The sequence below is a fragment of the Phyllobates terribilis genome, unplaced genomic scaffold, assembly GCF_046119375.1.
Source record: "Phyllobates terribilis strain yellow unplaced genomic scaffold, ASM4611937v1 Scaffold_9__5_contigs__length_417890890, whole genome shotgun sequence".
Taxonomy (NCBI): domain Eukaryota; kingdom Metazoa; phylum Chordata; class Amphibia; order Anura; family Dendrobatidae; genus Phyllobates; species Phyllobates terribilis.
This window is the reverse complement of record NW_027362769.1, coordinates 348957033-349027579: the sequence shown is the minus strand read 5'-3', so window position 1 is coordinate 349027579 and position 70547 is coordinate 348957033. Positions and strand designations below refer to the sequence as shown.

Here is a 70547-nt window from a genome sequence, read left to right as displayed (position 1 = left end):
GGTCTGGGGAATGTGCGGGCCAGTCCATAGCTTCAATGCCTTTATCTTGCAGGAACTGCTGACACACTCCAGCCACATGAGGTCTGGCATTGTCCTGCATTAGGAGGACCCCAGGGCCAACCGCACCAGCATATGGTCTCACAAGGTGTCTGAAGATCTCATCTCGGTACCTAATGGCAGTCAGGCTACCTCTGGTGAGCACATGGAGCGCTGTGCGGCCCTCCAAAGAAATTCCACCCCACACCATTACTGACCCACTGCCAAACTGGTCATGCTGAAGGATGTTGCAGGGAGCAGATTGCTCTCCACGGCGTCTCAAGACTCTGTCACGTCTGTCACATGTGCTCAGTGTGAACCTGTTTTCATCTGTGAAGAGCACAGGGCGTCAGTGGCAACTTTGCCAATCCTAGTGTTCTGTGGCAAATGCCAAGCGTCCTGCACGGTGTTGGGCTGTGAGCACAACCCCCATCTGTGAACGTCGGGACCTCATACCACCCTCATGGAGTCGGTTTCTAACCGTTTGTGCAGACACATGCACCTTTGTGGCCTGCTGGAGGTCATTTTGCAGGGCTCTGGCAGTGCTCCTCCTGTTCCTCCTTGCACAAAGGTGGAGGTAGCGGTCCTGCTGCTGGGTTGTTGCCTTCCTACGGCCCCCTCCACGTCTCCTGGTGTACTGGCCTGTCTCCTGGTAGTGCCTCCTGCCTCTGGACACTACACTGACAGACACAGAAAACCTTCTTGCCACAGCTCGAATTGATGTGCCATGCTGGATGAGGTGCACTACCTGAGCAACTTCTGTGGGTTGTAGAGTCCGTCTCCGGCTACCATGAGTGTGAAAGCACAACCAACAGTAAAAAGTGACCAAATCTTCAGGTTGAAAGCATTGGTACTGAGATGTGGTCTGTGGTCCCCACCTGCAGAACCACTCCTTTTATTGAGGGTTTAATTTCCATCTATTGTCTATTCCATTTGCACAACAGCATGTGAAATTGATTGTCAATCAGTGTTGCTTCCTAAGTGGACAGTTTGATTTCACAGAAGTTTGATTTACTTGGAGTTATATTCTGTTGTTTAAGTGTTCCCTTTATTTTTTTGAGCAGTGTATTTTCGTGAAATTCGCTGATGTCTCGGGGGCCAAAATGGAGCATCATTTACATAAACCCCACCTAACAAATGGGTAGTTCTGGGATAGGTCACAGGTGGGAATGGTGGCTGGGCTGAATAAAAAACAAAACAAAACATTGAAAAGTTCTGGAATTTTTTAATTCTACTTTGTGTTACGTCATTTTCAAGATCTGTTAGTTGTCTCACCTTACAGTTTTCATTGTATTAGAGCCATATAAGAAATAAAAGCTGTGCTGCGATTGGTTGCTATGGGCAACATAGACTTTGTTTTTAGGCCCACATTTTCTGTACGTCTAGGACTCTTGTTCATGACAAAGAAGCGCTAAGAGGCCATCAAAACACTCTTGTCTCCACTGTCAGGGTATTTAGAAGCCTCTAAGTACAAATGAGTGCTGTAAAAACCAATGTGAAAGTATTCAAAAATAATGGTGGCCTCCTTTTTTAAAGGGATGTCCAGGGTTAGAAAAGCATGGCTGCTTTCTTCAAACATAGCGCCTCACTTGTCGAAAGGTTGAGCGTCTCACTTCAGTAGAGCTGAGCTGTAATACGTGACACAACCATCACCAGGGGAGGCGCTGATTCTGGATGAAAGCGGCCATTATCCTGTACAACCATTTTCTCCGTTCTAAACCTAAGTAATGTGAGCGAGACTGGTTGCAAGGGATATGGTTCATGATGACGCTATTTAAAATCTAGTGGTTGCTAGGCAAAATATCCATAGCAACCGAGCTGTTTAGCTCTGAGATGGAACATGGCAGATATTTTAGTGGTGTCAGCTGTGATCGTAGCCCGCACACTCGACATGATACTAACCAGATGTTGTACACAAATGCCGAGGCTGAGTCATTTACCCTTTAAATAGTTTGTGGTAATGAGGGGTCATTGGCCTGGGACAGACAGCGCCAAGAAGGTGGAATTTGTGGTTAGCGACATATACCGCATTTGTAGAGCGCCTGCCAGCAGTGACGTGGCACAGATGATTCAACAATATTTTTTTTCCTAAGAAACCATTGCTTTCCTCCAAAAAAAGATTTTGAATGTTTCAGAATACATATTCTATTTTTGTGTTTTTTTTTTCCCCATTCTGGAATATTTTATTAAAATATTGTACAATGAAATGTTTAGCAAATTTAATATATTTTTTTTTATTTCACTTTCTCACCATTTTAAAAATGTTAGATTGCCGTCAGTGAACCAAAATGTAATTATTGACCTCTAATATGTTGTAATCATAACATACAGAGGTGAATTAAAGGAGTTGGCTCATCTGAGGTGTCTGCCTTCAATAAGCAGCTGCTGGGGTGATCAGTAGAGATGAGCGGTGTTCAACTAGAACTGTTCCCCAATCTCAAATTCGAGCTGTTTTGGGCGGTGTTCGAGCCGTTCGACGAACGCTAACGATTTGCAAAAAATTCGGCTGTTCGAGGTTATGTTCGATAACTGTTCGTGCACCAAAAGCGTAACTGGATTTTTTCACATCATGCAGGGATTGTCTGCCACTCACTGTAATGTCACAGCCTTCATGGTGGTTGTGGCATTACAGTGGTTGCCCAAATCGATGGGAACAGTGCTCACAGTGAAACATGAAAAGCCGGCAATTCAGCAGCGGCATACACCGGTACCCGACAATTTAGAACAGAAAGAATAGAGCTTCACACATAGATTAGATACATAGAAACATGTCAGTCACATATATAATAAGTACAGTGACAGTGTTGGTTACTGTACTTGTCATTTAGTGTTAAAATAAAGGATTTATTAAAAAAAAAATTGGCGTGGGGTTCCCCGTAATTTTAGTCTCTAGCGGAGGTTAAGCAGACGGCTGGGGCAGATGTTTGAAGCCTGAGAAGGGGGTAATACCCACGGAGCTTCCCAGGCTACTAATATCAGCCCCCAGCTGAATACCTAGCCTTTACTAGCTATTAAAATGGGGGACCCCCAAAAAATATGACGTGGGGTCCCCCCTATTTTAATAGCTAGCAAAGGCTAGGCAGACAGCTGGAGGCTGATATTTATAGCCCAGGAAGGGTGCCATGAATATTGGCCCCCTCCCAGGCTAGAAACACCAGCCGTCAGCCGCCCCAGAAATGGTGCTTCCATAGGATGTGCCAATTCTGCCACTTAGCCTCGCTGTTCCCACTGCCCTGTAGTGGTGGCAGTGGTGTAATAGGGCTGGGGTTGATGTCAGCTTATAATGCCAGCTGACATCAAGCCCAGGTTAATAATGGAGAGGCGTCTATAAGACACCCCCATTACTAACCCCAATAGTCAAAGTTAAAAAATCCCACAAACACTCAGAATAAAGTCCTTTAATTGGAATAAACACACAATTCTTTATTGTTCTAAATTAAACCATACTTACCATCACGCCCATTCCAGCTGAAGCCAACGATCTCCTGCAACGGTTTTAACGGTGTTGGACAGTGTTCTAAGGTGTTCGACGAACAGTTCCATGAACATCCCGGTGTTCGACGAACCGAACCCGAACACTACGGGGGTGGCTCAACACTAGTGATCAGTCCTGCTTCTGGCAAAAAGGTGATATTTATTTATTTTTTATGTGGCCAATCAAACAATGGGAAATGTAGTATTAAATTTCAGCAGTTTAGATAATTTAGTTGTCCTGGTTTAAAAAAAAAACAAAAACAAAAAAAAAAAAAAAAAAATATATATATATATATATATATATATATATATATATATATATATATATATATATATATATATATATATATATATATATATATATATATATATATATATATATATATATATATATATATATATATATATATATATATATATATACTAGAACTTCAGTCTAAGTATAATAGGAGCTGCTCTCACTGAGTGGCTATCTGTTCTGGCTCAGAGAGGAGAGTCCCTAGAGATGACTAGCCACGATTAGGGATGAGCAGATCCGTGGAAGTTCTCCCTTTTCTCTTTCTCCCTTTTCTCTTTCTCCCTTTTCTCTTTCTCCCTTTTCTCTTTCTCCCTTTTCTCTTTCTCCCTTTTCTCTTTCTCCCTTTTCTCTTTCTCCCTTTTCTCTTTCTCCCTTTTCTCTTTCTCCCTTTTCTCTTTCTCCCTTTTCTCTTTCTCCCTTTTCTCTTTCTCCCTTTTCTCTTTCTCCCTTTTCTCTTTCTCCCTTTTCTCTTTCTCCCTTTTCTCTTTCTCCCTTTTCTCTTTCTCCCTTTTCTCTTTCTCCCTTTTCTCTTTCTCCCTTCTCTCCCCCCTCCCTTCTCTCCCCCCTCCCTTCTCTCCCCCCTCCCTTCTCTCCCCCCTCCCTTCTCTCCCCCCTCCCTTCTCTCCCCCTCCCTTCTCTCCCCCCTCCCTTCTCTCCTCCCTCCCTTCTCTCCCCCCTCCTTCCTTTTCTCTCTCTCTCTCCCCCCCTCCTTCCTTTTCTCTCTCTCTCTCCCCCCCTCCTTCCTTTTCTCTCTCTCTCTCCCCCCCTCCTTCCTTTTCTCTCTCTCTCTCTCCCCCCTCCTTCCTTTTCTCTCTCTCTCTCCCCCCCTCCTTCCTTTTCTCTCTCTCTCTCCCCCCCTCCTTCCTTTTCTCTCTCTCTCTCCCCCCCTCCTTCCTTTTCTCTCTCTCTCTCCCCCCTCCTTCCTTTTCTCTCTCTCTCTCCACCCTCCTTCCTTTTCTCTCTCTCTCTCCACCCTCCTTCCTTCTCTCTCTCTCTCCACCCTCCTTCCTTCTCTCTCTCTCTCTCTCCACCCTCCTTCCTTTTCTCTCTCTGTCCACCCTCCTTCCTCCCTTTTCTCTTTCTCTCCACCCTCCTTCCTTTTCTCTCTCTCTCCACCCTCCTTCCTTTTCTCTCTCTCTCCACCCTCCTTCCTTTTCTCTCTCTCTCCACCCTCGTTCCTTCCTTTTCTCTCTCTCTCCACCCTCCTTCCTTCCTTTTCTCTCTCTGTCCACCCTCCTTCCTTCCTTTTCTCTCTCTGTCCACCCTCCTTCCTTCCTTTTCTCTCTCTGTCCACCCTCCTTCCTTCCTTTTCTCTCTGTCCACCCTCCTTCCTTCCTTTTCTCTCTGTCCACCCTCCTTCCTTCCTTTTCTCTCTGTCCACCCTCCTCCCTTTTCTGTTTCTCTCCACCCTCCTCCCTTTTCTCTTTCTTTCCACCCTCCTCCCTTTTCTCTTTCTTTCCACCCTCCTCCCTTTTCTCTTTCTTTCCACCCTCCTCCCTTTTCTCTTTCTTTCCACCCTCCTCCCTTTTCTCTTTCTTTCCACCCTCCTTCCTTTTCTCTTTCTTTCCACCCTCCTTCCTTTTCTCTCTTTCTCTCTCTCCTCCTTCCTTTTCTCTCTCTCTCTCTCTCTCTCTCCTCCTTCCTTTTCTCTCTCTTTCTCTCTCTCTCTCTCCTCCTTCCTTTTCTCTCTCTCTCTCTCTCTCTCTCTCTCTCCTCCTTCCTTTTCTCTCTCTCTCTCCTCCTTCCTTTTCTCTCTCTCTCTCCTTCCTTCCTTCCTTCCTTCCTTCCTTTTCTCTCTCTCTCTCACCCCCTTCTCTCTCACCCCCCCCCCCTCTCCCCTGAAACAGACCTCCTGGAGAATTCTGTGTTCGGAGTTCAGCACTAGTGTCTGGTACGAAGCCCGAATTTTAAAGTTCGGGTGCGCTCATCTCTAGTCATGATCTCTCTGCTGTGTTTGATGTCCCACCTATATAGTGTTAGTCATTTCTAGCTGAAGCCAGACATCAATCAATGTATTATAGACTTTTTAATGGCAAGGAGACCATGACTAGTCACTGTCCAGACTGTTAGTAAGAATGGTTCATGGAGTTTTAATAAGAGTTTTGAATATGGGGACGTCTACTGAGTTGCAGGCTGTTAGACGCCCCATGAGGAAGCAATCTGCTGTGAAACGTGCAACCGCAGAGTGGTAACCTCCCAGTTCCACTATGGGTAAAATGTTTTTAGTGATATTCCCGATCACTACATTTCTGTGATGACTGGATTGGCTTCAAGCTACAGATAGTCGGATTCTGACATTGATATTTAAAAGTAATTTATAATAAAGTGGATTATTTTTCTATTGATTTTAGTGGTTGTTGACTGAAACCAAGTCACACGTCGACCATTGTTTTCATATACTAGACACTGTCTATGGACAAATGTGGCGCTGTTTCTAATTAAAATAATATATATATATATATGTGTGTGTGTGTATATAATTTTTTTTATCTTATCTTGAAAACCCCCTCTAAAGGAACACCTAACCTAGAAATAAATGCTAAAAGTACCCAGAATCTTTATCCCAGTGTTGGTCAGGCTGTAGGATTTTCTTCATGATCCTGAAATGAATGGTCTTGTAGAAATCCTGCTGAGAACTCTGATAAAATCTGCTGCTGAAGGGTCACATTGTTTGCCGATGAATGTCTGAGAGGTGGGCATTTTGATGTGAGGTTGTGGAAAACAATATTGGTGTCCTAGTGAAGACAAGGCAGAAGGGGAGAGGCTCCTGCTGCAGCCAATTGTCTTTCGGCCAGACACAATACAGTAAGGAGAAGGAGGAGAACGTGGCTTATTTCCTGGGGCACATAAAGGAGATTTCTATGTATTTGTTTTAATTTTCATTAAATAGATTAAAAGCAAGTGAGCGAATCAGAAAAATAAATAAAAAAAAAACCCTTGTCCCGTTGTTGCGTCTGCTGGGCATTGTTTTCATGTCCTGTTTCATTAGCCACCAGATCTTTATCGGTGTGCGTGGTCCTCTCTCCTCTCACAGCTGGGTCCTGTCACTTCGGCATGGGGCACTGTCATTGTGCGCTGTCCTACAGGAAGCACCTGGATTGATGATAAAGGCTCGCGCCTTGCAGATTAGTGCAGGATGTGACCACGTCCACAGCAGGTTGCCTGCTTCAACAATCCCAGCATGGTTAGAAGGATTGGGACATCTGATGTGACCTGACGGTGACTCCTTTCGTTAATCATTCATCTTGTCATCACCATTGTTGTGTATTTTTTTATTACTGATTTTAATTGACCAGGAAAATATTCCTGGGAAATGTAATGGAGCTAAAGTGTAGGAGGGAGACCAGAAATCTAGAACTGCTGCTATATGGTGGTCATAGATGGTAGGGTGTGTATTCGTGAAGCATTTCCAGTTCTGGAGACGGCTTTTGTGCCAACCAGCACTCTTCCTACATGAGTTTTATTAATAAGATCGGTAAATGGGTTTAAGGGGATCATACATAATTTTTATTAAATGTCCCAACCTCCTGAGCATCTAATGTGCATGGTGATGTCCCGACTGTCACCCACCAGCAGAAAGAAAAGAAAGGTCCGGCATCATGTGGAATTTCAACATATCCATGATGTCAAGAGCGATTACAGCTGTGAGAGGTGTCTGCAGTGGTTCTCCCCATTAAGAGATCATGCACGCTCCGCCAAGAAGAGCCTGCATGTAAACTGAGGATATACAAGAAATGGCCTGTATAGCCCACAGCTATCTAAATTGTCTTGCCAGCTCAAGGTTTTGTTTGTTCGTTCTTTTCTCATTTTTTTTCTTTTTGCTTTCTTCCCCTCTTTTTTTTTTTTTTTTTCTTTTGTTGTTTTTCTCTTTTATTCCGTTTTTTTTTTTCTTTCACGCGCTTTCTTTTCCCCGGCCCCCGCCCTCTGTCTGTGCGCCCCGGCCCCCGCCCTCTGTCTGTGCGCCCCGGCCCCCGCCCTCTGTCTGTGCGCCCCGGCCCCCGCCCTCTGTCTGTGCGCCCCGGCCCCCGCCCTCTGTCTGTGCGCCCCGGCCCCCGCCCTCTGTCTGTGCGCCCCGGCCCCCGCCCTCTGTCTGTGCGCCCCGGCCCCCGCCCTCTGTCTGTGCGCCCCGGCCCCCGCCCTCTGTCTGTGCGCCCCGGCCCCCGCCCTCTGTCTGTGCGCCCCGGCCCCCGCCCTCTGTCTGTGCGCACCGGCCCCCGCCCTCTGTCTGTGCGCCCCGGCCCCCGCCCTCTGTCTGTGCGCCCCGGCCCCCGCCCTCTGTCTGTGCGCCCCGGCCCCCGCCCTCTGTCTGTGCGCCCCGGCCCCCGCCCTCTGTCTGTGCGCCCCGGCCCCCGCCCTCTGTCTGTGCGCCCCGGCCCCCGCCCTCGGTCTGTGCGCCCCGGCCCCCGCCCTCTGTCTTTTTTTTTTTCGCTATGTCTCTTTCCTCATGTGCAGGCATTGCAGGACCTTAGGTATCCATGGTTACGTCTACTGATAAAGTGACAGCTATTTGTTAGTGGTCGTAACCATGGATACCTAAGATCTTGCAATGCCTACACATGAGGAAAGGGACATGGCGAATCAGAAGAACTATACTACATTTCTAATTGGAGGTGTTTGCTAATATTATTATTATACCTACTACATATTGAGATAGGATCTTGGAGATGGGAAAACCCCTTTAAGTACACTTCACTATGTTCCTGTGATGTATACCACCCTATGTATACTGGATACACTTCTTCTTTTATGCTTTATTTTAAGTAAATAATAAGTCCCTCTGTATGGGGTGTAAAGTGGCTTTCATGCCATGGCTATGCCATAGTTCATACTTTTCTCCAGATCCCAATTCCGTTACCCCTCCTTTGAAAACTTGAAGCCGCTAGTGGCATAGTATTACTTGAGACTTTCGCTGGCCCATTCTTGTCTCTGGAAAGTTTTGTTTTTACATGTTTCATAAACAAACATGAACGGGCAAATCTGACAATGGAAGAATGTGACCCAGGTTCTTCAGAAGCCTGCCTTCACTTTTACTTTGTATTATGTTATATGTATATTTTTGTCATGCTCCGATGTGCTCAGGATTGTTTGGTGCATCTGTGATTCTTGGAACTTAACCGACAACCTTTGTGTTACCTGCGGGTTGTTGTGCTCAGCCCTGTTCACATAACAAACCTATTTGCTTCGGCAGCTCTGCTAATGGTGAGCAGATCGGCATCCAGCAGATGACTCTTCCTCATGTCATCTGCAATTTTATACAAGGGAAATTAACCTTTTGAAGTCAGTGAGGGACCATATAATACAGGCCTGCACAACATACTGCCCATGGGAGATGCTGTCCGGGAGACGCCGCTCCCTTCTTCCTACAGTCAAATATACGGTATTTGTGTCATTCAGGGACAAATACATTTGATCACTCTGGTGCTGCATTTGTGTTCTGACAGTGGTTCTGGTGCTGCATTTGTGCGCTGGCGGTGGTTCTGGCGCTGCGTTTGTGCGCTGGCGGTGGTTCTGGCGCTGCGTTTGTGCGCTGGCGGTGGTTCTGGCGCTGCGTTTGTGCGCTGGCGGTGGTTCTGGCGCTGCGTTTGTGCGCTGGCGGTGGTTCTGGCGCTGCGTTTGTGCGCTGGCGGTGGTTCTGGCGCTGCATTCTTGCGCTGGCTGTGGTACGGCCCATGGGAGATGATGTCCGGGAGACGCCGCTCCCTTCTTCCTACAGTCAAATGTATTTGTGTCATTCAGGGACAAATACATTTGAACACTCTGGTGCTGCATTTGTGTGCTGACGGTGGTTCTGGCGCTGCGTTCGTGTGCTGGCGGTGGTTCTGGCTCTGCGTTCGTGTGCTGGCGGTGGTTTTGGCGCTGCTTTCGTGCTCTGGCGGTGGTTTTGGCGCTGCTTTCGTGCTCTGGCGGTGGTTCTGATCTTGTAGACATGTAGCAATCCATAACATGCTTCATGGCTATCTAATATATATAATCGTCTTATCCCGTCTGTCTGTCTGTCTGTCCAGGAAATCCCGGCCGCGGCCAATCAGCGACACGGGATTTCAGAAAAAGATGGCGGCCGGTAGCGGCTCATCTGCCGGACCTAGGTCAGCGGCTGCTGGCAGCACAAGTACCCCGACGGGCGGCGCCGCTGACCTCCATGCGGCTACCGTCGGGAGATCAGCGGCTTGGCCCGCTGATCTCCCGACGGCAAGTGTGAAGGGAGGACCGGGGACAAGCGTCACCGGTCGGGATACTTCAGCTGCGAGCAGCCAACCATCTCCCGGCTCTTCGCAGCAGAAGTACCCGCACAGCAGCGCCACTGCCCGGTCCTCAGTAATACGATTCGCTGATTGGTCGCGGCCGGTGGCCGTGACCAATCAGCGATATTGGCGCCAAATTTAAACACCGCTCTGCTGATTAGCCGGGGGCCACGACCAATCAGTGATTTTGGCGCCAATTGTAAACACCGCTCTGCTGATTGCGCCTGGTCGGCCGCATACATGTTCTAGAATACCTGATGCGTTAGAATCGGGCCTCCATCTAGTGTTAAAACATAAAAATCCTCAAAACTTAGAGATTTGGGATTCTGAGGAGGATTTGGTGAGTTTCTGCTCCAAAAACTCAGTGGAAGTTAGCATGTGTTCACACTGATTTTTTATTTTTTATTTTTTTTTATTTTAGCAGAAGCTCTCCAAATCCTTTTCAAAACTTGGTTCTGGGGATGTATTAATGTACTAATAGCTGTTCTAGTGATGTATTCGTGTAACTACCCCTTTCAATTTGTTTGCATCCCTTTGGGATTGGTTCAGTATGGCAATGTGGCCCTTGGACCAAAAAAAAAAAAATGTTGTACATAGTACCTGCAACTACTCTGGAACTGGAGCTGCCCATTGAAGGGGGTTTGCCAAATAAAATGGGGTCCCGAACTAATATATTGGATGTGTTTTAACATGCAGTTTCATCTTGGTTGATCATGTTCTTTAAATAAGGCATGGGAAGCGTATACTACTCTCAGCACAAGATGACTGTTCACGCCAAGTACAAGCGCTCGGTGCACCCTTGGTGTGGCCAAACAGTTCAGAGCACTTTCCTACCTGCTTGTTTTCCTTCTATCTCCACCCTTCCTAGCTCCTGTAAAGCCAAAGCTGTCAATCAAGGAAGAGGATGGCAGAAATAGGTGAAAAACAAGTAGTTTGGAAGTTGCACAGAATAGTTTGGGCATGCCAAGGGTGTACCGAGGGCCTGAGCTTAGTCTGATCAGTCATATTTTCCTGGCTGATTCCCTTTAATTCATCTGACTTCAGATATTTGCAAACATCCTCCGTCCCCTATAGACCCTGGAACCGCTGTCTAAAACCTCTTTTTGTAAAGTATGGTTGCAATAAAAAAAATCCTGTAGGAAAAATAAACGTTTTTAATCCAAATTTTTATTTTTTTTATGTTTTGCAGAAATTTCAACTCACTTAGCAAGGAGAACATCTATGAGAACAATCACTTGGTAAGTTTCCATACTCTGCACACTGGCGTCTATACGTAACCCAGAAATGCCGCGATCATCCTATACTTATGTTTGTTGGATACGTCTCTCACAATTTTGCAGTATTACGTGTTCCGCCAGTTCCTGGCATTGGTGAGGTTTCATTTCAATTTCCAAACTTATCTATTCGTATATTGAGTCTGCAAACATGTTTATATAAATTCATGTTTCCTGTGTATTGACACGTAGACTAGGCTTAAAGGGGTTGTCCACCCTTCTGGACAATTTTTTATTCTCACTTAAATGCATGCAATTGGGGCTAAAAATCATTTTTGCCATTGGGTTTCATTTGAAATTTTTAGCCCCAATTGCAAAAAAATTGTCCAGAAAGATGGACAACCCCTTTTAAAGAGTAACCATCGTTTTATTTTTATACGAGAAAATAACAAACTTTTGTAATGTATCTTATCAGAGAAATCTGCTTCTTTCTCCTCCTGGGCTGACCATTTCTTCTCAAAATTCCCAATTCTTGGGTAAAAAATTAGTGAATACTGATTTTTCCATTACGGAGATAGATGACAGTTGGTGCTTGTAAAGTTCTATGGAGAACTGTAACTGTCACTTTAGGAGAATTTCTGTGTCTGCCTCCAGCTCCTCCCCCTCCATAGAATTTTATAAGCACCAACTGTCATCTCCCATCTCAGTAATGGGGGAAATCTGTCTTCACTGAATACAAATTTTATCCATGAATTGAAAGATGAGTCCAGGAGGAGCAGATTTCTCTGGCATCTGATCCCATGATTTGAGGAGCGCCCAGCGATCAGCTGAACTTGGTGGGGGAATATGTAAAACGAGTGTTTAATTTCCCTTCAGCGCCACCACAGGAGGAATCAAGTATTACACTTTGCCAATGGTAAATCAATAGGCTGTGACTATAATGCAGAGGCATGCACAGTCCTCCAGAAGAAAAGTCTCATTGTTCCTTAATAGGAAACCCATTTTCAAATGTTCCAAGTCAGATGAAACCCTTTAAAGTCTTAATTTCCCTCTCCTCTCCCGCAAAAAAAAAAAATCATTTATAATAGGAGCACTTCGTTTTCCAAACCTGTTCCAGTTTTTCATTTAACAGTTACTAATTTTCATTTTTGAGGGATTGGCTAAGATTAGAGAAACATGGCTTCTTTGTTCCAAAAACAGCGCCACTCCAGACCACAGGTTGTTTGGGGTACTGCAACTCAGCCTCATTCACTTTAATTGCTTAACAGCTAACCCCCATAAATGGCAGGTGCTGTATGTGTTATACAGCCGCATTCAGTGTAACAGCAGCACATAGAGCTGGCTCCGGTCACTGCTGCTTGACCATTTAAATGCCGCTGTCAATCTGTCAAAAAAAAAATAATTAGGGATCTCAGAAAATGGCGACAGAAGCCAATTTTTATTAATATAATTTTTTTTTTTTTTTTTTTTACAAACTTCAGTGTTTTTTTAATCCTCTACATTAAAAAAACAAGGAAAAAAACAAAAACCTATACAAGTTTGATATCACTAAATTATTTTTACTACACAGTGAACACTAAAATTAAAACCGAAAAAACAATGGCAGAATTGCATTTTTTTTCCCTTTTTCACTTTTTGTCGCATTAATCTGAACGGTGTCATTGAAAACTACAACTTGTCCTCCATAAAAAAGCCTTCATACGACTATGTTGATGCAAAAGAAAAAAAAAAATGTCACGGCTTTTGGGAAAAGGGAAGTGGAAATTAAATGAATGGGTCCTAAAGGAGTTAATAGATCGGAGCTGCAATACCGTACATAACCTGTGGACTAGTGTGGCGCTCTTTCTGGAAGACAGCAGTCATGTTTTCCACATTTTTGGCCACCTCTTAAAATGTAAACCGTACAAATGCTAATATCTCTATATAAGTAAATAAAATATAATTGCTGCTGCTTCTCTTATGACCAATTTTGGGTGGAAATCCTCGATAATAGGCAGTTATTAATATTGAATGAGGTTGTGATTGTGTATGAATATACGCGATTATTAGGAAATCCCTTGGAGACCCACTATTTAATATGTACAGAGAAGGGGTTTTATTTGCATATATGTTAATGACTAATTTATGCAGGGTCCTTTAACAGATAAGACGGTACTGCGCTGCTGATGGCGGCTTTATTTGATAATGTCTTTGCACAGCGGGCTGTTGGAGGTCCGGTCTCGTAACGTGAGGCTTGTAATGTCTCCCATGGGCACCTTCTTATCCCCCATGTTGCAGGCTTTCCATGTGGCTGAGGAACAGCTTGGGATTCCCGCGCTCTTGGATGCGGAAGATATGGTCAAACTCAAGGTGCCCGACCGGCTGAGCATCCTGACTTACGTGTCCCAGTACTATAACTACTTCCACGGACGCTCACCTAGTGAGTAACCCACTTTATTATCATTCCATGTGTCGGTGATGGAGCTTTGGGGGGTGCAGAGGTAGCCAGCACATTTGGGCTCTTGGTGCTTTGGGGTGGACCAATGGCCCCTCTACCACGTAAGATGACGGCAGTATACATTTTTGATTTTTGGTGGCTCTTTTACACATTCTGCATTAGGACTTTCTGGTTATGTTTCCAGTTACGTCTTTCTTTGCCTAAAGTTAATGCCATAGGATAGATAAAAAAAAAAAAAGGACTACTTACCTGAAGGATTCCCTGTCGATTCAACCCCGGTGATCTTTGCCCGTCTCTGCTTTTTCCACTAGCACATTAATGTGATGGCACAAGACTGCCGATACCGTGTAGCTTTTGTTATTCCTTTTACCATTGATCAACACAATCCCATCTTTAGAAGGTGTCCTCTCTCCATAGGATAGATGATAACTTGCTGATCGGTAGAGGTTAGACCACTAGGACTTCTACCCATTCTTGGAACAGGGCTGAATGGAGCCGTGGCCGGCCATGTGCACCTCAGCTTCATTCATTCTCTAAGGGGTTTCTGAGCACTTAACCTTTTTTGGGTAGTGCCTTCGAAAATGAATGGAGCCGATGTCCACAACTCCATTCAGACTTGGCTCTGCAGCGCCCCATTCTCTGGATTGGGGGGTTGGACCCCCATTGATAAGAAAGTTATTACCGATCCTATTGAGGGAGGATAACTTCTTGTAGTGCTCATGTTTCACCATCGCTCTAGTCAACACTTGACCAATGTTCCCAAAGACCTAGAGAAGCAAAAGGAGCTGTCCACTGCCCCATTCACACTGGACCCTTATTCTCATGATCAACCTGGGTCCCAGCAATTGGACAGTCAGCGATCATACATTTAATACCTGTCCGTATATTCTTTATGGGTTGACTACAGTAATTGTCTATCTTTTAGGATAGATTATTAAGGTTTTACTTGTGGGCTTTAACCTCCGGGAACCCCATGATCTGTAGAATGGCAGCCACTGCCCTTCACCACCTGGCATGGCAACCAGGACTGTGGAGTCGGAGCCGGAGCCCATTTTGGTGGAGTCGATATAAAATGGCCGACTCCAACTCCTAAGATATATAATAAATTGGGTACAGTAGTTCAGTGCAGTTTGTGGGGAATATTTTTTCATACGAATTTGGGAAAGTTATGAAATGTCCTATAAATGTCTGTCCTATTCCTGATCTAAGGGTCTAGACTTTTAGCTGAGATGAATCTGTGCTACAGTAAATTTATCACTTAAACATGAACCACTTATGAGGGAGTCGGAGTCGTGGAGTCGGTGTCATGGAAATTGAGGAGTCGGAGGTTTGGCTTACCAACTCCACAGCCCTGATGGCGACATCCATTTGCATTTGGCCAGATTTACTACCATAGCTCAGTTTTTTCCATCGGATTTCCCCATTGTGTTTTGCTACAAGTACTCCACAAAAAGTTGCATTTGACCTTTACCCTGTGACCCTAGTTGCATGACCCAAGTGGCCATAAAGTAAGGGATGACCTATGCAACAAATGTGTTTTTATGCGTGAAAAGTATCATTAATTGGAAGAAAACCTAACCCCTTGTGATTTCAGTTTTGGATTTATATAAAGTTGTTGTTTGCAAAGGCAGATCTCTTGTGTTGTCTTCTCATAATGGGCCATGAGGCATATAGTGGTGGTTTTATGATGTGTTTTGAGGCTGTTTTCAGAGAAGGAGGTCGTGCTACTCCCCCTCCTCTGTGGGAAAGCCCTCCTTAGTGAAAAAGAAATGAAAGGACTCAGTCTCCCGGGAGGATTGTTCAAAATGTTTTCAATTGTGCTCCTCATACAAGGGTGAAACTTCTTCCAACTAGCAAGCAATGAGGAATGTGCCCTGACGATACGACCTCTACCCTGGCCCCTTGCTTTTATACATGGAGTGTTAAATACTTCAAGTAGTTACATGATATTGAAACATTAAAATAGAACCAAAAAAAAATGTTAAAATGATATTTTCCACTAAAACTAAAAACAAAATGACAAAGAAAGTTTCACATAAAGGCAATCTGTCAGCAGGATTCCATCCCCCAAACTATTTATATGTAGCTCTTTCAAAGACAAGTCCAGCAATACTTTTACATGTTCAGTCCATTCCTCCATTACTGAGAAATCAGTGTTTGAATTTACATGCAAATGAGGCTTAAGACCTATGGTAGATCTGAAGCTTCTGTCACTCCAGCTCTATTCCCCGCCCATGGCCACATCCTCCTTGACTGATGACTCATTTGCCTGCATAGAGGCTGTCAGTCAAGCAGGAGGAGGCGACACTAGGTGGGGAATAGAGCTGAAGTGACAGAGGCTTCAGATCTACCATAGCTCTTCAGCCTCATTTGCATATCAATTCAAACGCTGATTTCTCAGTATGGAGAAACAGACTGGATATGTAAAGGTATTACTGGGCTTGTCTTTGGAAGAACTGCATGCACATGTAAATAGTTTGGGGGAGAAATCCTGCCGGCATATTTCTTTTAAGCCTACAAGTTGCAACTTTTCTGTCGTGTCCTAGTAATAGCTGTTTAGTTAGCTGCTGACCAATATGGACACTGTTGCAGCGTCTACGAGTGTTGTCATTCAGCTTTATAGACTCGAATGGCCAATACCTGCTCGAAACGCTGTATAAATCAGCATATTTTGGTGCAGGGTAGGTGTAATTGTGACCATTCTGGTTTTCTAGAAGCGATTCAGACTAATAAACTGAACAGACATGGCCCCCATACACATCAGATATCTTTCCCTGCTCCGCCATACACCGGAACGATCAGCTCGGCCAAGCCCTTCTGTGTTCTCTGTGAAGAGTCGCTACCAAACTCCCATCGTAGCGGCCTATCTCTTGAATTTCCCCAAGTTTGATCCTTTTCTCCCGAAATCATCTGTCCAGAGAGTCTTGGGACCCTCATACACCTAAGACCTGTTATCCAGTCTCGAAGTTATCAGCGGGATGGGTCAACTTCAGTCTAGTGTGTATGGGTAAGTCAACTCGTAATCTGTCAGGAAAGTGTTCATTTTTCAGCAGCGCCACCATAGCTTAATGAAATAAATGTTGGCGTTGTGAAATACACAAATGTGCCGAGTCCACCACAGGAAAAGACTCGCTTTTTAGATGATGCCTGCTCTGCATAAAAAAGTAGGTCCTGAAGGAAGGACCCCATCATCAACTCTGAGTTTCCTAATAGGGAATTTGACTATAGGATTTCTATACAACCCTTTTGAGCTTTTAAACTTTTGTCAATGTTTTTCTTAAGGCGTCTGGAACGTGAATTAGAGGTCATCCATGAGTGGTTTTGCGATAAATTGCTGCAGTTACGATCTAGGTTATGGGTCTTTAACTCCAAGAAGAGAAACAATAGAGAAATTCAGAACATGCAGTAACCCGGCAGATGTGGAAAGTGAAACCAGTTTTACCGTCCACCCGGTGTGATTTAATTATCCTTGAAAAAGTCCCGAAGTGCACAATAGTTTCACTCCCAGTTATGGGAAATTCCTGGCTCTTGTGATAAATGGCCACCATGCTGCTCTCATACCCATGTACATTACATAGCTGTTGGCTTAGAGGCTCCTTTGGCCGACAGCTATTCCTCCTTACTTCCCTGTGGACCATGTTCGGCCAAGCATGGCGGTGTTTTCAGTGGGGTTGGAGAAATAAGTCCCTGCCAGACTCTCTATGGATGAAAAGTTGCCACTAGTAAACATAGGATTGGGCGTGCTGATCCTTCTTTCCTTGACATCGGCCATTGAGAGAGATTGGGGACACCACTATACAGCGGGTACTGAAAGTATTCAGATCCCTTTAAATGTTTCCATCTTTGTTTCATTGCAGCCATTTGGTAAATTCTAAAAAAATCATTTTTTTTCTCATTAAACTACACTCTGCACCCCATCTTGACTGAAAAAAAACAGAAATGTAGAAATTTTTGCAAATTTATTAAAGAAAAACTGAAATATGACATGGTCATAAGTATTCAGACCCTTTGCTCAGTATTGAGTAGACGCACCCTTTTGAGCTAGTACAGCCATGAGTCGTCTTGGGATTGATGCAACAAGTTTTTCACACCTGGATTTGGGGATCCTCTGCCATTCTTCCTTGCAGATCCTCTCCAGTTCCGTCAGGTTGGATGGTGAACGTTGGTGGACAGCCATTTTCAGGTCTCTCCAGAGATGCTCAATTGGGTTTAGGACAGGGCTCTGGCTGGGCAAGTCAAGAATGGTCACAGAGATGTTCTGAAGCCACTCCTTTGTTATTTTAGCATTGTGCTTAGGATCATTGTCTTGTTGGAAGGTGAACCTTTGGCCAAGTCTGAGGTCCAGAGCACTCTGGAAGAGGTTTTCATCCAGGATATCTCTGTACTTGGCCGCATTCATGTTTCCTTCAATTGCAACCAGTCGTCCTGTCCCTGCCGCTGAAAAACACCCCCATAGCATGATGCTGCCTCCACCATGTTTCACTGTTGGGATTGTATTGAGCAGGTGATGAGCAGTGCCTGGTTTTCTCCACACATACCGCTTAGAATTATCACCAAAAAGTTCTATCTTCATCTCATCAGACCAGAGAATCTTATTTCTCATAGTCTGGGAGTCCTTCATGTGTTTTTGAGCAAAATCTATGCGGCTTTCATATGTCTTACACTGAGGAGAGGCTTCCGTCGAGCCACTCTGCCATAAATGCCCGACTGGTGGAGGGCTGCAGTGACTTTGTGGAACTTTCTCCCATCTCCCTACTGCATCTCTGGAGCTCAGCCACAGTGATCTTGGGGTTTTTCTTTACCTCTCTCACCAAGGCTTTTCTCCCACGATTGCTCAGTTTGGCTGGATGGCCAGGTCTAGGAAGACTTCCGGTGGTCCCAATTGTGGGCGGAGCCGATTGTTTGGTGCGAACAAGCCGGAACCCCGAACACTAATTTGAAATGCCGAACAAATTCGCTCAACACTAGTCAAGATAGGGTGCAGAGTGTACTTTAATAAGAAAAAAATATGAACTTTTTAGAATTTACCAAATGGCTGCAATGAAACAAAGAGTGAAAAATTAAAAGGGGTCTGAATACTTTCTGTACCCACTGTACATGTTGGATAGTAGGGGGTGAATGCGAATTATATCCAATCTTATGAGCACCCTGAAAGGACACATTTTAGAATGTTAGTCTTTTTTTTTTTTTTGCAAGTGTTGATCATTGTGGGGTCCATATTCTGAATTGGTCTCTCAAATAAAGGAGCAAAAGCACTCGGCTTATCCTTGAGAAGAGTGGCAGTGTACCAGCTCTATAAAGGGTCACACTCAAAAAATATACTGTCTCTTGGTTTGTTTGGTGTCTAAGGACCCGGCCCACCCCTTCACTGATGACACCAATAATCAGGGATCAGAACACCTTAAAAAAATATTTGATTAGATAACCATTGGCCAGCTTTAGTCTATTTAAGTAATAATAATATTAATCTTTATTTATATAGCGCGAACATATTCCGCAGTGCTTAACAATTCAAAAGAATTTAACCTGGCTATTTATTACACACAAGCTATTTCTTCCATCTTTGCTGTGGACATTCCCTCTCTGCTGCAGTGGCATCAGCTTTGGGCATGTTTCTCTGTAGAAAAATTTGACTTTTGAGTGCTCTTCAATAAACTATATTGATATAAACCTAAAAGTAGTGTTCTAATCCTCTGCCTCCTGCTTGCTGCTCTCCTAAAACTTGCGAGCTCTACCATGCTGCAAGCAGAAGTCACTTTGCCTTTGCAGCATATGTGAAGCACAGAGGAAACTGAAGCTTGTTTGGATCCAGCAATCCGTCCACCTTCAGAGTGATGCTTGCAGGCTGTAAAATATAGAGATCAGGGCAATGTATGCCTTGTCTAGATAACAGGCCTCTCTGAGACTGCAAGGTGGCTTTTCACCGAGGCAACAAACTGTAAACTTTAAAACTAAAAATCCCTCAGTTCTTCAGAAAAATTGCTTGTTTTGTAATTTTAACTAAGACAATTCACCCCAAGAAAGTGACTATTATGGTATGTGCACACAACTTTTTCAGGCAGGTCACTCCAAAATCCCCCTGAAGAAGCACCTAGGAAACGCTCAAAAGCCTGAATGTATGTATTTGGATGTGAAGACGACTTGCTATTCATATGTTCAGTCTTTTGAGCGTCTTTTTGATGTTTCCGAAGATGACAAAGCTGTTTTATGTTCTATCTTTTACAATACAAGTCAGCGGAAAGTCTGGCCGTCATTTTTGAGCGTATTGCCAGCGTTTTTGCTTGGAAAGGTTAGTGGTTTCTTCATTGTTTTATGGAGTTTAAAACAAAGTCCGAAAAGCGCTGCAACACTAAAAAAAAAAAAAGGCTGAAAATTTGCTCAGGAAACTACCCCCAAAGTGTTACAAACACTTCAGAGAATTTTTTCTGCTGTTTTCTGAAGCATCTTCCTCTTGAAAAACTCAATGGGTTGGACCACCTCGAATAGATTCCGTATTCACTTACCTTTAAAACTTTTTTGAAGAGTCCCAAAAAGTTTCACCGAAATCATTGCAGGACTTTCCAAATTTGCTGTTTTGTTTTTTTTTTGCTCCTATGTTAGCACTTGATTTTCTTCTAAATCGAGCTTGGGATTAAGGTGTGTACATGAAATATTTCCTGAGTAAATACACAAGCTGTTTACATAGAAGTTGGCTGCCGTTCTGCCCTGAATCCGCCATGGAGGAGGCTTCAGCTGTTGTAATTAGGCTCTTCAGCAGGAGGAAAAGTTGTTTCTAAATGTGTTCCTTTCTGTTACTTGTTTGCCCGGTAATGAAGAAAACAACATGGGTATTGTTTAGCTACAGTCTGTAGGAAAGTCTCCTTGTGTGGTGTGATTTCATTATCCTCGTTAATGGATCGCTGGTTAGCACTGCATGCATGAATACGCTCGCTATGATTTCTGGCTGAATAATAGAATTCATCTGTAGGGAACATTAAAGGAACCTCATCTGCTGAAAAGATGCCAAAACCATCATGATGCCTAAATGCTCCAAGACGTAGGATCTGGACCCCATCTATCTCGCTACCTTCTGTCCTTCACTTTTACATTTAATTGTTATTTTATTCTTTTCCCATGGATCTGTGGGTCCCTTACTACATATTTATTGGGTACATAGCGTGGGAAAGCAAGAGACTAACTGGGGTTTGTGGAGTATCACATGAATTAAGTTGGTCCCGTTTTTGCATGGGATGACATTTAGGTGGCAAGAGTGGGTGAGTTCCTTTTAGATTAATTTTCTTGGGCCCCCAACGACAGTACATTTTGTTTAATTTCGAACACAGGCTGTGTGCGAGGGATCAATCCAAAATGGGCTAGGAGCGGAGGGGAAGTGTGAGCCCAGGTCAGCCAGGGGAGCAATGTGAGACCAGGGTGTGAGGAGGAGCAATTCAAGAGGAGGGTGTGATGAGGAGCAATGTTAGTGCTAATAAAAGTCTAAATCTGTTCCACCAACCTTACTATAACTTGCCTTGCCCATCCAGCAAGAACCTTTTTTTTATACTTTTATAACACCTTAGGATTATTTGTGGTTAACGCTCTTAATCTTTTTTTCCAGTTGGAGGCATGGCAGGTGTGAAACGTCCTCCTCCAGATGCTATTGAGGAACCGGCTGGAAAGAAAGTTACCAGCTATGTTCCTCAACCCACAACCGTTACTCAACCGGCACATAAGGGCAGCCCAGCTGTTGTTGAGAACGCCCCAGTTAGAGCGGTAAGACCATATATGATTCAGTTTGATCCCAGATCCTTCAGAATTGCACACCCTACTTCCAAAATCAGAGAAAAGCCAGATCTCTAATGGGTCATCTTGTGACTTCTCGATTCTTACCCTTGGCTCTCTTTCTCATATTCCTTACTGGTTAAGTTTTTGTATTGACAAGGGTTTCTTTTTTTCGTTTTTTTTTTAGGGCATTAGAGAAATTAATCCTAACAGCGCAGTAAGCAGCATCTGTGCCGTCTGCAGTGAACATGTCCACTTGGTTCAGAGGCACATGGCCGATGGGAAGCTCTATCACAGGAATTGCTTCAGGTAGGTCTTGCCGACATAAAGTGTCCATGGTAGCTGAGACTGTGCATCATCTGAAGGCCCTCTGTTATACTTGGCCATTAAAAATATATATTTTCGACCTTTTTTTCAGGTGTAAACGGTGTTCAAGAACATTACAGCAGGGCGGTTATAAAATAGGAGACCATCCGAGTACACTAGTCTGCACCAATCTCCATTGTAACAATCCCTCCCCTACTCCTACTAATGTTTCATTCACTGGACCAAATACGCCTATATTAGCTTCTTCAGGATTTAATCGGAGCAGCCCTGTTTCAAAAAGTCAACCAAGCAGTTCCCCTCCCAGCAGATCTTGGCAAACCACAGGTCCGTCTGTCCCAGAGCTAACTAACAGAACTGCTTCTGGCTTTGCCAACAAAAACACTACTGATGTCTCTAGTAAAACGGGGAAGGAGTCTGGATATAAGACCACTTCTACTGTACAATCTCCAGTCATTAAGGATGTTCCTACTTCTCCAAACACAATCAAGCATGAATCCACAAACAGGACAGCGTACGGATTTTATGGTAGCCCAGAATCAAGAACCAATATCTCTAGCCCATCAGGCTCAAATAAGGAAAAGTTGGCTTCAAATATGTCCAGCAGCCCAACAACTGGGTATTTACAGGCAAATAAAGGGAATAAAGACATTAATCACTCCTCTTCGTCTCACAAAGACGCCCAAAAAGATTCAAGTCAACAGAACAAAATCACTGGTGCCTCGGGAAATGTCATAACTGTGTCTTCCCTGTCTAATGGAAAGTGGTCTTCCTCAGCTGCTAAAGATGACAAAAAGGAACCAAATGCCTCCTTAAAGCCTTGGCTTTCATCAACCGCCAAAAATAAGGAAGCCCGTGAGAAGTTTTTTCAGTCAAGTCCTGTTCCATCAGAGCCAACAACCAACCAGTCTTCGAATGGAAGAGAATCTCCAAAAATATCTGTGTCCAATGGGCCTGGGGGATCGGTGGTTGTTAACATAACACCACGAACATCTGAGGTCAGCGCTGAAAAAGATAAAGCTAGGAACTTTCTCTTGAAAAATATTCCGGGTACTTCGCCCACGAAGTCTTCTCAACCAGCAGACACTTCCAGCAGCATATCCCCTCCTCCAAAAAGGTACGAGTTCGCTTGTAAGGTCATTGGATCTGCTGACCTCCTATTGTATTTTTTGAGACTACATTGTAATTCTACTTGGTAGGAGAATTTTATCTCTATATAGTTTATTGATAGGAGAGAAGTATATTGAAGAAATAACCAAAGGCAGATTGTTTGGCCTGGTTAGCCAACTTTGAAGAAGATCTTTCACCAGGTCAGAAGTAGACCGTTTTTTCTCTTATTTTATTCCTGCTGCTCTACTGATTTATTCAGCTTTTTTCTTTTTTTAAATCCACCATATGGTTCCATAAATGTGAGCTTTTTTTATTCAGTGCCTAATTTTTATGATCCTTACAAGGGGGTGTTGCTCACAGGATCCTCTGGGGAGTGTCCTTAGGCTGCTCTGCAGCCACACCTCATTGTAAAGACCATAAAAAGTAGCACCATATAAAAAGTTGCATATTTCTGGAACCGTATAGCAGGTTTAAAAAAAAAAAAGAAAAGCAGAATGGGGATAAAATAAGAGCTGAACATTTTTTTGACCTGCTGACAGATTTTCTTAAAATGGGTTTTCTGCGTTGGCCATTCCCTACTTGTTAGAAGAATCCAATGACAATAGGATGATCACAAAGTGTCTTCTGGCTGGAGATCGCAGCATTCGGCTATAATCTGTGAGCATACCTTGAAGAAATTAACTATCACACAGTGCCCAATCAAATTGAGAAGTCTGTGTAATGTAGAACAGGACATGTCCTCCAAAAAGGAAGAAGCGAACAGGACATGTCCTCCAAGGAGGGAGAAGCTCTTTATAAATGCTTTTTATTCATGCCAAGAGAAGAGGATCCTAAAATTGAGATCCCTTTGTAGGATTCTTAATAGGATATATGAAAATGGGTTTTCCAAACTGGACAATCCATTGTATATGGCAAGCTGTAAAGGCAGATTTTAGATCATGTAGTCACCTGAACCTCGAGATGGATCAAAGCCATCATCATGTAGCTAATAAATCCGGATAGATTATGTATAGACACTTAGGATTTGTGGTCAGTAGTTGAATTGAGCAAAAAGATTTTCCGCCAATTTCCATTTACCTGTCTTCATCCCCGGTGCCTCTTCTGATTAGTAAGCCTGGTGTGCTGCCATCAGGCCACAACAATGATGTTGCTTCAGGCCTACCAATCGGAAGAGGTGTCGGGGATGATAGTAGGTAGGAGGAGGTTCTCGGGGTCCTGGTCCAGCCATCATGGAGTACCGGTGTAACTGATGGATCCTGTGAGTCTTTTTGCTCTTAAACAAACATGGTCTATGTTTGTCAACCTAATACAAGAGGTCCACTCTGTTACCCAAGCGGCCGTATACAGCCAGTGATGACCTAGGGATGAACATAAACTTACCTCTGTGGTCACCAGCAATTTCTTTTTAACACAATTATTTTCCAGGTCACTGGATCCGCAGCCAAATGTAACAGTGGTTTCTACTCCCAAAACTGAGCCTGAGAAACCTGTTCCGAAAGAAAGAAAAACGAAAGTGACAACATCTGTGTTGATTCCCGAGCCCCCGAAAAGGACCCCATCACCCATTATCAGCAAAGCTTCTGAAACTCCTGTTCCAGCACCTCGTATACAACCTGCACAGCCTAGTGTGCCAAGTCCTGGCAGAGTCCCGAAGGTGGAGGAATCTTCTTCAAAAAGTAGGTGTTTTTCAGTCACGGGTCTTTAATTGGATCTCCTTGTGGGAAAGCTTTGCTGAGAACATGTTGATAACTTGGCTTCATCTGCACATTCCTGCTCGGTGCTTTCCGTCCTCTCTTCTGTATCTGATTGCTCTGAAGTCCATGCCAAAGAGGTTTGACTTTTACTTTCTCTTATTTAACATTTCAGCACAACATTCTGACAACAAAGTGTCAAAATCTGAAGCCCCTGAAGACTGGAGGTCAATGCTGAAGTCCGTGGACAAGAAACCCACTGTCAATCGGTAAGGTTCTGCAGGAGAGCAAAGAGGGGTTGTCTTAAGATTAGACAAAGGGGCTTACTTTTTGCCAGAATTGGCGCCACTATGCCCCTGGGCTATTTCTTGGTATTGTAATATCCACTTAAACTGCAATACCAGATGCTTCTTATAGTGGCGCTATTTCTGAAATTAAAATGAAGCCTGGTTTCTAACTCAGGTTACCCATTTTCCATATTTTGGGTGGCTTTGTTTTATACCTTCTAACATTAACGCTTACAAAGTGGATGACGCTATTATGTGCAGTATAGGAAATTCGGAGGCAAGGCTTAAGTGTCCCACAAGTGGGAATTTACATGTTGAATGTGAACTTTGCCTTGGTGGCCCAACCACAAGGTCAGTCGTCCAACTCCAGAATTACTTGGGAGATCTTACATAAGTTTGTGGAACTTTTTTGCTTACCACTAAGTTTGGGAGGTACTGACGCACCGTAAGGAGACCAGCTGAGTATGGAGACTTATTGGCCGTGCTTAATGGGGAAAAACATGCAAATTAGCTCTCTTCTAGAAGGAAGTACAACTTTATCTCCAGTGCAACCTATTGGAGGTAGACACTCTATTAGTCTATGTCACAGCTGTTTAACAAGCCAAACACCAACTTTTCCAGGGTACTTGACCTTCATCAGTGCAGAGGAGAATTTCGCAGGCTGCCTTAGACACCCTTATTACAAATTTCGAGGGACTGACTCTCCATAAAGTGACCAACAGTGTACGGAAATGTTCCAAGGGAAAAATAGGCAAACTTATTCTCTTCTCTAATAGTTCTCCTTAAAGGGATTTTAATCTTCATAGATGGGAATTGTCAGATTTTTGTCAAGTTTTGTAATGTACTGTTTATTAAAATGTTTACCTGTTCTTGAGATATTAGCACCTTTCTTTGCCTGGGTGACCGACCACCCCTCTGGTGTTTAGCAGCGGTGGCCGAACATGCACTGTGCATACAAACGCTCTATTTCTTGGAAGCTGAACAGGATCAATGGTAGCTTCAGCACAGTGCTTACAACTAGACAACAGCAGTGGTCGGTTTCCTAGGCAACGAGCTGTAAACAAAGGAAATTGTATCTCAAGATTGGCTGCAAATTTTAATAACCCTCATCTCTCAAGATGGAAATAAATCCTTTAAGGAGACAGGCTGTATATGGAAATGCTCCATGGGAAAAATATGCAAATTGTCTCTCTTGCAATAAGTGACACTGGTGAGAGTTTTTTATCTTTTTTTTTTCAGAAAAGGGATGATTTTCATTTTTTTTTCCCCCCATGGAGCATTGCCAAGACTCCTTCCACAGCTGGTCTCCTTAAGGAGGGACATTCCCCCATAAAAGCTACTTTCAAATCCCTGAGTTTCTGTAAGAATTCTTTCCCGTCTCGCTCGGCTATATGGGCGTCTTGGAATCGTTAAGACGTCTCTTTAAATAGAATCATTTACATGAATTACTGTGTCGCTGATTAACTCCAGGCTCATTCCAAGCAAGTGTCGGCTTTAGGATATTTGCATGGCTTTAGACAGATGTGTGTTTACAGCGGGTGCCTGGGAAAAATCCTGGGACTGCTGACCCCGCTGCTGCAGATCTGCCCCCTGCGTGCAGGAAAACACTTCATTAATAAGCCCCATTCATTCCTCCAGACCGCAGAGATCACACACATCTTCCCCTCATGTCGTCACTAACAGATTGCCTCTACGTGCAGACGTTTCTGTATACCCTGTAATGTCTCTTATTTTCTTCCCAGTACTGTGCACAAGCCGAAGCCAGCGACAAAGGAACCGGAGAGTACTACAACTCCCAAGAAGCCAACAACTATCACCATCGCCACTCCAAACCCTGCAGGCAAAGAGAATAAGCCAGTTCAGCCAGCTGCACCAATTACTACACCAAGCCCGGTAGTCACAGGTAAAAAATAATACATGACTACTATGCGGGAACGAGCAGTGATACATAGGCACCGCTTATCTCTTCCTGCAGAGGCAGTCTGTGATGATCATTCACCACTTTTTTAGGCAGGGGCTAAACTGCGCTAATGCAAGTGAATGGAGTCGAACTGCGACCCGCAAGGTACAGCGGCAAGCAAGTTGCAAAAAGTCAGAAACAATTGGACTTGGCTTGTCCTGGCCGGCGGACTTGGCTTGTCCTGGCCGGCGGACTTGGCTTGTCCTGGCCGGCGGACTTGGCTTGTCCTGGCCGGCGGACTTGGCTTGTCCTGGCCGGCGGACTTGGCTTGTCCTGGCCGGCGGACTTGGCTTGTCCTGGCCGGCGGACTTGGCTTGTCCTGGCCGGCGGACTTGGCTTGTCCTGGCCGGCGGACTTGGCTTGTCCTGGCCGGCGGACTTGGCTTGTGGGTTGCAGTGAGATCCCATTCACTCGGGTTATATTTGGTGGCATAAACTGTCATGACAAAAGCTGTCGTGTAGCCCTAACCTAAATCTACACATGTATAGCTGCAAGACTCTATGCAGACATTGCACTCAGGGCTCCAATGCAGCGGCACAATAGTGCCAGCCACTGAGCCATAGTTAACAGTTACAAAGGGTGGAAAGCTGATGCTTCCATGAACTTTGAGCTTTGCAAGAATAGATTGAATGGGATGGAAACTTACTTGATTGTAGATCCCATTGGTTTCAATGGAGAGAGTTGTGCAGATGTGTGATAACCTCTCTATTTAAAGGGATTGTCCAGGATTAGAAAAACATGGCTTCTCCTTTCCAAAAAGTGTCTGTGTATCATGCCTAGTGCTGCTTTGCAGCTGCTTATGTCTCTCGTTTTTCTGTATTAAACAATCTTGACTTTTTCTTTTTCTGTCCTTTTAACCTCTTCTCATACCTAGCTGAGAATGCAAACCGAGATCAGATAAGTCCCTAATGAGCGGCGTCTGTGGTGATCCGGCTGGGCGGACCTTCACACGTAGCGCTCCCGTCAGTGCTGTGATATGTGATCTGTGCATGTCTCCTATCTCCTGCTTTCCCCCTTGCATGTGTTTGCAGTTCAACCATGTCGTACACTTTCAAGATCTGTTCCAGGAGGCCCCATAGTCTGATAAACCCGCATGTAGCATCGCTGACTGATCAGTATCACATGTTACGTCTGCAGAAGATTTAAAAGGCTGTTTCCGTGGAGACAACACTTCTTTTTAAAAAAGCGAATGTCAAAAGTGTCCAGTTTGTGCTGTTATTTTGTTCCCTGGAGTATTCCGTTTTGTTTTTTCTTTAAATCCATCATAGTATTCTTTTTATTTAGTGCTATTTTTTATTGTCTTTACTAAGGGGGCATTGCTCGCAGGTTCCTTGGGGGTGTGTATTTAGGCAGCTCTGCATAGTTACCCTTAGACACGCACCCTCTTAGTAACCACCAGGAAAAGACGCACTCATTAAAAATGCCTATATCAATGGAACCATATGGCGGATTTAATAAAAACAACAACCCAAAACTACAGAATACTCAGGGGAGGAGCAGGAATAAAATAAGAGCAAAAGTGGATACTTTTAATCTGTCGACAGGTTCTCTTTGACTAGCAGCCAACTTTAACCAGTTGATCACTATTGAGAAACCTTTTGATTCTTCCCGGTGAATCCGAAGCCAGCCAGGCATTTCCTCTACAGCGTCCACTGCTGGAGAAATGTAGTATTACATGAGGAATAATCATTGATGTCATGCATTTATCTCCTCGTACAGATGGGCTCTCAATTATATCTTGGAGAGGGGGGTCCTGAACAGACTAGTGCCCTAACGGTGTATAGACAATGGTTTCCGAAGGGACTGACCCAGGTCCAGCTCCTGGCACCCCCAACACAGAACTGTTTTTCCAAGAAAACCAACACCAGCCAGGCATTTAAGCAAATGTAGTATTACAGATGAGTCAGGCTCATAGATGGAGCAGTTAGGGTATACGGATTGGTGTTGTCTTCACGAGAGTTTCCCTTTAAATACAGTATAGCAATATTAATCCTGATCTTCCTGGTTCATAAACACAATGCCAGAGCTACAGTGAAGACTGACACAAAAGTGTAAGTAGCTAGCATCTTGATGAGTCAGAAACAGGCTGAGACTTTGCAGCGGAGTGCGGTCAGTCTCCCAATCACTCCCGCGTGTGACGGCATGCTTCTCCTTTTGTCTGGAAACCTGTTTTAACCCCTTTTTTTTGCGTGAGGATGGCTTTTGAAAGACATGACAGATAGCATGCCCGTGCATGAGGGCGGCCAGTATGAGTGTGGGGTGTTTTATCGCACAAAGAAATATATCATTTCTACACAGATGTAGCAGAGTTGTTTGTGCTACAGTACATTTGTCATCATGATGGTTTTTTTTCTATTTTTAATATATATTCTTTGACTGCATGTATAATTTTTGCATCACTACAAAGGGGGTTCTCGGGGGGCTTAAAAAAATTCAAAGGGATATTGTGGGTTATAAAAAAAAAACAAAACAAAACAAAAAAAAAACAAACAAGATTCCTTCTATTACCATTATAATTCTCTTTTTGCCTTGCCAGTGTTTTTTTCTCTATCTGATTATGTAACAGGACGTTGTCGTGTCTGCATTGGAAATTATGTAATATTTGATGGTCCCACTATAAATTATTGGGGTCCATCAGCGACAGATCCGGCAGAGCATTGAGGCTTCTGGTAGAAAAGGAAACCACTAAGCAGATGTAAAAAATAAAAAGACCCCCATACACCCTAGATTAAATTCAGGCAAACCCGCCAATAACGGAGAAGTCTGCCGGCAGTCTATTATTTATTGGGGGTCCTAAATCTTCTCTGGCATAATGTGTAGAGTGAGAGAAGGATCATGTTGGATTTCCATTGGCTCCTGAGCTGAGCCACTAGGAGAGAGATGGCTGTCTACTGACCGATCCTTTAGCCGACAGCTTCCTAATGGGTATGGGGGGCCTTAAAGGTGGTCATCTCGCACGGTGGTGGGATCGTTATCGTTCCGCTGACAGCTATTGAGACTATATTACTAGCTTTAGGCTCTGTTATTCTTGCTGCCTCTGATAGACCCCATTAAAGTTCATGACGCTTCCATTATAACCGGAAGTTTGAGCCCAAGTGACTTCTTTTTCCCTATGGTGACGTCATTTTGCTGGACGTCATGGGCTTAATATTATAGGACATTGTTATATGGATGATTTCTTGTTGGACAGAAATGATCTTTTTTTTAATTTATTTTTCCTGAGTTCTTTCCTAGTATTTTTTCTTAAGGTGATACATTTTATATCTTCCATGAAGTTTCTTGTTGTGAGTGATTTATCTCGTTTTCTGTCTAGAATCGGCTAATGTAGCCCCTGCCAAAAAGAAACTTTTAGTTCCCAAAATAGACTTGATCAATGATTGGCCCAAACCTGAGCAGAAGTGGCAAGATGGCCCTGCGACCCGTGACCCGGAGGTGCCCAGTTGGCGCTCGCACTGGACATCCGACAAGACTCCAACAAATGACACATCTGGTAAGGACGGAGTATCCTGGGGGGGAGGGGGGAGTATTTTAAGAAAAACTAGTATATTCTAGCACTATGGGGGTAAGAAAAATAATGTTGATGTGGGACGCAGCTCTCCTAGGCTCCAGATTGGTAGACTTACTCTTCCCATTTTAGCGGGAGTATTTATTTTTTATTGGCATAGTTTATTTTTTGTTATTACATTTAATAGTGCCTGTTCTTGCACTCCTATGAAGTACTGCCATATAGTGCACTATACTATACAGTGCCAAATTATACATCCCGTACTGTATGCTGCTTAAATGATAGCTGCATAAAAACCATTATTATACAGTGCCGCCACTAGCATATACTGCACAAAGTGCTTAATTTATACCAACATATAGTGACCAAATAAAAGGTGCTTACATATTTGTCAGATGGATAAATGTAATGTCTAAATGATGCTGTTATACAAAGTCCATGATGGTCTCAAGTTGATATAATGCTTATATACGAGATCCATGGTGGTCTCCTTTCTAAATTAAGCTGCTATACTACATCCGTTGTGGTATAGGGTCTGAATAATGCTGATCTACAAGATGTGTGGTGGTCTCTAGTATAAATAATGCTGCTATATGAGATCCTTGGAGGTCTATGGTCTAAATGCCACTATATGTGATTGGTGGTGGCGTTTGGATTAAATAATGCCACTATACAATATCCATGGTGGCCTTTAACCTCAGCTTCCAGTCTTATCGGTGGTGCCCCTTTCATCGGCGGTGGCTAAAATGCCCAGTTTGGCGGCACCTGTCACACCCTCATGTCGGGCAGAGTTTGTCACATCGGTGTTAGTTATTTTTAACTTCCGAATGAAAGAGAATTGATGTAAACATTGGGGCTTGTGATCCCGTGATCTCAGCAATGTGACGAGTTGCACAAGTCCGGCCTCGCCCTTGTGAGTCACGTTAACGACATGGGTGGTAGGAAGTCATCACTCCCATCAGGTGAGCACCGGTGACGCCTCCTTCCCCAGAGCTAAATTTAGAGGCAGATCTTAATGTATCCGACTTTATTACAGGGATTAAAGGTAAATGCTGCTGCTGATCTAATAGCCCTAATGGTTATATGTAGCCATTAGTGATGAGCGAGCGTTTTCTCGTGCTTTCCGAGTATCTTCGGCGTGCTCGTATATTATATTTGAGTCCCTGCGTCTGCATGATTTACAGCTGTAAGACAGCCTCAACACATGTGAGGATTCCCTAACAAACAGGCAATCCCTGCATATGTTGAGGCTGTATAGTAGCCATAAATCATGCAGACGCAGGGACTCAACATAATATACGAGCACGCAGAAGATACTCGGAAAGCACCCGAGCATGCTCGGTGAAAGGATTAAACGAGCATGCTCGCTCATCACTTGTAGCCATATAAAAGTACACCCCATCTCCTGCGCGGTTCAGCGCTACATGCTGGGAACGTTCTATTCATTAAACTGTGCTTCCTGCCTTTAATCATTGCAGCTGTCTGGCCTAATGCAGAGGTAGCAGAGCTGAAATTTTTTATTTTGTGATAACAATGACCAGCACCAATTGTACCGTAATACAGTGCAAAAGTAAACTTGCCATGCAGCGCTCAAGCAGGCCGGCCATGCAGCGCTCAAGCAGGCCGGCCATGCAGCGCTCAAGCAGGCCGGCCATGCAGCGCACAAGCAGGCCGGCCATGCAGCGCACAAGCAGGCCGGCCATGCAGCGCACAAGCAGGCCGGCCATGCAGCGCACAAGCAGGCCGGCCATGCAGCGCACAAGCAGGCCGGCCATGCAGCGCACAAGCATAAGACCGCACAGGAGAAAACACAGTGGTCCCGATTAATCATTTGCAAGTTTTTTTGTATGTCCCTCCTCTTTTTTTTTTGTCTCGTTGTATTAGTTGCTGTTTTTAGCACCAAACTCATCAAAATGGCGCATACGGTTCTAAGTGTAAAGTAAAAAAAAAAAATTACCTTTTCCTGTTTGAACAGGTTTTTTTTTTACAACTTTTGATGACAAAAATTGCGCCAAATTTTGGGCGTACTCAAAAATACCACAAAGGGGCGACTGGAGTGAAGTTGCGCAAAATTTTGCAACTTTTTAAACAGTCACAATTGATATATCAGGTGAAAACATTTGGAATTGCTAAAGTCCCCCCACAAAGCGGAAAACAAAAAAAGAAATAAAACAGGCGAGCGCATGTAAAATAGACTTAAAAAAAAAGTTTCAAATAGAATAATAAATCGGGTGCAAACGAGAAAAAAGGCGCAAAACTAGACTAAAAATAGAATGAATCGGGGCTTGTATGAACTAGAAAAAAGTGCACCAAATCTGCCCAAAAACCTCATTAGGGCTACGTGCACACAGAGCCTTTTTTGCTGAGTTTTTGGATCAGAAACTGAGCGGAAACTCCTTTTTTGAGGAGTTTTGAGCTTTGGAGGAGAATTTTTGCTCCCAAATCTCCTTGAAAAACTCTACATAGAAAATGGTGACCATAATGGTTAATGAGGAAGAAGAGATGAGCAACCTGCAGCACGCCATCTATTGTGAAACTACAACTCCCAGCATGCCCTAGGATATAGTGGAGATGTACTCCCATTTGTGCATTCACAATATGTGTGGGCAAATAGTGTGCTCCATGTCAAAAACGTCTTGGGGAAGGTTCAGAAACGTCCCTCCCTTCACATCAAGAGCGAGAAGGTACCCAGTTCTAGGTCATACGCAGTAGGTAACATATGAAGCATACATGTATACCTGCTTACTGATGGTTTCCCTTTCTTCCAGGTAAAAACTCCAATTCTAGTCTGGCAGAGAACAACAATGTGGGGTCTCCTCCTAACAAGGTTTGTCATATTCCGTGACCATTATTCGACCCAAGTATTGAAAGATTGTGGTGTAACAAGGGGCAGATAAAGGTTTTTGTGTTAACATTAAAAAAAAATATATTATTTTAAATTCATTTTTATTAATTTTATTTACATTTTTTTCATATCACTAAAGTAAAGAAAATAGATTGACTCAGACCCTCTTTGTATAGAAGTATTAACTGAGGAGGGGTGGGAGGAGGTGGGCTGTTACAGGATCCACAATAGATGTGTTATCTACTGTATATAGAGGTGTTATCAGTCATTGTACAGGAGGAGGTGAGCTGTGATATCACTTATTGTGAATAGTGGATCCTTTGTTATCTACTGTATATAGAGGTGTTATTAGTCAATGTACAAGAGGAGGAGGTGAGCTGTGACATCACCTATTGTGAATGGTGGATCCTTTGTTATCTACTGTATATAGAGTTATTAGTCATTATACAGGAGGAGGAGGTGAGCTGTGACATCACCTATTGTGAATGGTGGATCCTGTGTTATCTACTGTATATAGAAGTGTTATCTGTCATTGTACAGGAGGAGGAGGTGAGCTGTGACATCACCTATTGTGAATGGTGGATCCTGTGTCATCTACTGTATATAGAGGTGTTATCTGTCATTGTACAGGAGGAGGAGGTGAGCTGTGACATCACCTATTGTGAATGGTGGATCCTGTGTCATCTACTGTATATAGAGGTGTTATTGATCATTGTAATCCTGTCTGTGATGCTAATGAGACTGCTGAACAGTCTTCTGTACAGATCAGGCAGTATGGGTCTAGTATTGTGCCCAGTGGTCAGTTTGAATATACAAATGGAGGATAAAAAATAAAAATTCATTTAACATAAAAACCTGGTTTAAACAATTAGCCACTTTCTGATTTTTCTGACATTGCCTTTAAAGTAGACAACAAAGCCAGTGACTCTTAGGCATAGAATTAAGAAAGCTGTGGCCACGTCTTTTTCCATTACGGGATGTTTGTTTTACATAGAAAAGGGGAGCGGTGTACCAGTGCCAAAGTAGTGGGGGCTGCCATAGCCGATTTTGAAAGCCTCCTCCCTTTATATTACACCGGGTCCTAGCTACTTAAAGGGGCTGTGCAGCAATCACACCGATCACCTATTCACCGGTTAGGTCATGAGTTGATGATGACGGAATATTTGCAATAACGCTCTATTAACTATCTCTGGTCACTTAGTTTGTGATGTGAAACGCTCCTCTGATCTATTGCAGACCCGTCCTGAATACATTCCAGAAAAAGAGATCCAGAGACAGCTCCAGATCATAGAGCAGGAGCTGGATTACTTGGAGCAGCGGGGAGTGGATTTGGAGAAGCAGCTGCGTAGTTGTGATGGAGGTGAGATCTTTGCTGATAACTTCTCAAAAAATTTTTTTCTGGGATTGTTAATCAGAATAGAAATTAAGCCTAAAACTTCAGGATCAAGGAGTCTCTGCCACCATGTAGCCACTGTGAGGGCACTGGCACACACTACAATGTTTCATCATAGTCTAATTATATAGGCATTGTGGGTCAGTGCTAAATAAAGCATAAAGAAAGACCCACCGTTCTATCATGATGGGCATCCGACTGAACTGCCTGCCTCTTTGCCATCGGCTGCCACTAGGGGGAGCTAACATTCAATTCTAGCTGTATAATCTAGATGTGATTAGCTCCCCTCCATTCCCTCTTGAGCGCTCCATTCCCTCTTGAGCGCTTCGTTCCCTCTTGAGCGCTTCGTTCCCTCTTGAGCGCTCCATTCCCTCTTGAGCGCTTCGTTCCCTCTTGAGCGCTCCGTTCCCTCGCGACCGCTCCATTCCCTCGCGACCGCTCCATTCATTCTCTATGGCACGGCACTTGGCAGTCCTATAGGAAATTAATAGAGCAGCGGTCCAGCATGCCCACTATCCCTCCATTCATTCTCTATGGGGCCGAGCTCCGAACTCAGCAGTCCTATAAGGAAATAATAGAGCAGCAGTCGAGCATGCCCACTACCGCTCTATTCTAATGCGGTGAAAGTGCCCTTTTCTGCCGATCAGTGTGGATCCGGACCCCCAGCAAGCTTTAAGTTCTCACCTCTGGTGGATACGTGAGAACATCGTTCTAGAAAGGGGTCATCTGGTGAAAAGAAAACCTAATAATGTCCTCCCTTATGTCATGTAGATGAATCGGAGGACTCTCTTATGGTGGACTGGTTCAAGCTCATCCATGAGAAGCAGCTTCTGCTGAGACAGGAATCGGAGCTGAACTACGTGTGAGTACCATGCCGGATGTGTCACGTCCGTAGTTATTTCCTTGTACCCGGTCCCATTAGATCATGCCCTGCACTGGTGGAGGGGGTGTTGGTAGACTCTAGGCTTGGCAAACAAGCCCTGATTGAATGATAGTAGCTTGGCCGCCGCTCAACGTGCCGGCTCCTAATGGGTTTTGTCAATGTCTTCCAGATCCAAGCAGCAGGCTCTGGAGAGCAAACAGCAGGACGTGGAGACTGAGCTCCGAAACCTCATGAACAAGCCAGGTGAGACTAGGACATTGCAAGTCACCCATAAGATCACCCGGAGGTGTGTGAGTCACAACTATTGTCAGACGGCTGGAGATAAGCGGGAAATCCCCGGGGACCTACCGCTGATCTGTAGATGAGACACACCATAGAAAGGAATGGTAAGGAGCGGCCCGCAGGGTTACAGGAGCCGAGTGAGTGGGTGTCGGGTTGTGGGTCCCACACCTGCTCCTATCCTCAGCAGCTATATGAATTACAAAAAAGGTACAGAGATATCCGTTCTATCCAGTTTATGCATTCTATTGGTCCCTGTTATCAGCCACAGGGCCCCGTACAAGAACTGGATTTGTAGCCCTTCCTTCCCCATCGGAGAACATGGCTCTGATAATTCACCAGTAGTTCTGAGCCATTAAATTCACAAGTTCACCATAGAGTACTACTTATAGAACAGGGGCCCCCTTTACCTTTCGGGCCCCTATTGTCGCACATAGGGTATAAAATGGAACAAAATGTGATCAAAACATCATATATATATTTCAAAATCATATAAAATCTTTCAGCTCGGCACATGAAAAGCAAGCCCTTTGAACAGCTCCAACGACAGGAAAAATAAAAGTTACAGATGTGAACAGACTTGAACTCACCTATTGGAAGTAGCAATCCTAAAAGTCTATATCGATTCCTTGCCACATGACTTAAAATAAAATCCAAACCAAAATCTCAATTAGCAGACATGTGTTTCGGAGTGTTTGCCTCTCCTCAGTGCAAAGCATGAGATCTGATTTGGCTGTATGAGAGGCCTCTGATTGGGGTCTATGGGTAATGTTTTTCCTAGTGGAGAGTGACATGCCTGACATTCTAGAGTAAGGAGACCTATAGGCCATGCAAAAATCCTCAAGAGGAGAGTTCCTAGAGGAACATTGCATGGCCTATAAGGCTCCTTGCCCTGGCTTGTCAGGCATGTCGCTCTCAACAAGGAGAAATGTTACCCCTTAGACCCTAGTAAGGGGCCTCTCATGCAACCAAATCAGATCTCATACTTTGCACTGAGGAGAGGCAATACCCTGAAACACGTGTCTTCAAATTGAAATTCTGGTTTTGTTTTTATCCTAAGGTAAAGGGTCAATATTGACTTTTAGGATTGACCAGGTGGCACTAGAGTTCAAGTCCCCTTCCTCTCTGAAGAGGCAATTTGCATATTTAATTTCCCAGAGAATCATTGCATGGCCTAGAAGTCTCCTTGCACTGGCATGCCAGACATGTCACTCTTCATTAGGAGAAACGTTAACCCTTAGGGCCCTTGAAAGGTGTCATTCAAAACCACAACTTGTCCAGCAATAAAATAATCCCACTTTGTCTATGTAGACAAAAGAATAAAAAAAGTGAGGGCTCTTGAAAGAAGGGATAGGCGATAACTTGCTGAGTTGTGAATATCTCTGTAACCAGCCCAGACATCTGTTACTTGGAAAGATAAGTGGTGTCGGATATGTCTTACAGTCTCTTAGCCCATTACACCATGCTAAACACAGACATGTTTGGCGACGACAAGCAAACCAGGAAAAATGGGTCGACTTTAGACTTTTGTCTCTTCTAATGTGGAGGGCATTATGGCCGATCACTATCTGCCTCTTTAGATGGTCCATTGTCCCTTAAAGCTGGCCACATGTATGATCATCTATATACTGTACATTCCTTCTTTTCAGACCATCTGAAATCTGAAAGGGATAAAGCCAAAGAGAAGGAACTTTTGGATAAGTATCTGATCATAGTCAACGACCGGAGTGAGATTGTCGAATGCCTGGATGAAGACCGGATACGGTAAGAAAGATATTCCTGTATCGTCTCTTACCAACGAGGTTGTTCAGGGGATCATTAGGAAGGGCTGTCGAGGGATCATTGGGGAGGGCTGTCGAAGGGTCAATGGGGAGGGCTGTCGAGGGATCATTGGGGAGGGCTGTCGAGGGGTCAATGGGGAGGGCTGTCGAGGGATCATTGGGGAGGGCTGTCGAGGGATCATTGGGGAGGGCTGTCGAGGGATCATTGTGGAGGGCTGTCGAGGGGTCAGTGGGGAGGGCTGTCGAGGGATCATTGGGGAGGGCTGTCGAGGAATCATTGGGGAGGGCTGTCGAGGGATCATTGGGGAGGGCTGTCGAGGGATCATTGGGGAGGGCTGTCGAGGGGTCAATGGGGAGGGCTGTCGAGGGACCATTGGGGGGAGGGCTGTCGAGGGACCATTGGGGGGGAGGGCTGTCGAGGGACCATTGGGGGGGAGGGCTGTCGAGGGATCATTGGGGAGGGCTGTCGAGGGATCATTGGGGAGGGCTGTCGAGGGGTCAATGGGGAGGGCTGTCGAGGGACCATTGGGGGGAGGGCTGTCGAGGGACCATTGGGGGGGAGGGCTGTCGAGGGACCATTGGGGGGAGGGCTGTCGAGGGACCATTGGGGGGGAGGGCTGTCGAGGGACCACTGGGGGGAGGGCTGTCGAGGGACCATTGGGGGGAGGGCTGTCGAGGGACCATTGGGGAGGGCTATCCACTGAAGTGTTTGGCCAACTATTGAAAGCGTATGGGTACCCAAAGGTCTGCAGAAACTCTTCTTCTGTTCCACCCAGGAACACCCCTAAATACCCCTTTTCGTTATGGTTGAGCACATACCCCTCTACTTTTGCAGCATGTTCCCGACCACTCCCCAAAAAGAACACCAGCTTGGCGAACATAAAAAAAAAAATACCAAGCTCCATTGACAGAAACATTAAAAAAAAATTATGGGTCTCAGAAAAATTGCAACAAAAAACGAAAATTTTTCTTTTTGAAAAATGCAGAATTTTCTTCAGCCACTAAAATATTTGAAGTAAACCTTACATGTTTGGCATCGCCGTAATCCTACTGACGTGAAGAATCATGCCGCATTGTCGTTTTTACCGCACAATGAACACCATACAGAACGAAATGAAAAAAAAAAAACAATGGCAGAATTGTTTTTTTTTTTTTACCATTCCACCCCACCTGGAAGTTATTTCCCATTTTACCAGGATATTATATGGTTAAAATGAATGGTGTCATTTAAAATCACAACTCGTCCCGTAAAAAACAATTAGTGGAAAAATGTGAAAAAAAAAAGTTATGGCTCTTGGAAGAAACGGAGGAAAAAAAAAAAAAGAAAATTAGTGCAGCCGGGAATGGGTTAAATTCTTTCCCCCATTTTTCATCCCCTGCCCTATAACTCTCAACATGTTTTTGATTTCTGGCAATTAAAGCAGTTGAAAATGTATCCTCTTTCCTCATGGCTGTTATATGCCAGTGTCCTCATAAACCAGTATAATAGAACGTGACCAGTAAAACCAGTAACACCAGATACCTAAAAATAGCAAGGCCTGAGTTATATATACTAATGCTTATTATCCCGGCCCTACAGCTATTATTTATATCACTTGTGCTGATTTTGCTTGTAAAAATAAGGGAATTGCCCTTTTATATCACTGGGAATTAGAGAAATAAAGTAAAAATATTTAAAAAAAAAAAAAAAAAAAAGTTTTCAAAAATTTAAAAGTTCAAAAACAGAGAAAGGAAACAGTAGAGAAAAATAGAGACTGTTAAGGATTAGAGAAAAAAAATAAACTGTTTCCAGAAATAGCGCCACTCTGGTCCGTAGGCTGTGTCTGGTATTGCAGCTCAGCATCAGTCACAATAGACCGTGGATGAAAATAATTAGATCTGACCTGAAACTATGGCCTCTTTCATACCATGGAGTCCCATCATTGGGATATACAGTAGATTCTGCTAATCATGAGATCCAGTAACCCTTTAATAGCTGGTCAGCATCTGTCTTTAAGTATTTTGTATTCTCACCACTATGCTTACCTTACAATACCGTCTATTACAGGGAGAAGGAGGAGGATGAAATGATGGAAAATATGATCCGCAAACATTCTGGTAAGCTTATTACACGCCTACCGAGGTTTATAGTTCTTGGGTTTTCTTATTACAAGCAAAACATAAAGGGTTAATAGACACCAGCACTGAATTGTAATAATGTCGGTATGCTACATTCCGCTGGTTAACTCGTTAATGCCTGGACTGTTTATTTTATTTATATATATATATATATATATATATTATGCATTTTTGCCTCTTTCAGCAACCGTTATTTTTTTTGCTGACGTGTCTGAATGTGGCTTAGTTTTACGTGGTACAAAGTGCATCATTTTTTATTTTTGTTTTGGGGTACATGTGAACTACTGTATTTTTGTATTTTTTTTTCCCAACAAGAGAAATACTAAAACAAAAATATATATATTTTTTATATATTATATACATAAAATTTCTACTGTTCACATTTCACACAAAATATCCTGTTGAATAAATTGTACAGGTCATTACGGTCGTGTGCATGCCTTGTGTTTTTTTTTTTTATTATATATATATATATATATATATATAATATATATTTTTTTAATATTTTATATTAACAATCTTTTTATTTATTTGTTTTTCTTTTGGTCCAGATTTTTTTTGTTTGCTGGATAGTTTTTTTTTGTGAGTCCCCTACAGTGACTGAAATCATTGGCATAGCTAGTGTGAGTTCGCTAGGACCCAGCGGTTCTGATATGCTGGCAGAGACCCAGCGATCATGTGATTGCCGGGTCCTTCAGAATTACTGAGTGCTATGTAGCCAGTGGAAGGGAAGACAGACACGGTAATAAACCACTTCTGTTTTCTCCACGTTTCCTGGATGTTTGACACCTGGAGAGACGACTTTCTCCTATTAGGTTGCTTAAGCTTTCACCCTGCTTCATAAATTTTCATTGGTTCAGGGTTAAAGTCCAGGACCAAGCGCAGTAAATTTATGGTGTTTGGTCATTGTCATGTTAAAGGAGTCTGTCATTCTAGATTATAGGCTGGGTCTGGTATTGCAGTTCTGTCTCATTTACTTGAATGAAGCTGAGCTGCAATACCAGACACAGCCACAAGAAAAAAGTGGCGCTATTAAAAAAAAAACAAACAAACAAGCAAAACATGGTTGCTTTTTTTTGAAAAAAATAAGCATTGACCCTGTGCAAAGTTTGTGAGTAGCTCATCCCCATTCACTTCATTGGAGCTGAGCTGCAATACCAGACACAACCTGACTACAAGGGTGGTGCTGTTTATAAAAAAAAAAAAATATACCGTATATAACAAAGTAGCCTTGATTTTATGTTTTACTTTCCATTAAACCTAAACCTGTTGTTTCAGATTCCCAGCCGAAGCAGCCCAGTCCGGAGCCAAACATCAAGAGGAGATCCAGGTTCAGCTTTTCCGGCTGGTTAAAGCCGAAAGATAAGAACAAAACTTAGGAGCGTCTTTGAACGACTTGCAGTAATCCACCATATCTGTGTCACATGCTGAGCTCATCCCTGGCGGAAGGACCAATACGAGCCAATCTGATGCCGCCATCGACTCTTTCTTCTCCGTATCAGACATTAGTTATATGAATATCGCTTCAAGAAGTAAAAAACTGGTCTGGTTAGAAATCCTCAGTGTCCTTCAGCCGGAGGTGGCGGTATTATACTGATTGCTTCCTGGAACTAGACTACGTGAGAATTTCCCTTCATTGCTTCCTGATGCCGACTGCCATCTACACGCATTATTTATACCGCCCACGCCATGACATGTGGACACTGCTACAATCCCTATACGTAAGGATCAATAATCCCTACCATGAAGGGCCGGTGAACTATGTCCTATATGTGTGAAGAGCCAAATCCCGGCTGATCCAAGGTCCAAAGTGCCTGTTGTCTCGAAAGTTTACACAGAGGACTACTAAAATTCTTGGAGTTCGTTATCGGCAGTACCTGGCCGGCCCTGTTGTGATTTATGTTTTCTTTGCTTTTTTTTTTGTGCATGGTTTTTGACTTTTGGAAAGGGGAAAAAAAAGCTAAAACTCCATTGTGTGCACTTGTATTTAATAAGCCATGTTCCCATTTTGTAAGTAAAGTTTTGAATAAACGTATTGTTTATTATCAGAGGGGTCATTGTACGTCTTGTCTGAGCGTGATACTATTATACAGGGACTTTTATAAATTGGGTTGTAGGAAGTGGATGGGTGCTGGACCTGTTTCACCAGGGGCAGAGGGGCGTCACACCGTCTACTATATGGCATGTAAGGATTGCCTAGTTCTGTTGAGAGTGATGACGTATTGCTGCGACATGCTGACGCTTCATAGTGATAGTCCCTTAAAATCTGCCATACAATAGCAAAATTGTGACGTGTCCAAATAATACAACGATTCATTACCTAAGAAATATTGCCATACAGTGCCCAAAGAATACATCACTATATTGCTAAAGAACACTGCCCTATATAATCCAAAGAATGGTGCCATACAGTACCCAAAGGATATAGCCATGTGCCGTTGATTGACTACTTACCAACAATGTCCAAACAATAATGCCATATACTACCTAAAAAATACTATCATATGGTGATCAAACAATACAGCTATGTACTACCTAAAGAATACTGCCATACTTTGACTAAAACAATAAAAAAATACCGCCGTGCAGTGTCCAATAAATAAATGAAGATATTGCTAAAGAATACTGCCCTATATTATCCAAAGAATGGTGCCATACAATACCTAAAGGATATAGCCGCTGATAGACTATTTACCAACAATGTCCAAATAATAAAGCCATATACTGCCATATGGTGCTCAAAAAAACAGCTATGTACTACCTAAAGAATACTGCCATACTTTGCCTAAACCTATTAAATCCCGCCATGCAGTGTTCAAAGAATACATGAGTATATTGATAAAGAATACTGCCCTATATTATCTAAAGACTGGTGCTATACAGTTCCCAAAGAATACGGTCACGTACCACCTAAAAACTACTGCCATACGGGTGCACAAACAAAACCGCTCTATACTAACTAAAGAATACCGCTATATGGTGCTGAAACAATACAGCGCTTTACTACATAAAGAATATTTCCATATGGTGCCTAAACTAGTACAGCAATTTACTACCTATAAAGAATACCGCCATGTTTTGTGCTGCTATGACAGAACAATATACCTGGTGAATGCAGATGTGAAAAGACAAAAGGGATTCCTTATGGTCAGGGGTGGACACATAAGAGCAAAGGGCTGAGGTGCAGGACAAGTTTTAGCCAAGCATACGGGGTACACATACTGTATACACACAGCACACACATACATTCCACCTATACATATTACACACACATACAAATTGAGCAGACATATACATATTCAACTCGTTTGCACATCCGATAGACATATTGTGCACACATACATATTCTGCTCCACTATACACCTTATACACCCTCCACCCACGCACTGGCTCGTTCATACACACATTTCACATACATATGCACACTTATATACTAGGCTCGCCTATACACATTACACACATTGTATACCGCATACAGTCTGCAGTGAGATGGATCTCGGCCCTCATCACACTGCAGGTGCTTTTACTTCTCTGTTCATTTACAGAAAAAAACCCGCAGCAGGAAGAGGAGACAGATGACTGACAAACTCTGGTAATTTCCTGGCGCTGCTGACAGTCCTGCAGTGTCTGCAGCCATCCCTCCTATCCCTCCTGGTGCTGACTCTTCCTCAATGCTTTGACAGGTTCTTAAAGAGGACACAAGTCATCTTGCGGTGCTTTGTTCCAGAAGCTCAGGAGCACATTGAACACTCCAAATTGAGCCACACTTTTCACACCCTTAAAGGGAACCTGCCAGAAACTTCTACCCTCCCATGCAAACCATTTATAGGACTGTGTAACTATTTAAAAGATAAGCAAGTTGATCCCTTAATGACCCCAAAAAGTAGTAGAAGTAGAGTTTTTGAAGTTCTGTATAACTGCAACTTTAATAAGAAACCAATCCAAAAAGAAAAAGTAACCTTTCGGTCAACAAGACCTTCTTCAGCTGAATTGCACTAAGATCACCGCAATAGACAAATGAAACTGCGATGTGCAGCAGGGGGACGTGTTACCCAGGAGATATGAGCGTTCTGTGCCGTTACTGATCTAACGACAACCCATCCACCTGGTCCTTCAAGAGTCCCTCTCGCCTCATCAGTTTGAAAATTCTGTCTTCAGATATTCCTTGGTCAAGTCTTGACGTTACAACTTATGACTCTTGTTCAGTGGTTGGCGGGTTTTGTTGATCCTTCTCAAATCTTTGGCAGTTAATGGGCCCCCAAAAAAACACGATTGATCACTTTTAGTAGAGAAAGGACCAGTGGTACAGCCATGCCTCCAAAGTCTTCCAGGAGCAGTTTTTCAACATGACAACATAAGGCCACATGTTGCTCGTGTTACTGTGAGCAGCCTGCGTGGCCTAAATGTCTTACCACGGCTGCAGCATCTCCAGACTTGTCTCTCATCGAGCGCATCTCAATTGCAAAAGGAGCTGCCAGCAGCGGATCTTGATGATTTCCCCAAGTGGTTTAACATCCATCAGACGACCATTAATGATAGTGCTGGGATTTTTGCGCATGGTGCTCAAAGTCCATGCTGAAGAAATTGAAATTTTTTGAATATTTTTTTCTTCATCATTTGCAAATCATTAACATGTCAGTCCATCCTGGGATTTTCATAATCTCATGACTTTTAATTATTGGTGTAATTTCAGAGTTGAGGAGGGTGTTATAATGGGGTATTACTATATACAGAATGAGGTCGGGCAGAAATCCTGTGCCCTGTAGTGTTTAGACAAGTCAGTGACCTGATTCCTGAGCCCTTCCTCTTACATTTTATAATATTTCCTTATTACAAAACACTTTCCATTTAACGTCCTTTTCTCTTTAGCTAAATACAACTTATTTTTCTGCTGTTTTCTTGTTTTTCTTTGCAGTACATTATTACAATGTTCCTGACGGGTGTGTATGGGAGACGTGACACTGTTGCAGCTGCTCCCTCTGCCAAAGTCCAGCAATGATACCAACCAAAGTCATGTTATAGTCTAGCTAATCTATTTCTACTAATATAATAACATAGCCATCCAAATACGCCAAGACGCTAAGAAAAGGACTCTTGTAAGGTACTGATACTCCTTGAGGGGAGATTCATATCTTAGGACAATGCTCCCTGGGAAAAAATTATGCAAAATAGGTCCCTTCCTCCTGGAAGAAAACTCTTTAGAGCCCCCTACTGGTGTCTAACCTGTAAGTCAAGCTCTTATTTGTTTGCATGCATTGATTCCATTCATTGGCCAAATTTAAAGTTTCCTTAAGGAGGACCTGTCGCTTGCCCTAACTATGTAATTTTTGCCTGGTGTAAATGCCGCCTCTCCTGAATACAGCATTGTTTTTCTTTTGTTTCTTACGCCTGTCCGTTCCACTTAGAGTGGATGATCACACCCACTTGGCTAAAAAGAGTAGTTTTATAAACCGGGAAATAGTGTCCATATCTCAGGAACGGAGAGGCGCAGGAACAAAAGAAAAACAACAACGGATTCAGAAAAAACGGCAGCATTTACACCGACTAAAATAAAAATGCATATTTATGGCAAATGAGAGGTCCTCTTTGTTTAAAGGGTTTTTTCAGTTTCAGAAAACCGGTATCTCCAGGTTTTGAAGGTTTAATCACTGTCTCAGTCTCTGCTCCCAGTGTCTTGTTATTGTCTGCAGCGCTGAAGTCTTGTTGACAGCGCTGCAACCAACCAGTACGCTCACGTCTACAGGACGCCAGCTTAAGGGACTACGGCCCCAGCTGGATGGATACAGATCGGCTCCATTGACAATCACTGGACCCATGGAGACATTTGGAGAAGCCAGATTGGGACCATCCGGTCACCTGGCCCCATAGAGACATTCGAAGAAGCCAGGTTGAGACAATCAGGTCACCTGACCACCTACCCCTATGGACCGTCAGCTTCCTAAGCTTGTCGTTACCTCCTCTCTGTGGGTGCCCACCAAAAGCGGGTGCTACTGGGGGGGGGGGTAGCTGGCCCTGGAAGCCCCAGAGTCGCAGCTGCTCTAATCCTAATGAGCCAGCGAAAGGGAGAGACTCTGTAATTTGCACCATCTTGGGTATTTGCTGGGACTGTTCTATATGTTATTGTCTGTTGGTGGATCAATAAAGCGTTGCCACACTGTTTTATCATCACCCTGTGTTGTCTTAGTAGTATGCTGCCAATGGGAAAGGAGTACAGGCGTTCCGTGGGATGAGCCCTGGTCCATGCAGTCTTTCGAAAGACAACCAGGCCAGTGGACGTGAGTACCCACTGACCCTCGTGTCTCCTTCACAGCCTCGATCCATCAGGACATGAGTTCTGTCAGTGAGACAAGTCCTGGGTGAGATATGATTATAGTATGTTGGTATTTTGCAACTACAGTGGGTGTGGAAAGTATGCAGACCCCTTTAAATTTTTCACTCTGTTTCATTGCAGTCATTTGGTAAATTCTAAAAAGTTATTTTTTTTCTCATTAAAGTACACTCTGCACCCCATCTTGACTGAAAAAAAACAGAAATGTAGAAATTTTTGCAAATTTATTAAAAAATAAAAACTGAAATATAACATGGTCATAAGTATTCAGACCCTTTGCTCAGTATTGAGTAGAAGCCCCCTTTTGAGCTAGTACAGTCACGAGTCTTCTTGGGAATGATGCAACAAGTTTTTCACACCTGGATTTGGGGATCCTTTGCCATTCTTCCTTGCAGATCCTCTCCAGTTCCGTCAGGTTGGATGGTGAACGTTAGTGGACAGCCATTTTCAGGTCTCTGCAGAGATGCTCAATTGGGTTTAGGTTAGGGCTCAGGCTGGACCAGTCAAGAATGGTCACAGAGTTGTTCTGTAGCCACTCCTTTGTTATTTTAGCTGTGTGCTTAGGGTCATTGTCTTGATGGAAGGTGAACCTTCGGCCAAGTCTGAAGTCCAGAGCACTCTGGAAGAGGTTTTCATCCAGGATATCTCTGTACTTGGCCGCATTCATGTTTCCTTCAATTGCAACCAGTCGTCCTGTCCCTGCAGCTGAAAAACACCCCCATAGCATGATGCTGCCACCACCATGTTTCACTGTTGGGATTGTAATGGGCAGGTGATGAGCAGTGCCTGGTTTTCTCCACACATACCACTTAGAATTATCACCAAAAAGTTCTATCTTCGTCTCATCAGACCAGAGAATCTTATTTCTCATAGTCTGGGAGTCCTTAATGTGTTTTTGAGTAAACTCTATGCGGGCTTTCATATGTCTTGCACTGAGGAGAGGCTTCCTTTGGGCCACTCTGCCATAAAGTTTCGACTGGTGGAGGGCTGCTTTGATAGTTGACTTTGTGAAACTTTCTCCCATCTCCCTACTGCATCTCTGGAGCTCAGCCACAGTGATCTTGGTCTTCTTCTTTACCTTTCTCACCAAGGCTCTTGTCCCACGATTGGTCAGTTTGGCTGGACGGCCAGGTCTAGGAAGACTTCTATTGGTCCCAAACTTCTTCCATTTAAGGATTATGGAGGCTACTGTGCTCTTAGTAACCTTGATTAATGCAGAAATTCTTTTGTAAGCTTGGCCAGATCTGTGCCTTGCCACAATTCTGTCTCTGAGCTCCTTGGGCAGTTCCTTTGAGCTCATGATTCTCATTTGGTCTGACATGTAGTGTGAGTTGTGAGGTCTTATATAGACAGGTGTGTGCCTTTCCAAATCAAGTCCTATCAGTTTAATTAAACACAGCTGGACTCCAATGAAGGAGTAGAACCATCTCAAAGAGGATCACAAGGAAATGGACAGCATGTGACTTAAATATGAGTGTCTGAGCAAAGGGTCTGAATACTTATGATCATGTGATATTTCAGTTTTTCTTTTTAATAAATTTGCAAAAATTTCTACATTTATTTTTTTCAGTCAAGATGGGGTGCAGAGTGTACTTTAATGAGAAAAAAATAACTTTTTAGAATTTACCAAATGGCTGCAATGAAACAAAGAGTGAAAAATTTAAAGGGGTCTGAATACTTTCCGTACCCACTGTATATGAGGTCACTTGTATATATTGTAAAAAAAAAATATCCAATCATATACACTGTATGCTGGGAATTTAAAGGTTAATGCTTGAAATTGCACTCGTATAGAAAGAGTATATTGCCCGGTATTCACCTTTAATAATCATCTGGGTCGCGTTGTCATCAAATAACACATTTAGAAACCAGAAGAGACTGTTGGAAGCATGCAAATGTAGACCACCAGGGCATGCTGAGGGTTGTAGTTTTGCCACTAATTACCCTTTAATCCTTTAATGGTTTTACAAAGTATCAGCTCTCATTATCTTGCATTATGACAAAAGGCTGCCTCCTTGTGGCCACTGTTGAGTATGGCAGCAGATGGATTGTATTTCACCAGGTGCACAGTAAATAAATGCTGGAGACTGAGCGGAAAAAAAATGCCATATTTAAAACTAATTAATGAGACAAGGTAATTAAATTATCACACCCACTCAGTAATACACCTGTGTTCAGTCAAAAATAACTGTAAACGTGACATATTCTGCTTGAAGGGGTTTGACGCTGCATAAAAGTTTTAGGAAATCCTTGTATTGGAAATCTATTAACGGTATTCATTGTATTACTCTGCAGTGTGTAGTCTTAGAAAGTCTTCTACTGGCTACACATGGTGTCAAGGTGGAAATGTCAACATCAGTATTATAATCAAGAGCTGTATTCACAATTCTGCAGACTTCAGAGCTGAAATCACTTACCATTGCTGAATGTCTCAGGCCATTTTCTCACGTAGCTTAACATGCTCTGGAACCAAGGTTCACATGACAAATCTCTGCAAGGAAGGATTAATCCCTTTATCTATGCGTCGCATACATGTAAATCAAACATTGGATGCTAGTAAATGTTGCGGGCTCAGGACCTGAGGATGCTCCACACTTAGTATTCGCCTTTAACTTCAGCAACTGGAGTTAGCTCCGATCACTGTTGTTAAAGGGGTTGTCCACTGTGCGCTGTCAGGATTTTCTAGCACTGGGAGCGCAAGTATGCGATTTACATACATGCGGTCACATGCCGACTAGACGTGTACAGCCTTGCTCAATACAAGTGAATTGAGCGAGGCTGGACACGTCTAGTCGGAATGTGGCTGGAATTATGAAAATCACATACTTGCGATCACATGACCGCTCACTCCCGGCACCAGCAAATCCTGACAGCTCGCACTGTACACGCTGTGGGGTTTTCTCAAGTCTGCAGTCACAAAGCGTGACTGCAAACTTGAACTCAAGGACTGGACAACCCCTTTAATTTTGACCGCGGCATTTAAGGTGAGTAATCGTGGTGAGCATGGCTCCCCTCTCTGATCAGATTGTGGGATGCTGGTACGGTAGTATTTCAGAATATAGAACAAGTGATCAAAGGTTCCGGTCCTTGAAAGGGACTAATAAAGTGAACCGAAAAAGGTTTTTTAAAAATATATAAATTGAATTATCCTTCGTTTCCTCCTAAAAATAAAGAAATGAAAAACAAAACAAAACATAAACCGTATTTAGTATCATCACGTCTGAAAAAGTCCTATCTATCAAAATATAAATTGAATTAACGCACACGGGGGTACACCGTAAAAGTAAAAAAAAAATGTAATGGCAGAACTACTATTTTTAAGTTGCACACTTCTCAAAAAATGCAATGAAAAATGATCAAAAAGTCATATGTGTCTCAAAATGGTATCCATAAAATCATCAGCTTGCCATGCAACAACAAACCATCACGCAGCTCCATAAATGGAGAAATGAAAATATTACAAGTCTTGGAATATAGCCAATATAATATTAACCAATTTATTTTTTTCTTACAAATTTTTGGACTTTTTAAAATCATATCAAATAAAAAAAGTTATAACTATTGGATGAAGAGGAGGAAAAAAAAAACTAGTGCTTGAAAATGAAGTTTGGCCAAACCAGGAAGGGATCAACATTTTGGGGTATTCTGGCTAATGACAGTAGCTCTTCTCATTTCTTCAGCCATAGGGTGGCTGAGGCTTGGTAGGCTGGTTTTACATAGTTGTATCAAGGCTGAAACACCTGGTCCCGTTCTCTTCTACTGGACTGAATTTGTTCTATGATAATGTAAGTTTGGTTCAGCAGAACTATGGAGGGAGCTAGGGTTATGGACATTAAAATGTAGCTTTATCATGGCCATGTGATATAAGGAAATAGGAAGGTGGGCTAGTCCTAGGATAGGTGAGCAAGTCCAATTTGTTTCTTACTATCTATTTCTGTAGAAGGAAACCTCTCCAGGATCACCAGCTGCACAATTTCATTACTGGGATGGGATGCATGGAACAGCGCTTCCCCTGGACCCCTTCCCCTGCACCTTAAATGCTGCTGAAAGGGATTGACAGCAGCATGTAAGTGGTTAACAGCAGCAATCGGAGTTCATCTCCTATTTCTGCTGTTAACCACTTACAGGCCAATACCGACTGTCTAACAAAGCCTGCATCTGCTGGGTATGGTGCAGGCTCAGCTCCCAAGCCCGCTTCATACATCAGCAGCTGACATTGGAAGTAGCAGTATGTCCAAAGTCAGTAAGGGGTTAAGGTTTATTCAACACCTTCTATGGAAATTCAATTCAATCTCTTATAATAGAAACCATAAGTCCCAAGAGTATGTTGTGACATCAGCGCATGCATAGGGTGGTGATCACAATTTCATCTGGTTCATATTCTATATTTTTCATCTCTATACTTCTGCAAGCAATACATTCAGCTCATCTGTAAGCAATATAAAAATTGAGCAATGATGGCGTCTGTACAAATACTTGAACATGGGCCATCGTCCTGAGAACAGTTTGTGGACATCATGATATAGAAAAATACCTCTGGAGTCCGACATATTTAAAAAATGGCTTCTCTCTTTACTGACAGCAGAACCCCTTACAGAACAATACTATACAGTATTGTGCAATATCCTGCCCGATGAGATGTGCGCAGATCCTCACCTTACAATGTAGTGGTCAAATACACCTATTATAACATAATGTATCAAAACTATAGCTGGGAAGTGCTCCTTTCCGTTCTCTCCTGTTTGTATTGAGATAACTCCTGCGTGGAGCAAGTTACAACAGCAGGTAAAAATCTCTGGCTGTTGTAACTTTCCGCTGTACAGACAGAAGATGAAGGGGGAGGCTGGAATTCTAGAGACCATCTTAATGTGTTCTATTCCTGGTTGGATCCTAAAACATCATTATAAGAGCAGAGAGGAAGACATGAGATCACTTCAACATTAGGGACCACCCAGCGACCGGTGCTGTCCATGTTAAAATTGGATATCACATGGACAGCGCACTGCCTAAGCCGCAGGATACTGGATGGAAATAGCTCTGCAGTAAGTACAGGGTTCGGACTGCTGAGGACTAGGTTAAAGTTATTTTTTTCTGATGAAGCCCTTCAGACCGTTTGGGACATCTAAAGAATGGTTGTCCGGAGAAGATGAGGTGAGCGCTACCATGAGTCCTGTGTGATGTCAACAGTAAAGCATCCTGAGGCCATTCATGTGTGGGGGCTTTTCATCCATGGAGGAGGCTCACTCACAATTGCGCCTAAGAACAATGCCATGAATAAAGAATGGGATCTAATCATCGTCCAAGAGCTTCTCCCAACCGTCCAGGAGACATTTGGTGATGAACAAGGCTTTTTCCAGCATGATGAAGACCAAGTCACAAGACAAAAGTGATAACTAAGTGGCTCGGTGAACAAAACATTGTAATTTGAGGTACACGGTCTGGAAACTCTCCAGATCTCAATCCCATTGAGAACCTGTGGTCAGTTCTCTAAAAGCGGGAGGACAAACAAACCCAAAAATTGTGAGACACTCCAAGCTCTGATTAGACAATAATGTGTTGCCATCAGTCAGGATTTGGCCCAGAAGCCGTTTTCCAGCTGCCAGAGGGTGAAGGGCAGAAGTTTTGTAAAATAAGGGACAACACTGTAAATATTGAGTCTTTTCATAAATTTGATGTAATTGCCAATAAAAATTTTAAAACTTACGAAATGCTGATAATTGTAACATACAAACATCCGACTAGAAGAGGTAAAAAAAACTTTTGACCAAGATTGTACATGATAAGCTTCCCAGAAGTAAACTGAGACCATTAGGACCAGAGCGATGAACGCTTAAAGGGGTGAGTATTGTTTATTTTATATTTATTTTTATAAACATTATTTATTTTTGTTTATTACATCCTCTTCCTTCAACCCTTTCAGACTGGGCGATTTTTCTTTTTTGCGCTTTAATTTTTTTCTACTGTTCTTCCAAGATCCATGGACATATAGTGACATATAGTAACTTAGCCTTATGAGGGCGTGTTTTTTGCAGGGTGAGTTGTTTTGAATGACACCATTCACTTTACCATATAATGTACTTAAAAACAGAAAAAAAATCCAAGTGGGTTGAAATGGAGAAAGAAAAATGACCTTCCGCCATTGTTTTGTGGGTTCTGTTTTTACGTATTTCATTGTGCAGTAAAAATGACCTAGCAACCTGATTCTTCAGGTCACCGTGATCCGAAACGTTTTTTTTTTTGCAAATTGCAAAGAAAAAACTTGGTTGGTGTCACTATTTTCTGAGACTCGTCACCTTTTTTAAAAATTTTTATTGCATTTATTAGGGAAGGACTGATACCGAAAAACGTCAGTTTTCTGCATTTCAATTATTTTTTTGCTTTACAACATATATCATAAAATTATATTTTCATAGATTGGACTTTAAAGACACAAGGATGCCAATTTGTTTTGGGTGAAGTAAACGTTTATATTTTTATTATTGTATTTTATATATATTATTTTTAGATTTTTGAAACCATTTTAATTTTTCAGTCCCCGACTTAAACCTGCAATCATTTTATGGCTTGTACTACAGTATGTATTGCAATACTACAGTATGTGATTGGGATTCAAAGGAAGACCATGATGGTGGTATTGGGGGACTTCAGTAGGCCCCCGGGTGCTATGACAAACCATCGGCTCCCAGCAATTACGTCACTGCTGTTAAAGGCAGGTGGTGGCTCTAACATACTGCAGCCTGCCAGGTGTGAAGCGGGCTCAGGAGCTGAGCCCGCTCCACACACTTGCACCCAACAAAGAATATACCTGCTTAGAAGGGGTTAAAAAAATATACTGGGGTTAAAAAAATATATAACTCGCCTACCAAGAACCTTAAAGGGGTTGTCCACTATTTTTTAAATGTCCGAGTCTACCGAGTAAAATAAGAAAAGCTTATACTAACTTTCCTCACCGGTGCCGTTCCCGAGATGTTTTCTCAGAATCACTTGAGCGCTGCAGTCAATTAGCGGAAACTGAGGGGCTGCAGCCTTTAGTATTTCATCGGAGTGGTCGTCCTTCAATCAGCGGCTGCTGATTGATTGCAGTGCTTGCGAGACTGAGCGACAACATTGCTGGAACGGCGGCAATGTGGAAACTGGGACCTGGGCATTTAAGAAGGGGTTGTCCAAGTAGTGAACCCCTTTAAGCTCAGTCTATGAAGATGGGTGTGGATATTAGAGAATATATAGAGGATATTAGAGGATATATAGAGGATAGTAGAGGATATATAGAGGATATATTGCATTGGGGTCCCGGATCCTCAGGTAAGACCTCTGATAATTTCTCGACTGCATCTGCTAATAGTAATCTATATGAACGTCATAAATTTACACTTTTTGACAGAAATCCTAATAAATGGGTAAATCCTACACGTGATAAAAGGTTATTGAAGCCAGAAACAGTCTCCATTATTATCTACAGATTCCTATATTCAGGGAATGATCTCTGCATAGCCTGAGGCGCCCACCCATGAAACCCCTCTAATATAATGTACGTTAGGAGATAAATAGTTCATCATTACGAGGCCTACCAATAATTTCAGAATGAAGAAACTGAATTTATGGCAGCCAATATAAAGCATGTTTTATTAATTATTCCTAACATTTTGATGACCCCCCCCTCCAATCTCGCTGGTTGAGTAAGCGTCCCCATTTTGGCTTATTATGGAGCATCTCCTGTCCCCGTGGACAAATTAGCATGAAAAATACCTATTTCTTCGGCTTTACCAAGCAATAACCCAGGGCCGGCTCCAGGTTTTTCTGGGCCCCGGGCGAAAGAGTCTCAGTGGGCCCTTTTAACACATACACGATTCATGATGCACAGATACGGCGGAGAAATATATATATATATATATATATATATATATATATATATATATAGTACACAGGGCCCAGCCTGCCACCTCATCCTTCACATATGCAGACATGCGCGCACACACGGTACGCAGACACACGGTACGCAGACACACGCGGTACGCAGACATGCACACACGGTACGCAGACATGCACACACGGTACGCAGACATGCACACACGGTATGCAGACATGCACACATACAGACAAACACATTTTTACACAAATTCTTAAAGACATATAAACAGACAAATATATATACACAGTCATACACACCAGGGGCGGACACAGACTGTAGTGGGCCCCTGTGCAAGAAATTTTTGGGGGCCCCCCCCCCCTGCGCTTCATAAGGCAACAAAGTTATGTAAACATAACCCCCCCATGTGCATCTCTCACCTCCCCATGTGCAGCTCACCCCCCCGATGCATCTCTCACCCCCCCCCGTGCATCTCTCACCCCCCCCGTGCATCTCTCACCCCCCATGTGCATCTCTCACCCCCCCATGTGCATCTCTCACCCCCCCATGTGCATCTCTCACCCCCCCATGTGCGTCTCTCACCCCCCCATGTGCATCTCTCACCCCCCCATGTGCATCTCTCATCCCCCCCATGTGCATCTCTCATCCCCCCCATGTGCATCTCTCATCCCCCCATGTGCATCTCTCATCCCCCCCATGTGCATCTCTCATCCCCCCCATGTGCATCTCTCATCCCCCCCATGTGCATCTCTCATCCCCCCCATGTGCATCTCTCATCCCCCCCCATGTGCATCTCTCACCCCCCTCATGTGCATCTCTCACCCCCCCTCATGTGCATCTCTCATCCCCCCCACTCCTAGTTAATTAATTGTATTTAAGAAAAATAAAACTTGTTATACTTACCCCCATGCGATCCCTGCAGAATCCTGGCGCTCGTCCACGTCGCTGCCACCAGGCTCTCCTGACGTTCGGCCATGTGACGGTGCCACATACATAGCCAACAGCTTTTGTTTTGGCCAAAAGATTTTTAAAGCTGCCACTACGATAAGGTAGACTCTTCTGGCCGGGTCCTACTCTAACCTATTAAAATTTTCTTAAAATATCCAATACTCTTTTTAGATATATTTTTATTTAGTTTTCTTTAAGGGAATGTGTCATATACATTTTTTTTTTAAATGACCAATAATACCACATACAGGGAATACCGCCACACCATCACCAGACCACATATTACCACAACATAGTGACCGAATAATACCACACAGAAGGGAGAAAAACTGCCACACCATGACCAGACCACATATTACCACCACATTACTAATATTACCACCACATTACTAATATTACCATAAGTGTCATTATACACAGGAGCTCTATACATGGTATGTATAATGTAAGTGTCCAGGTAATCTAGTGATCACCAGTGACATTATACACAGGAGCTCTGTATATAGTGTCAGTGTACAGGTAATACAGTGATCACCAGTGACATTATATACAGGAGCTCTGTATATAGTGTACAGGTAATACAGGGATCACCAGTGACATTATACACAGGAGCTCTGTATATAGTGTACAGGTAATACATGGATCACCAGTGACATTATACACAGGAGCTCTGTATATATTGTCAGTGTACAGGTAATACAGTGATCACCAGTGACATTATACACAGGAGCTCTGTATATAGTGTCAGTGTACAGGTAATACAGTTATCACCAGTGACATTATACACAGGAGCTCTGTATATAGTGTACAGGTAATACAGTGATCACCAGTGACATTATACACAGGAGCCCGGTACATAGTATATAGTGTAAGTGTACATGTAATGCACTGACTCACTGGTGACGTCTCTAGGTGAAGTCCTTCAGCTACGCTTTCCTCCTTCATCCAGCACAGACCGCCATCACGTCTTCCAGCCAGGACTCGTCTCTGCATAAAATAACACAGTTATCTAGAGCACATTCCCCAACTTCTACATTACGCAGCTGAATACAGACGTGCATCCACCATCAATATATGGTTAGTTATTATGCAACCTACCATTCCAAATATAAATTGTAATCCACCACGGTGCCCCCATTAACTGTAAATAGGCACTTAATATATAATTTAATTAGAACCTCTACTCTATACTTCCTGCTCCCCGCATTCATTATTTACATGCACCCCCTGCCCCAATTCATTATATCATGTCCGTGCTCTCCCCACCCCATCGTCATTTATCATTTACTCTCCCCCACCCCACATTCATTATGTGCAGCTCATTATCCCCCTACTCCTAATTCCCCCATGTGCAGCTCATTTTCTCCCAATTCCCCCATGTGCAGCTCTCACCCCCCCATGAGCAGCTCTCACCACCCCCCCATGTGCACATCTCTCATCCCCCTCCCCCACATGTGCCCCTCTCTCATCCCCCTCCCCCACATGTGCCCCTCTCTCATCCCCCTCCCCCACATGTGCCCCTCTCTCATCCCCCTCCCCCACATGTGCCCCTCTCTCATCCCCCCCATGTGCATCTCTCACCCCCCCCACATGTGCACATCTCTCATCCCCCTCCCCCACATGTGCACATCTCTCATCCCCCTCCCCCACATGTGCACCTCTCTCATCCCCGCCATGTGCATCTCTTATCTCCCCCCCATGTGCATCTCTTATCTCCCCCCATGTGCATCTCTTATCTCCCCCCCATGTGCATCTCTTATCCCCCCCCACATGTGCACCTCTCTCATCCCCCCACCCCATGTGCATCTTTTATCATCCCCCCCCCCACGTGCACCTCTCTCATCCCCCTCCCCCCACGTGCACCTCTCTCATCCCCCTCCCCCCACATGTGCACCTCTCTCATCCCCCCCACCCCATGTGCATCTTTTATCATCTCCCCCCACCCCATGTGCATCTTTTATCATCCCCCCCCCCATGTGCATCTCTTATCTCACACACACACACACACACACACACACACACACACACACACACACCTCCCATTCCCCCCACTCCTAGTAAATTGTATTTTGAAAAAAACAAATCTTGTTATACTTACCCCCATGCGATCCCTGCAGAATCCTGGCGCTCGTCCAAATCGCTGACACCAGGTTCTCCTGACTTCCGGCCATGTGACGGCGCCGTCACATGACCGGAAATCAGGGGAATCATGAAGGCGCTGCCGCAGGAGCGCAGCGCAGCGCTGAGATGTCCCGGACCCGGCGCTTAGCATGGGGCCGGGGGCCCCATGAGGAGAGAGACTCACAAGAGGGGGCCCCCAACGGGGCTCCAAGGGGGCCCCTACCGGCTGGGCCCCACACTGGAGTCAGGGCAGACATGCCCTGATGGCGGCCCTGCTGGAGGCTGGAGGGGCCCCCTCTCCCTCGGGGCCCCGTTCAATGAACCGGCTGCACGGGCGGTAGTTCCGCCCCTGATACACACTGACATTCACATACATGCACTCACACAGACCCATTACAAGTATTTTTAATATGGGGATTGGGGAAGCCTCACTCACCTGTCCCCAGTCCAGTGTCCTGTCCAGCAGCTCCTCAGGTATGGGGCAGTGCAGGGCCCCCGGCGTGTCACAGACTTCATGGCCCTGGACCATCAGAGGGGCCCACTTGCGGTCGGGTCCGGGCCGCTCCCCCCCCATCTGTGCAGGACCTCCGCTCCGACGGTGTTTGATTGCCAGCACTCCCACAGACATGGCTGCGCGCTGTGCGACTGTGTCTGCTAGTAATGACGCGGCAGGGGCGACACACAAGCACAATTAAAGGTGCAGTGCCGTCGACCCTGCCGTGTCATTACTAGCAGACACAGCCTGACAGTGCGCGGCCATTTCTGGGACTGGGGGAGTGCCGGCAATCAAGCAGCGCCTGCGTCACTGAACAGGTGCCGAAGATGCGGCCATGGCCCCGACAGTGAGTGGGTGTGTGGGCCCGGCCCCGACAGTGAGTGGGCGGGCGGGCGGGTGTGTGAGCCCGGCCCCGACAGTGAGTGAGTGGGCGGGCGGGTGTGTGGGCCGGGCCCCGACAGTGAGTGGGCGGCTGGGCCCCTCTGATTTTCCAGGGCCCCGGCACTTGCCCGGGTACGCCAGGTGCTGACGCCGGCCCTGCAATAACCTCTCAAGGAGCATAGTCAACAAAACATTCTCTTAATATAATGCCTCTCTCAAGGAAATATACGCCGTTTGTAAGGAGAGTGGATTTTCATGTGACTTTTTATGACCGTTCATTCGCAGACATATGAAGCATTAGACGCAGAAAACTATTTCCTCATGTTAACATTTACTGGTATAAATGACTGATAAAATGGGCTCCTATGAAGAAAATACCTACTATAGTGTTCACCCATAAACAAATGAGAAAAAAAATCAGCTCCAGGGATGACTAGGCCCAAGGTAAAGGGTCCCGTAAAGTCCTATCAGCAAGGTTTCTACACACTAGGCCTCAGCCTGCCGTGGTGGTACAGTGTGTCTCCTCAGGCACTGCCACCTCCCTCCTTGGCATTTGCCCAAATTTACCCTCCCTTTTCCCAATTCCTGTCTGACCACCCTTTTTCGATAGGTCATACTCCTGTGGGCCTGTCAAAATATGGGCAAACGCGTTTCAGACCAATGTCCTTAACCATTGCATACCAATTAAGGATTTCAGTCTGAAACGCGTCTGCCCATAGTCTCCCCTCGGTGGTTGTGACAGTTTTTGTACACCTTCATTCATGTTTTTATACTTACCTAATAAATTGAGATTTTAATGAAGATCCTGATGCTGGAATTCTCGTTCTTCGTGGTGTCACTAGCTACAAAGACTTGGGGCAATGTACATACCCCAGACGTCTGGCAGGCGTCACTTTATAACCATTATTTTAATTTTTATTTCATAAATCAATAGTACACGCAAAAATAAGCAACTTTGTATTCTATCTCATCAGAGAAATCTGCTTCTTTCTCCTCCTGGACTGATCTTTCATTCTTAATTTAGGTGTAAAAATCTATAAAATCTGTATTCATTTCCCATTACTGAGCTAGGAGATGACAGTTGGTGCTCATAAAGTTCTATGGAGAGCTGTAACTTACAGCAGAATTGTGTCTGCCTATAGCTCCTCCCCTCTATATAGAATTGTAAATAGCACCAACTCCATCATCTCCTATGTAGAGGGGAGGAGCTAGAGGCAGACACAATTCTGCTGCAAGTTACAGCTCTCCATAGAACTTTATGAGCACCAACTGTCATCTTCTAGCTCAGTAATGGGAAATGAATACAGATTTTATAGATTTTTACACCTAAATTAAGAATGAAAGATCAGTCCAGGAGGAGAAAGAAGCAGATTTCTCCTATAAGATATATTACAAAGTTTCTTATTGGCACATGCACTATTTTTTCATGAAGAAAAATAATATTAAAATGACGGCTACTCTTTAAACTGTATCCGCATCAGAATAACACCAATACAGATGGATTATGTGGTAGGCCTCAGTCTTACAAGTTGTCAGGTTCCTAGCGCAGCCGGTGTAAAGACGCCATTGCATTGTGCCCCCTATGCCGCCTGCTCTATGTGCAGGGGAGAAGTAGTCACTCAGATTAGGCGAGCAAAAATTTTACTTTTTTTTACAGGGGTGACACAAAGGATGTATTATTACTTTTGGAGGGAGAACTTTGGGGTCAAGTAATACTTTTTGCTACTCACTTATTTTACAAATTCATGGTTTCTATCTCTTATGTGTAGGTGTGTCTCACCGATAACATTAGTCAACGGCAACTTTATTGTGTTCCAAAATAAAAAAAAAAAACTGTGAACCTGCATTTTCAGTTCTTGTCCAGCAGGTGGGAGCGTAACCCTCATATATAGCGTATGGATGCGATTTTATTCACACAACCCATAGTGCAGTACAACCCTGTTATCGCTATTACATAACGTTCCAGAGAATTGATCAGAAGTGCAACAAAGACTATCAATAAATACTAATCATTAATTATATTAAAAGACGATTACGTGACTAATGTAAGTTTGCTCCATTGGTCGAAACGAGTATACTTTTTTTTTTTTCAAGAAAAATATAATATTAAAGCATTACATTTTCAAAATAGGAATGAATAAAAAAAAGGGAAGAAGATATTATATAAATCCAAAAAGCAAAATCATATATAGTCCAACTAGCTATGCGCATCAAAAACATAATTATATAACTAGAAGAAAGAATATATACATACATAAGAACATGCCCATTTTCCTGGAGTATAATGGATAACAATAAAGTATAAGAAAAATGGAAACTGGATAATAATGCATCATCAAATACATCAAATATATAAAATTCTAATTAACCAGGTGTAAGAAAAGACAAAGAAAAAAGTGCACCCAGTTAAGTTTGCACAGATAACATGTCCAAGGTAGTGCACAAATTAAAGATCCCTGTGGAGAAAGCGTTTCGCTGGAACTTGGCTTCTTCAGGGGTCCAGCGATATTCTGTTTGAACTATGTGTTAATTGATTAAAAATTATTACATTTTTATTGGAATGTGCCAATTTTTTACATAGTATCTTTTTACTTTTTTTTGGGAAGGGGGAGGGATTTTAAAGCATGTTCTTCACTATGCATTAAGTACTCCTTTCTTAATGATGTGGTACCCTCTTGGAAATTATTTTATATGTATTCTAAGGGACTGTTCCTTTAAAACACGGCTATTTGAAAGAAAGAGTTCAATGGAGGTCTAAAGGAGCACTTATTTTTTTTTATTTATCACAGACAGGCTCGGACTGGCCCATTGGGGAACAGGTGAATCCCCCGGTGGGCCCTTGTGTAGGAGTAAGCCACTTACCTCTCAACATGAGCAATAGTTGGCCCAATACAATTGATTTGCTATGTACAGACAAAAGCGGCATTCATTTTTCTTTCTTTCTTGCTTTCTTTCTCTTTTTTTGTTTCTTTCTCTCTCTTTTTCCCAGTGTATTATTATATAGATGTATATATATTATATGTCATTCTGTATACTTGTGGTCTCCAGCGGTTATGAAACTACAAGTCCCAGCAGGAAGGTGCAGGAAGATGTGACATCTAGACCGCCGCAGGGTGAAGACCTCCTCTGTCAATCCTATCAAGTGTTTAACAGTGGACATTTACAACCGCTGAATATAAAGCATTGATATCTGTGCAATCATCAAATTATACTTAAAGGCATTAATGCATTTCAACATCCATGAGTTGGGTGTGAAAACACCTGGTACCACCAAAAAAGGAATCCCAGAAATTAACCCGATCACAAATGATCGCTTCTATAACCTACAGTGATAAGTATTTCATTTCCCTGCAGTGCCACCACTGGCAAAATAAAGCATTGCACTCTGTCTGTGTAATGCATGGAGGTGCTAGGTCCTCCAAGACACTCTGGCCTATAGATGTGGGTTTTGAATAAAGAATCTCATAGCAAATTTGAACATATGTTTTCCAAGCCAGACAACTAATGTAGGGTCAACAAATCCACAGCGATTTATAGTGAAGTACAAAAACGTCGTCCTCTTATGGAAGAAAAAAAAAAAATAGAATCAAATTTGAGCATAGTGGGTGCGGGGATTAATGTCGCTCGCAGACCCCGGAGCCTAGATGGGCCAAAAAGGTCCTTTTGACCATATAAGAAGATCAATATTAATAAAAGATCTGTGATAGTCGGGGGCTCGGTTGGCCATTTCTTCATTGGGACTGCATGGGATATTATCCAGTACGTTTGGATCTGCGCTGAAGAAACAGGAGTACATGGTGGGAACGGCAGAATTTCCAGCAGAAGGATTTGATTCCACATAGATTTCCTCGGTGCTGAATGACTGAGCACAAACACTTGTGAATGATAATTAATTAAGGCAATAACATTTGGAATAATAAGCTTCTTCATTGATTATAATAGATCAACTTAAACTCCCTTTCTTGATTCCTCTTCAGCAGACAGTAACTACTCTTCTGGCTAATTGCTTGTTTTCTATTTCCATTTTTTTTTCCACCCGAGCAGTAGATAATATCCAGTATAATACAATAATACTAGAGCCAGCTTCATATATTCAGGCTCTACTACTGGAGACGTAAGGTAAAGCTCATGGGCTCCAGTGCTAAACCTGTATCTGGGGCCCCCGCCTCGCATGTGCGATTTATAACACTTTCTCTTCCCCTTTATAGCTGAGACCCTGACTACCATCCATATACCAAGGGTGCAAGTACACAGCCCATGTCTTTCATATAATATAATGCATAGCCCACAGTCAGTTCTTTAACAATGACCTTTTGTGGTGTACCCTCCGTGTGGAGTGTGTCAATGACTGCCTTCTGGACATCTGTCAAGTCAGCAGTCTTCCCCATGATTGTGGAGCCTACTGAAACAGACTAAGGGACCTTTTTAAATGCTTAGGAAGCCTTTGCAGGTGTTTTTTGTTAATTATTCTAATTTACTGAGATAATGACTTTTGTGTTTTCATTGGCTGTAAGCCATAATCATCATCATTAACAGAAATAAAGACTTGAAATAGATCACTCTGTTTGTAATGACTCTATGATATATGAGTTTCACTTTTTGTATTGAAGAACTGAAATAAATTACCTCTTTGATGATATTCTAATTTAGTGCGAAGCACCTGTATATACATATATATATATATATATATATATATATATATAGTACAGACCAAAAGTTTGGACACACCTTCTCATTTAAAGATTTTTCTGTATATTCATGACTTTGAAAATTGTACATTCACACTGAAGGCATCAAAACTATGAATTAACACATGTGGAATTATATACTTAACAAAAAAAGTGTGAAACAACTGAAAATATGTCTTATATTCTAGGTTCTTCAAAGTAGCCACCTTTTGCTTTGATGACTGCTTTGCACACTCTTGGCATTCTCTTGATGAGCTTCAAGAGGTAGTCACCGGAAATGGTCTTCCAACAATCTTGAAGGAGTTCCCAGAGATGCTTAGCACTTGTTGGCCCTTTTGCCTTCACTCTGCGGTCCAGCTCACCCCAAACCATCTCAACTGGGTTCAGGTCTGGTGACTGTGGAGGCCAGGTCATCTGGTGTAGCACCCCATCACTCTTCTTCTTGGCCAAATAGCCCTTACACAGCCTGGAGGTGTGTTTGGGGTCATTGTCCTGTTGAAAAATAAATGATGTTCCAACTAAACGCAAACCGGATGGAATAGCATCCCGCTGCAAGATGCTGTGGTAGCCATGCTAGTTCAGTATGCCTTCAATTTTGAATAAATCCCCAACAGTGTCACCAGCAAAGCACTCCCACACCATCACGCCTCCTCCTCCATGCTTCACGGTGGGAACCAGGCATGTAGAGTCCATCCGTTCATCTTTTCTGCGTCGCACAAAGACACGGTGGTTGGAACCAAAGATCTCAAATTTGGACTCATCAGACTAAAGCACAGATTTCCACTGGTCTAATGTCCATTCCTTGTGTTCTTTAGCCCATACAAGTCTTTTCTGCTTGTTGCCTGTCCTTAGCAGTGGTTTCCTAGCAGCTATTTTACCATGAAGGCCTGCTGCACAAAGTCTCCTCTTAACAGTTGTTGTAGAGATGTGTCTGCTGCTAGAACTCTGTGTGGCATTGACCTGGTCTCTAATCTGAGCTGCTGTTAACCTGCGATTTCTGAGGCTGGTGACTCGGATAAACTTATCCTCAGAAGCAGAGGTGACTCTTGGTCTTCCTTTCCTGGGGCAGTCCTCATGTGAGCCAGTTTCTTTGTAGCGCTTGATGTTTTTTGCAACTGCACTTGGGGACACATTCAAAGTTTGCCCAATTTTTCGGACTGACTGACCTTCATTTCTTAAAGTAATGATGGCCACTCGTTTTTCTTTATTTAGCTGCTTTTTTCTTTCCATAATACAAATTCTAACAGTCTATTCAGTAGGACTATCAGCTGTGTATCCACCTGACTTCTGCACAACACAACTGATGGTCCCAACCCCATTTATAAGGCAAGAAATCCCACTTATTAAACCTTACAGGGCGCACCTGTGAAGTGAAAACCATTTCCGGTGACTACCTCTTGAAGCTCATGAAGAGAATGCCAAGAGTGTGCAAAGCAGTCATCAAAGCAAAAGGTGGCTACTTTGAAGAACCTAGAATATAAGACATATTTTCAGTTGTTTCACACTTTTTTGTTAAGTATATAATTCCACATGTGTTAATTCATAGTTTTGATGCCTTCAGTGTGAATGTACAATTTTCAAAGTCTGGAAAATACAGAAAAATCTTTAAATGATGTGTGTCCAAACTTTTGGTCTGTACTGTATATGAGCTGTGCATTATACTTTATGGATGACTATGGGTTGTGCAGTATATTATATGAAGGACAATGTGCTGTGCATTATACTATACTATATATTATATGGGGGACTATGGAATGTGTATTATACTATATGGATGACTATGGACTGTGCAGTATACTATATGTACTACTATGAGCTGTGCATTATACTATATGGATGACTAAGGGCTGTGTATTATATCATATGAAAGATATAGGCTGTGTATTATATCATATGAAAGATATAGGCTGTGTATTATACTAGTATGGATGACTATGGGCTGCACAGTATATTATGTGAAGGATTATGGGGAGTGCATTATACTTCTGCTATGGAGCCCCATGACTATATAAAGGACTATGGACTGTGCATTATACGTTTGTAATGACTCTATATAATATATGAGTTTCACTTTTTGTATTGAAGAACTGAAATAAATTAACTTTTTAATGATATTCTAATTTTGTGGGAAGCACCTGTACATATATATATATATATATATATATACATATATATATACAGTGGGGGAGAAAAGTATTTAGTCAGCCACTAATTGTGCAAGTTCTCCCACTTAAAAAGATGAGAGAGGCCTGTAATTGACATCATAGGTCGACCTCAACTATGAGAGACAAAAGGAGAAAGCAAATCCTGAAAATCACATTGTCTGATTTGGAAAGAACTTTTTTTTCAAATTTTGGTGGAAAATAAGTATTTGGTCAATTACAAACAAGGAAGATTTCTGTCTCTCACAGACCTGTAACTTCTTCTTTAAGAGGCTCCTCTGTCCTCCACTCATTACCTGTAGTACTGGCACCTGTTTGAACTTGTTATCAGTATAAAAGACACCTGTCCACAACCTCAAGCAGTCACACTCCAAACTCCATTATGGTGAAGACCAAAGAGCTGTCAAAGGATACCAGAAACAAAATTGTAACCCTGCACCAGGCTGGGAAGACTGAATTTGCGATAGGCAAGCAGCTTGGTGTGAAGAAATCAACTATGGGAGTAATAATTAGAAAATGGAAGACATACAAGACCACTGATAATCTCCCTCGATCTGGGGCTCCACACAAGATCTCACTCCGTGGGGTCAAAACGATCTCAAGAACGGTGAGCAAAAATCCCAGAACCACACGGGGAGACCTAGTGACTGACCTGCAGAGAGCTGGGACCAACGTTACACAGGCTACCATCAGTAATACACTACGCCGCCAGGGACTCAGATCCTGAAGTGCCAGACGTGTCCCCCTGCTTAAGCCATTACATGTCCGGGCCCATCTTAAGTTTGCTAGAGAGCATTTGGATGATCCAGAAGAGTATAGGGAGAATGTCATATGGTCAGATCAAAGTACAACTGTTTGGTAGAAACACAACTCGTCGTGTTTGGAGGAGAAAGAATGCTGAGTTACATCCAAAGAACACCATACCTACTATGAAGCATGGGGGTAGCAAAATCATGCTTTGGTGCTGTTTCTCTGCCAAGGGACCAGGACGACTGATCCGTGTACATGAAAGAATGAATGGGGCCATGTATCGTGAGATTTTGAGTGCAAATCTCCTTCCATCAACAAGGGCATTGAAGATAAAACGTGGCTGGGTCTTTCAGCATGACAATGATCCCAAGCACACCGCTAGGGCAATGAAGGAGTAGCTTCGTGGGAAGCATTTCAAGGTTCTGGAGTGGCCTAGCCAGTCTCCAGATCTAAACCCTATAGAAAACCATTGGAGGGAGTTGAAAGTCTGTGTTGCCCATCGACAGCCCCAAAACATCACTGCTCTAGAGGAGATCTGCATGGAGGAATGGGCCAACATACCAGCAACAGTGTGTGCCAACCTTGTGAAGACTTACAGAAAACGTTTGACCTCTGTCATTGCCAACAAAGGATATAAAACAAAGTATTAAGATGAACTTTTGTAATTGACCAAATACTTATTTTCCACCAAAATTTGAAAATTTCTTTCCAAATCAGACAATGTGATTTTCAGGAATTGTTTTCTCATTTTGTCTCTCATAGTTGAGGTCTACCTATGATGTCAATTACAGGCCTCTCTCATCTTTTTAAGTGGGAGAACTTGAACAAGTGGTGGCTGACTAGATACTTTTTTTCCCCACTGTATGTATATAAAGTTATGCTACTATGTATGACTATAGGGGTGCAATATCAGAATAATGCACCCCTAAAGTCATACATAGTAGTATAATGCACCACCATTGTCATACATAGTAGTATAATGCACAGCTCATATATAGCAGTGTAATGCACCCCTATAGTCATACATAGTAGTGTATTGCACCGCCATAGTCATACATAGTAGTATAATGCATCCCATAGTCATATGTAGCAGTATAATGCACCTGCATAGTCATGTATAGCAGTATAATGCACAGCCATAGTCATACATAGCAGTATAATGCACCCCACAGTCATATATAATAGTATAATGCACCCCATAGTCATATATAGTAGTATAATGCACCTCCATAGTTATATATAGCAGTATAATGTACCCCATAGTCGTATATAATAGTATAATGCACCCCATAGTCATATATAGTAGTATAATGCACCTCCATAGTTATATATAGCATTATAATACACCCCCATAGGCATGGAACGCAGTATAATGCACCCCATAGTCATATATAGCAGTATAATGCACCCCATAGTCATATATAGCAGTATAATGCACCCCATAGTCATATATAGTAGTATAATGCACCTCCATAGTTATATATAGCATTATAATGCACCCCCATAGTCATATATAGCAGTATAATGCACCCCATAGTCATATATAGCAGTATCATGCACCCCAGTTGTCATATATAGTAGTATAATGCACTCCATAGTCATATATAGCAGTATAATACACCCCCATAGGCATATATAGTAGTATACTGCACCCCATAGTCATATCTAGCAGTATAATGCACCCCCATAGGCATATATAGTAGTATAATGCACCCCATAGTCATATATAGCAGTATAATGCACCCCATAGTCCTATATAGCAGGATAATGAACCCTCATAGTCATATATAGTACTATAATACACCCCCATATATAGCAGTATAATGCACTCCATAGTCATATATAGCCGTATAATGCACTCCATAGTCATATATAGCAGTATAATGCACCCCATAGTCCTATATAGCAGCATAATGAACCCTCATAGTCATATATAGTACTATAATACACCCCCATATATAGCAGTATAATGCACTCCATAGTCATATATAGCAGTATAATGCACTCCATAGTCATATATAGCAGTATAATGCACCTGTATAGTCATATATAACAGTATAATGCACCCATGGTCATATATAGCAGTATGGCCACTTAAAAAAATAATAAATAAATACTCACCTTTCCTTTGCTCCCCAGCTGCGCACGTTCTCCTGTGAATCCGGCAGCTGACTTCGCCTGCGACGGGAGTGCGTGACGTTACTGCCATGCACCCTGTCACGAGCACACCAACGTCAGCTGCTGGCCTCTCATTGGCCAGTTGCGTGTATTGACGCAGACAGACCCAATAGGTCTGCACCCCATTGTCATTCATAGTAATATAATGCACTCCATTTTTAAAACAAAAAATAAATATTCACCGTTCCCTCGCTCTCGTGTCGCGTGCGGACTCTTATGAAGCCAGCAGTGACTCTGGCGTGCGATGGGAGCGTGTGATGTCACTGCCATGCGCCCCATCATGTGCATGTCCACGTCAGCTGCTTGCCTCTGATTGGCTGGCAGAATGTATTGTGGCATGCAGACCTGAGGACGCACATCGAGTTGAATTTACTGCTGGCGTCGGCAACCCCAGTCGCAGTGGTCTTTATGCCCCTGCCTGTTGTAGCTTTTGCATTAGGATCCATGACCTTCAAGTTATGCCACTGTAAATAGATGTGTAAGTAGTATATATAAGGCAGTAATATCCTAAATTGCAGATTGGTCATTGTTATTTTGGCCAAAATTCTGACATGAAACTGTTTGAAATGCTGTCGGGCCAGCTTCGACAAACTTTTCTTGCTTTGAGGAAGGGGGTATGGTAGAGCATGTCCAAAAGTGGCCTAAATTCCGATAAAAATGTACTCCAGCCCCCAACTGTAGCACATTTCTTGCTGAAAGATAAGCCAAATTTCACACCTCTTAATGAATTCGGTGCCTTTTACTCCCCTGCACTGTGGAAAATGCCAGTCTTGAAGAATTGGGGTCTAGTTGTCTTACGACCCATGTAAGGAGATAGACATATTGACCACGTTCCCAAGAATATGTAAATTGTTATAATGTGTAATGTGAACTGTGACATGCATTAGTAATGTTGGTATTGGGTGATGCTTGACAGTAGGGAGAGCGAGAGTTAATGTTGAGACTAGCCCACAGTAGGAGGGTCTAAACTGAAGAGAAAGTGACAGTTTCCTGTTGGTACATCAGAAAGGGCCCAGAGTGCGTAGTAAGAGGACCTAAGGTCCAGGGTGAGCAGTGCCGCAGTTCGTAGGTATCCCCTACTCGTGAGAGTAAACCGAGAAAAAGGGATAGCGTGATGAGGAGTAGAAACAGTGAAAGTGACTGAGAGACAGAAAGAATTACTGGAGACGGGTCCTGGGAGAGGATACCGTGCAGTATGGCTCAGAGTTTGCAACTCATAAAAGGTGTAAGGATGGTGGACTGCGTTCCTACCCCTGAAGATACAAATTGGGTTAGTGTGATGTAAAGTGTTATGTGAATTCTGTCTTGTGTCTTATGTAAATATTGTCTAATGTGAATTGTATGGCATTGTAGTGTTTGCCTGTCTAATGTTTAGTGTGTAGTTGACTATAGCGTGAGTTTAGAGCTAATGTTTTGGACTAGCCCATAGTGGGAGGGGCTAGTCTTAGGGAACATGACTCTTTCTGGCTTCTGGATAGGAAGGCAGATAGGGTCTGGAATGCTGAGGGAGCAGCGCTGCTTACAAAGGTGACCGTGAGAGGAGACTGAGCAGGAGGGATAGCAAGATCCTGAAGATAAATGACTAAGAGAGACAGAGTGATTTTCTGGAGACTAGTCCTAGGAGAGGACACCTAGCCACGAGAAGTTGGGTTTCTAATGCTGAGCGGTAACGGTCCTAAACAGGACTAAATATGGGCAACTAGTGAAGGGTCCCGAGCGGACGTTCCAGGGCACCATTAGTGGAAGAAATAGGATGCGGAACCACTGTACAAGTAAAGGAGACTGGTTGATCAGGACTGTAGCTTTAAAGCTGGATTATTGTCAAAGTAGGGAGAAACAGTGGACACAAATTGCCCTGGAGTAAACTACTGAGAAAGAATACTGTGTGGAAAATGCTCCATGTTGCAAAGGAAAGGTCCATTTGTGGGTTGTAACTCGGCCAAAGAGCAGTGTTGTGAAGATGTGATGGTGGAAGAAGGTGCAGAAGATATGGAGCTATCCGGCTCACTTGTAGAAGTGGTGGAAGCTTGCGACGAGGGCCCGGAACAAGTTGACTCCACCAGCCAGACAGGGCCTGAAGGTAGTACGCGGCCTACACCTCCCGTTTTCTTGAGAACCGAAGAGTGAAGAGCGAGGATCCGGCAGCTCGTTAGCGACCTAAGGGGTCTGGGCAGGACAGCGGAGGTGAGAAGGCAGGCCAGTACTCGGGCCAGAAGCATGCTGGAAGGTCCCTTAGCTGAACATTACAGGGAGCTGGCTTCCTGGGGGGGTGGTGGCCCAGTATGACACACAGCGAAGCCAGGGGTTCATGGAGGAGCTTGGGACTTGCCATAATATCCTCTTCAACCTTAGAGTGGTAGAGACGGAGCACCTGCCCTGCAGCTTGCATGAGGGTCATGTTCTCAAAGATGGATGGCCACTATCGGTGGCATGCAGTCTGCGTAATCCATGAGAACAGAGGCCTAGACGAGTCCTTTTGGAGAGACAAGAGAGCTTGGGAAAGGGTCATGAAAGCAGGCCTCACCAAGGGTACCCCCTCAAAGCATTAGAAAACCCTTGGGGGTCCCCCCCCCAGCACGAGACCCAGCGGTGGTCCAAGTAATGCAGGGAGCAGTGGCCCATTTGTATATGGCAGGGGCCCCTATGGTATCACAGACCGGGTCACCTGCGGCCTAGGCACCAGGAAACAGAGCTCCAGGGAGCAGATGGAGATTGTCCCCAAGTTCCCCTGAAGGAGAGGAAGAAAGAGCAGACACCGGGTGAGCTGGGGAGCAAAGGTAATAGAGGAGATGCTGTCAGGAGACAAAAGTTGAGCAGGCCAAGCTTTGCTAGTTGCACCTTCCCAAAAGGCCCAGAGCTCCAGCGGGTCCAGGACCTGCGTATCTGAGACTTCCTCATGTTAATGGTCATTGACTGATGAAGTTGTTTCCCCCCTTTACCCTCCCCAAACATGAGGAAAGAAAATCTCAGCTCCTCCTCTACTTCTATCTGAA

At 43.5% G+C, this 70547-nt stretch overlaps 1 protein-coding gene across 1 annotated transcript; it reads left to right on the top strand.

Annotated features, from left to right (window-relative positions):
- The first annotated feature begins 10781 nt into the window (after positions 1-10781).
- Positions 10782-41685, top strand: MICALL2 (MICAL like 2). The gene is made up of 17 exons (XM_073646161.1): positions 10782-10828; positions 11240-11288; positions 13542-13683; positions 21296-21450; positions 21647-21768; positions 21878-22900; positions 24319-24569; positions 24760-24853; positions 26614-26774; positions 30145-30321; positions 33105-33163; positions 34418-34541; positions 35346-35436; positions 35627-35700; positions 37386-37500; positions 39565-39614; positions 40914-41685. Exons 1-17 carry the CDS (start codon positions 10782-10784, stop codon positions 41012-41014), a joined length of 2835 nt encoding a protein of 944 aa, XP_073502262.1. The 3' UTR covers positions 41015-41685.
- Positions 41686-70547: the final 28862 nt, after the last annotated feature.

Coding starts and splice junctions, on each gene's coding strand:
- MICALL2 (XM_073646161.1), top strand. CDS start 10,782: ATGGGAAGCGTATACTACTCTCAGCACAAGATGACTGTTCACGCCAA. Junction 10,829..11,239: donor AAGATGACTGTTCACGCCAA/GTACAAGCGCTC, acceptor TATGTTTTGCAG/AAATTTCAACTCACTTAGCA. Junction 26,775..30,144: donor ACCAAGCCCGGTAGTCACAG/GTAAAAAATAAT, acceptor TTTTCTGTCTAG/AATCGGCTAATGTAGCCCCT.